This window comes from Labeo rohita, chromosome 10 (assembly GCF_022985175.1).
Source record: "Labeo rohita strain BAU-BD-2019 chromosome 10, IGBB_LRoh.1.0, whole genome shotgun sequence".
Classification (NCBI taxonomy): domain Eukaryota; kingdom Metazoa; phylum Chordata; class Actinopteri; order Cypriniformes; family Cyprinidae; genus Labeo; species Labeo rohita.
Genome location: NC_066878.1, coordinates 27,939,341 through 28,011,429, shown reverse-complemented (window position 1 = coordinate 28,011,429; position 72,089 = coordinate 27,939,341). Strand labels below are relative to the sequence as shown.

Here is a 72,089-nt window from a genome sequence, read left to right as displayed (position 1 = left end):
TAGGTCATTACACTTAAATCAAATCGTGATATGGACTAGTATCTCTAAATATTAAGCAAAAAGGCTATTTAAATATGAATCATTCATGTTCTGCGTGTCTCTGTGTGTGTGAATGGCGCAGACGCGTGGTTTCGTTTACTAACATTACACACAGACTGAAGTGCGTGTGACACTCGCAGTGATTTCAGTGTCTGCCGTCTCGCCAAATGAGGACATAAATACATGAACAATATTTCCAGAACTGTTTCTTCATGAGCATTTTACCGTTTTTTTTTTTTAGAGAAACTATCATCATGTTATATACACAGAAATGTAGAGGTATTCACGGCAACCAGTCAAATTAAAAGTTTGGTTTAACTTGAAGACATATATTACTGCTACCACTATTACTAAAATTGTTAAAACTTTAAGGAATAATCACACATTATTTATTTCATGTTTAAATTTTAATAGTAACTTAGTTTGCCAAAAAATAAAGTTTAATTTTAATTTGATTAAAAGATAATTAAAATATTGTATGATAATAAAATACTGAATATTAAAATATTGTAAAAATAAACTTTAAGAAATTAAGTTGTTTTTATGCATCCAAATAATTAGATATGCTTAAACAGAATTTGGTAACGATAAAACAGAAGGTGAGGAAAAAAAAAAAAATTTCCAAGGCCCTAATTTTTGTTAAACTTTTAATAAATTGATGTTGAATTGTATACGGTTCATAATTTTAATTAATTAGACATGCTTTTTGATTAATAAAATGTAATTTAAATTAAAATGGAAAAAACAGAATCCAGAAAAATGAAAAGTGGAATTTGGGAAAAAATCAAAATTCATTTTCAATTTCATAGGGCCCTACTTAAAATGGTCAATCACACACCTGTTTGAGCTGCAGGACTGTCCCCAGTGTTTCCACCATAGGGTTTTTCTTGTAATGCTCCACCAGGTCCGTGAGTGAGTCAAATTTCTCCCCACCACCGACATCATACTTCAGATCATGCTGATAAAACGATAATAGAAATAATAGCCCACTTACATAACACAACACAGATAAACAGCCTTTTTATTACTGTGATTTGGAACTAAATAAACCAATTGACTATTCAAACAGCTTTCTAAATTTAGACCAAGAACAATTTAATAACACATACAAAAAACATGAATGCATTTTAACTTTAATATCTAAAGCACTACAGATAAATAAATTAATAAAAATACATGCATGCATATACATTTAATTATTTTTTACTTGTTTATCAGTGCTTCTTTAGAGCAGATGAATGTAGAAACAACTACCTGAAGCGTCTTTTCATTTAATAAACAAGTATAATATATTTTTATATCTTTTTACTAAGTGACTAGTTGGTTGTTTAACACCTAGTTAACCATCCTAACCCCTTTCTAATTTAAAAGAAAACTTGTACATCATCCATTTGAATTTTACCTGGCATCGTATCATGACATGTGTGACTTTGGGTTTGCCGTCGCTGGTGTCCGTCTTGTCATCTCCGGTCCGTACGGACAGCACAAAATCTCCCGGGTGACTCTGACTTTCTCTCACCAGGAAACTTCCATTCTTGCCCTTCTCCGTTAACAGCTTCTCAGCCTCACGACCAGACAGGTGACCATGAAACCATCTTGCAAAAAATAAAGGACAATGTAACAAATAAAGGAAGGTGTTCGGGTTCAGACGCCAATAAAAAGGCCTATAAAACACAACTATTGGCTCATGTTGTCACGGAAGGACAGACAGATAATGAGCTATGCTCGCGCTCACCTCTCAGAAGTGGGATCGGCACAGTTGAGCGGGTATTTCAGCTCAATGACGTCTCCGTTTTTCTCTTTCAGCTGTCCGTGATGTTCCATGTAATACTGCACCAGCTCAGCCAGAGTGGCAAACTTCTCTCCACCGTACAGGTCGTAATAGTCTCCCGTGTTTTGGATCTTAATGTGGGTGACGGCGCCATTTCGCCTAGAGAAGAGAGGAGATTCAATTCAGAGCGGATAAAACTTCAGTTTATAATAGCAGACCTGTACATAACTGTAACATTGCCATACGTGAACGTGGACCACAAAACCAGTCATAAGGGTTTTAAACTGACATTTATACATCATCTGAAAGCTAAATAATTAACTTTCCCATTGATGTATGGTTTGTTAGGACAGGACAATATTTGGCCAGTACACAGATATTTGAAAATCTGGAATCTGAGGGTGCAAAAAAAAACCAACAACAAAATCATTGTAAAAAATACATTGTATGGGTCAAAATGATCGATTTTTCTTTTATGTCAAAAATCATTAGGATATTAAGTAAAGATCATGTTCCATGAAGAAATTTAGTAAATTTCCTACTTTAAATATACTAAAACTTCATTTTTGATTAGTAATATGCATTGCTAAGAACTTAATTTGACAACTTTAAAGGTGATTTTCTCAATATTTTGATTTTTTGCACCCTCAGATTCCAGATATTCAGAGAGTTTATCAAATATTGTCCTATCCTAACAAACCATACATCAATGGAAAGCTGTATAAGATGCAAAAATCTCAAATTCAAAAAATTGACATTTATGACTGGTTTTGTGGTCCAGGGTAACAAATGAAGTTCTTAGCAATGCTAATTATGAATCAAAAATTAAGTTTTTATATATTTACGGTAGGAAATTTACAAAATATCTTCATGGAACATAATCTTTACTTAATATCCTAATGATTTTTGGCATAAATAAAAAAAAAAAATCAATAATTTTTACCCATACAATGTATTTTTGGCTGTTGCTACAAATACACCCAACGCTACTAAAGACTGGTTTTGTGGTCCAGGGTCACATATAATATGAACCATTATGAATGGTTTAACAACTTATTATATGTAATTTTACTTTAAACCACTGTCAAATGCATGGTTTTGCAAGTAAAACTTTTAATTTTCATTTGATATTTTTGACATCATGCATTTATGACAAGCCTCCACAAGCTTTCACGTTTGTGGTTGCCAGATGTTCTGCCGGTGGGTGCGCTCCTTCCATGAATTTACTGAGTAATCAATGTTAAAATGTTCTAAAGGGGTTTTAATTTAAGGGTTTCAAATGCTTAATGAATTCATTACTCAAAAGTTGTTTGTGACTTGTGAAGAGAAACACATAGATGGGGAATACATTAAGCTACCAAGTGTAGGTAGACAGCTAACAGTCATAAACACTGACATTAACACATGAATTTCTGCCCTTTTTAAACTTCAAGTGTAAGTTTTTTCACATTTTAAATTTAGCAGGATATTTTACAGTGTAGTTAAGTGCATAATATATATATATACATATACACACATATATACATTATATATATATATATATTTTTTTTTTTTTTTTCAATTAACACTTGTTATACTCAGTCTAAATCCTGATTTAGCCATCCTCTCTCACCTGACAGAGAGCGTAAAGTCTCCAGGGTTGCTTTTGCTGGGACGGGCCAAGAAACTGCCGTCCACACCACGAGTGAGGAGAAGGTTCTCCGCCTCCACTCCAGTGATGTTGGGGTGGAACCACCTAAATACACAAACACCATCAACAAATCATTACATGAAATAGCTAATTATGCTTCACACAACAAGCAAAACACCAATAAGTGGACAGTATACATGAAACTATCATAAGAAATGCAGAAATGTCAGTAAATAATAAAAAATACAATATGAAAGAAGATTCAGAATCAAAGGCCAAAGACGCAGCTTGTTTTTAGCATGTTAAATATGGAGAGATCTGTTATTTTAGTATCAGAGATACTACTACAGTTGTTATTATCATTTTGATAATTATTTTTGATATTATTTTAATACGTTTTAACTTTTATATTTCTAATTTTTAATTTTATCTAATGTTTTAGTGTTTTTGTGTGTTTTTTAATTTTTAGTACTTTTGTTAATAAATAATATTTTTCATAATTTTTCATAATATTGTTAAACTAATTTTTTTAAATAATTATTTACATATCTCTAGGTAGTATATTTTATATTTTCTGTTCTGTTTTTATTTAAATTTAAGTTACAGTTTTAGTAATTTTATGGTTTTTATATTTTTTTAAATGTCTTTATAGTTTTTTTTATTAATTCTTTTTACAGTTTTAGTCTTTTTAGTACATCAACTTGTACTATTTTAGTACATCAAACTACATTAAAATGAGCTTTATATTTATCTTATTTCAAGTAACAAACTTTAGTTTTAGATAACTATAATAACTTTAACGAATACTGGAACAAAATTCTGCATTATATACCTTTGTGTATGTGCGTATGTATACATAGTGACAACAAAAGTATTTCCAACAATTACATTGTGCCATTATGCATGTCACAAATGCTGAATTTGCTAAATCTTAACTTTTTGTCAAATGTTTTTCTCAAGTGATGCTTGCTTGGACAGTTTGCTTCTATTGCAATGACATTAACACTGCTTATGTGATGAATTATTAAGGCATATCTAGTCATTTTCTCTCTACAAAACAGTATTAACAGAAGCTGGCCAGATGCATGAACTACAATAAGCAAATAAATACAAATTCACACCACACTGCTGTCAGGTCATATTTCAAAACACAGTGTCATTTTCATGTTGATGATCCCTATCTGTGGTCAAATTTACAATGTGACCTGTCAATCATCGTCAGCTGATATGAAACATGATCATTAATCAAGCTTTTAATGTGTTAACACAAGTGAATTCAAAGTAATTCCTCATTAGACCGACTCTTGTAGACTCAAAACATGTCCAGTCTCGCCCTGTTGGGTTTAAATCATTAAACTGCCTGACATTTAAATGAAACACGCTCATTTTCGCACTTTACACACTTAAAACACTTAAAACAAACATTCGTTTTATTTATCATGAAAACAGGATACCCCAAAGTGACGAGAAATGCTAAATAAAGGAGAAATTAAGACCATATTGGGTTTGTTTTTGCTTGTTTCTCACCTTCGGGATGTCATCGCTCCCTCAGTCTGTTTACTGCAATTTCACTCGCTTTCCGGGTAAAAACTCCGTTTAAATCGACAGTCCCGTGTTCAGCGCCTCATACGGCAGCGGATCCCGCTCGGTTTGGGTTCGGACAGACGGACATGAGTGATTAAAATGATGGGAAAGAGCGACCGGGAGCGCTAGGCCGCGGCGGCGGAGAGTTTTCTGGAGTCGATTGGAAAAACGTCACCAGAGCTGCGACACACAGAGCGCGACGCGCCGCACTGACGCGCCCTCTAGAGGCGGAATGCAAGAACAACAAGACAAAAATGTTCGGATTTTATTTTTTGTTTCATTTTATTTTTAAGCTTTATTTTTATTTTAAGTTATTCTTAAGTTAAAACACGTTTTAATATAAATAAATTATTTAAATTATTTAAAAATATTAAAATTGAAACGATCAAGTGAACATAAGAGAAGAAATACATCATATGTTGTTTAAAATAGTTTTATTGGAAATAATGCCATTAAAATATTACTATTAATTAATATTAACTAATTAATATTAAAACTGAAACATGACTGTATAAGAAGCTACTATAAAAAAATACACAAAAATTACAAATCTATTGATTTATGTGCAGTCATTAAAATATTAAATTAAAATATATCATTGAAATCAATAAATAAATATTTATTTTACTACAGTTATCAAATATAAATTAAACATTTTTAACACAAAAGCCAAACCAAAATAGTTTGTAAAATGTAATAATAAAATAAATAGTTTCTGTACTTTTAAACACACAATTTAAATCGATGTTTTTGTAAAACCTTGCATTTGTGGATATAATATTCTGCTATTTATATTACATACATTTAATAATATTGAATTAAAATATTATATTGAAATAAATAAATAAACACAATATTTCACTACCATTACCAAAGAAAAACAAAATATTTTTAACAAAAAAAGCCAAATCAAACCAAAAATAATTCTGTGTAAATGTAAAATATAAAATAAATTGTTTCTGAAATTTTTATTGTAAAACCTTGTATTTATTTTGCATTTGTGAATAAAATATTCCATGTTGTCTGTAATACCTACATTTATAATAATGTTAAATAAATGAATAAATAAATTTTAACTACCGTTATCAAAGAATAAAAAATTAACCTCCAAACACACACTTCAAAAGCCAAATCACACCAAAATAATTCTGTATAAATTTAACAAGGGACTTTCAAACATACAATTCAAATCAATATTTTTGTAAAATGTTTTTATTTTGCATTTGTGGATAAAATATTCCATGTGGTCTGTAATACGATACGTTTATGATCATATAAAATTACAAATAAATAAATAATATTTAACTACCGTTATCAAAGAAAAAAAAACATTTGTAACTTTCAAACACACAATTCAAAAGCCAAATCACACCAAAATAATTCCGTATACATTTAATAATACAATAAATCGTTTCTGTACTTTCAAACACACAATTCAAATCAATGTTTCTGTAACACCTTTTAATATTTACAGGATAAATCGGGTGACCAATCTGTTAGTGACAACTGTTCCACTCCTTTTTTTTTCCAAACGCGAACTACGTCCGAGGCCGTCGCCTTTTTGTCCCTTCAGGCGACTCGTCTAAACCTTGACGTGGCATCGTCAGTAGCGCAGCTAGCGCTTGTCAGTCTCCGCCTTTATCGCTCCAGTGCGGCGTAAAGTCTCTTTTATGGGTTTTATCCTCCACTAATACAGTGCACCAAACATGTTTACGTTTTCGGAACTCGTCGTGCTCCTCTGCGCGCTGTCCTACACGGCGAGCGGCTATTTTGTGAGCATCGACGCTCACGCCGAGGAGTGTTTCTATGAGCGCGTGAACTCGGGCACCAAAATGGGCCTGATGTTTGAGGTCGCCGAGGGAGGATTTCTAGACATCGACGTGGAGGTGGGCATCAAAATACACGTTTTATATTAACAAATGTCATTAATAATGAACTATAGCCCGTGATCAGGCGCTGTAGGAAGTTTGCAGGTGTCGCTGTCTGCTTACAGCAGATGGTGGATGAAGCCGGAAGTGAATTGCTGTTTGTTAGAGATTATTAATGCTTACATACTAGATTATGCATAATCTTAATGTATTGTATTGTGTGTATTGATAACGTTTAGAAGGCTCAAGGTGAATGTAAGTGTAGTCTGGTTTTGTTTGGTCTTACTGTGCATCAACCAGATGGATGTTAAATATAAATACTGTGGTATTACCATGGTGTTTTTGTCTTGGTGTCATTTATAATTCAATAGTTTGCTTAGAACTTTAGGTATTCTTGAAGCATCTTATATATATGCAAGCACACATCGATATTAACTATTAATTGCGTTTGGGTTTTTGTGAAGGTGTATGCACCTGTCACCTGTCAGTACCTAATATGTTGTTTGTCCCGGACAGATAACAGGTCCGGACGGGAAGCAGATCTATAAAGGAGACCGCGAGTCCAGCGGCAAGTATTCTGTAGCCGCCCATATGGACGGAACCTACAAGTTCTGCTTCAGCAACAAGATGTCCACCATGACCCCTAAGATCGTGATGTTCACCATCGACATCGGCGAGGCACCCAAAGGACAGGACATGGAGACGGAGGGTGAGAGCTTAAACCGACGCAGGGTTTTGTAAAAATGTTTTTTGTAGCGTGCTCGCTTTTGTGCCATATGGCAGGGTTCTCACGGTCTCAGAAAACCAGGAAGCTTTCAGGCCACTGGACGAGTCATGAGCAATAAAACATTTGTGGAAATTTCTTTAATGAACGTCAGGTTTTCTGAGCAGTTCTAAAATATTTTAATTGCTTTGAAATTTGCTTATTTCTATATATCAGGGCTGTTATAGTCAGCTAAGACCAAAAATATATATGAGTCCACAAAATCCACAAAAGAAATGTGGATTTTATGTCCCTAAAAATATAAGTAAGGTTTTTGGAGAATAAAATGTTAATGTTTTGTAGAATTAACGTTACGTCGTCATTCAGTGTAACATAATATTTATGTAAAAATTCAAACTTAATATTTATGTAAAAATTCAAACTGCATGCTTATTCTGACTTGTACATATTAAAATATATAAAAGAATAAGGGAGCGTATTAAATTTTATTGTGTTTTAAATGAGTAAAACATTTTTACTGACAAATGGGTAAAACCTAGGATGGTGGCACATATTTAATATGTAGAATTACAACTAATTAGTATTTGAGGTTAAAGTAATTTGACTTTTAATATGTCATACATTGATTTTTGTTGTAAATATGCCTGACAAGATTGTCACACTGAATGACATTTTTGTAAGTGTCTTCTGTAAATTAGGGAAAAATGTATGGTATTTACTTTTTACTTAGAAAAAGAAAAAGAAAAATACAATTAAATTAATTAATGTTTTTGTAAAAAGAATTTAAAGCAGTATTGCACTTATTGTTTTTATGTTAAACCGTTTTTTGTCTTTGACCCATATATGTAAAAAAAATAAGTGGAAACTGAAACTGAAATAAATTTAAAAAACATTAAATAATTTTAAATTATTTAAATAATTTTTGTGTAACTAAAATAACTAAGACTAAAAAAAAACTATAGACATGAAAAAATTAAACTAACAAAATTGCTAAAACTTTTAACTAAAATGAAAATGAAAGATATAAAATTAAAAGCAAATTCATAAAAAAAAATTAAATTGATTTTGGATTCGCATGCTGCATATGCAGAAATCTTTGTGTTGATTTAATTTAGTAAATTGCTAATGATTTATTTCCTTTTATCAATAAATAAAACTGACATGAGATAAATAAAACTAAAAACTATATTGACATATTTACCCAAAAAAACTAATTAAACTATCAGAATTACTTTAACTAAAATTACAGTTGTAAATGAAAAATATAAATATAATCAATTATTTAAAATAAATGGAAACTATAATTGTATCTGAATGCTAAAATACATTTTTATATTTCTAGGTTTTTCTGTTTTTTTTATTCTATATTATTAATATTAATAATAATTTTATATTTTTCAAGTAATTATACAATGCTGAAATTATGAATCCATTTTTTTTTTTTTTTTTTTTTTTTTTTTTTTTTTGCTTCTAACGTGGCTTTTTTCCCTATTCAGGAGGTGGTGACAGCTGGGATGGTAGGAATAGACTGTACAGTAGATCAATCTAACATCTGTTGAGGTTTAAACTTAAATCTAACAACATCTGCACTTGCACCTGAGCTCATAAAATTGCTGTATAATGGTGTGTTGAACCCTAAAGAGAGTATGGTGTGGATTTTGTTTTACAGATATAACATTAATGTTTGTGTTTTATCTTAGAAGAGGGTTTTTTTGACATTCTCATTTGCCTGTTTTGCACTGTAGGCCATTCTGGAATTTATCGTTTATGCTTTAAAAACAGATGTGTTTTTATTAATGTAACAAAAAACTAAAGCTGTTTATGACCTGTAAACTCTTGCATGTGTGTTTAAGGTGTTCCCAATTGGTTCCAAACTTTTATACTGATGTTTGTAAAAATTGGAGATGTTGTATATGCATGCTTCATATGCAGAAATGTTTGCGTTGATATAATCGTCATGAGTTAATTGCTATTCATTTATTTCCAGCTCATCAGAATAAGCTGGAGGAGATGATCAACGAGCTGGCGGTTGCCATGACGGCAGTCAAACATGAGCAGGAATACATGGAGGTCCGAGAGAGAATACACCGCGCAAGTAAGTCGTCATACGTAATCACGTAACCACCGTTGTTTTTTAAGCAATCATTATTTTGCAGGGTTTTTAAAATAATAAACCCATCAAAAATATGCATTTTAATTTTGACATGACATGAACCCAGCTAAAAACGTTTAAATGGACTTTGAGTTATTATTATTATTACATGAACCCAGCTGCATTAAACTAACACAATTGCTAAAACTTTTAACTAAAATTAAAAAATGAAAAATACAAAAATAAAAACAAATTCATAATTTGTAAAAACTATAATAGTATTTCAATTTTTGGTTTTGTATTACCATGCTGCATATGCAGAACTTTTTGTTGACATAATTGAGTAAATTGTTAATAATTTATTTCCTGTTTATCAATAACTAAAACTGACATGAAAATTATATAAAAAAATAAACTATAGACATATTTTTAAAAAAAATTAACAAAATTACTTTAAAATAAAATGAATAAAATTACTAGCTCAAATTCAAATGAAAAATCTAAAAATAAAAATCAATCATTCAAAATAATTGTATTTCAATTTTATATTTGTAAAGTAATTGACATTGCATGAATCCAGCTATAATATGCATTTTAAATGGCCTGTGGATATTTTTTATTACATTTTGACATGACATGAACCCAGCTGTTTAAATGGACTTTGTATTATTATTATTATTATTATTATTATTGTTGTTATTTTAACTTTTGACTATACATTAACCCAGCTATAATATGCATGTGTAAGTTGCCTTTTAATAATAATAATATAATAATATAATATATATATTTTTATTATTATAGTTTTGACATGACATGAAACTAGCTGTAATATGCATTTTTAAATCACCTTTGGATAATAATAATAATGATGATGATGATGATAATAATAATAATAATAATTACTATTATTTATTATTATTTTTATTTTTATTATTATTTTAATTTTGACATGACATGAACCCAGCTTTAATATATTAGCATGTTTAAATGTTTTTTGTTTTTTTGTTTTTTTTAATTTTGCCATTACGTGAATCTAGCTCCAATATGCATGTTTAAATGGCCTGTAAATAATTGTATTTTTGCATTTTGACATGACATGAACACATCCATATTTAAAATGGCATTTATTATTTGTTGTTATTTTTGTTGTTATAAATATTCCCTTTTTTATTTTTGACAAGGCATGAACCCAGCAAAAATATACTTGTTAAAATGCCCATTTACTTGTCATGCACAAATATTTGTATGTTTAAATGGACTTTGGAAATATTTATTTAATTAAATTTGTTTTTTTTTATTTTGGCATATATATATATATATATATAAAAATTGACTTTGAATTATTATTGTTATTTTAATTATTTATTTTTTACATTTTTAACCTGTGTATATTAAACTTGCTGTCTAATTTTGTCTCCGTCCTCTAGTCAATGACAACACAAACAGCAGGGTGGTGCTGTGGTCCTTTTTCGAGGCTCTAGTGCTGGTGGCCATGACCCTCGGACAGATTTACTACCTGAAGAGATTCTTTGAAGTGCGGAGAGTCGTATAAAATCCTGTCTGTGTTCCACAACATAAACACATCGAGTCCGTGATTTACCAGTTTTATGAATTGGATGTCCAATTCAACAGAGATGGGAAGAACTTGGTTGTTTGCTAGTCCACCAATCTTTGTTTTGATTTCATTTGCCCCAGTTGTAGATCTACTCATTGTTTGTTTTGGTTAAGGGTGTGATTTTTGAATGAATTAATTGATTTTGTTTTAGCCCGACTTGATTTTGAACAGCCATCTTTTTATTTAAATTTTTTTTTGGTTGGCGTTTCTTCTCCAGTACTGTTACAATTGCGCATTACTATGAGAATGACGTAAAGGTGATGTTGTGGTGTTGCCCCAGTATAAGAACGTGGTTTAGGATTGTATTGAAATAGCATGATGTAATTAAATCATAACATGAATGATGTTGTGAGCGAATGGCGAGTCAGAGCTATTGACGTAAACCGCGAACACATTTCATGTAATTTTCACTGCTCATTGTCGCATTTAGTTATGCCAACAACCTCCACGGCACATATTTAAACCTGATGCTGGTAAAGCGGTAAAATGACTGCTTGGTTACTTTTGCAGATGTTCTGGTGTGTTTTTTAAATGTTTAGGCAGGGTAGGCCCAATTTCTTTTTCTTCTCTATCTCCAGTCTCTACACACGGGAAGTACTTTATGTAGTTTTGTACCATTTTTGTTGTCTAAAGCAACTCTTACATTAAAGAAAATGCAAAATAATTTGGCTAAGACTACTGGTGAACTGATGATAAAACTGTAAACCTCTGAAGTTCAATAAATATGTATGTCAAATATGGATTTGATTTAATAAACATGAAACGTTCTTAAAATGTCTCGTTTTTTATTATCTGTGTAGATTTGGATGCACAACGTGTGCTGCTGTGTATTTGACGTGTTATTTATTTATTTATTTATTTATGTATTTACACTACCAGTCAACAGTAAGATTTTTAGTTTTTTAAAAAGTCTCTTCTGCTCATCAAGCCTGCATTTATTTGATCCAAAATACAACAAAAGCAGTAAAATTCTGAAATATTTTTACTATTCAAAATAACTGATTTCTATTTGAATATATTTTAAAATGTAATTTATTTCTGTGATTTCAAAGCTGAATTTTTAGCATCATTACTCCAGTCACATGATCCTTCAGAAATCATTCTAATATTATGATTTGCTGCTCGAAAAAACATTTATCATTATTATTATTTTGAAAACAGCCAAGTAGATGTTTTTCAGGTTTCTTTGATAAATAGAAAAACATTTAAAACAGCATTTATCTGAAATAGAATTGTCTTTATCATCACTTTTGACCAATTTAAAGCATCCTTGGTAAATAAAAGTATTAATTTCTATAATTTTGTAGGCCAGACACAAATAGAGAATTTATTTAAACAATATAATGGTGGTCAGTGTTGGGGGTAACGCATTACAAATAACGCAAGTCACGTAATAACATTACTTTTTCCAAGTAACTAGTAAAGCAACGCATTACTTTTTAATTGACAAGAAAATATCCAAGATACTTTTTTCAAATAAGTAACGCCAGTTACTTTCCCCCCATTTATTGATTAAAAGCTCTCCTTTCCCCATGTTGAGAGAAATTGGGAGTAAGATGTTTGTTCTAGACTAAATGTGAACATGCATTAATTTATCTCACTCACAGATTCAGTATTCCTCAAAATGAATAAAAACAGTGAAATTCAGCTCAGAATATGACGCAAACCTGCAATAATTAAATATGTTAAATAATACAAATATCCTTTATGCATTTAATACCATTTTATAAACCGATGTCTTTGCTGCTGACCTTTGATGATCCAATTCAACCATACTAACAAGCAAAAATTACTCAAGATAATCTAACATTTGTTTTCCTTTTTTATTGCTGAAGAGTTGATATTTTTGCTTCTTCGGTCTACTGTACAGACGAGAATTTACTTTTCTCAAAGCCTGAGGCTTGTGATGTGAAAACGCTTTTACATTTGCCAAAAATAGAACTTTTTATATTAAAAACAAACAAGCAAGCCCTGCCCAGATTTGAAAAGTAACTCAAAAGTAACGTAAAGTTCCATAAAAAGTAACTAAGTAACGTAATTAGTTACTTTTTTTAGGGAGTAGCTCAATATTGTAATGCATTGCTTTTAAAACTAACTTTCCCCAACACTGATGGTGGTAGATAAGAGTTTTGAATGTGATGCAGTTCGGCTCTCATTCAGCGCCCTCTGAAGGAAGACCGGTGTCCTGCAGTGATGATGCGGAACGTTTGCAGCAGCCGCTTGTTTCCCGTTCGGAGCGTATTGTGTGTAGCACACATCTTCTCCTCATGTGTTTACTTTCATGGATCAGACTCATCTAAACTGATAAACTATGGAAAACATTACCGATGGAAAATGGGAGAGGTTGCCCGTGAAATTACATGAGAGCATATTACAGACTCTTAAAGAGCTGAAATTTACATATATGACTCCTGTTCAGGTATTAACATTCAGACTAAATGTACTCGCATGTTTCTAATCATATTATTTACGTTATATTAACTACTTTTCTCGATTTTAGTCTGCCTGCATCCCTCTTTTTATGAGTAATAAAGATGTGGCTGCTGAAGCGGTGAGTATTTGAATATTTGAATATTTGAATATTTTTATCGTAATGTGACAGCTGTTTGAGAATATATTTTATATGTAAATGCTAATTGTTTTAATGTTTTGAAAAAAGAGGTTAATATTAATATTTTGCAATTTAAAACAGCTGTTTTTAATGTGAGTACATTTTAAATGATAATTTATTTTTCTGATACAAAGCTGAATTTTCAGCATCATTACTCCAGTGTCACGTGATCCTTCAGAAATCATACTAATATGCTGATTTGGAGCTCAAGAAACATGTATGGTTATTGTCAACGTTGCAGACAGTTTTTGCTGCTTCATATTTGTCAAAAACCATAATACACTACCATTCAAAATGGTTCAAATAAAGAACTTAATACTTTTATTCAGTAAGGAGGCATTAAATTTATCAAAATTTACTGTAAAAACATTTATAATGTTGCAAAAAATAGATTTCAAATAAATGCTGTTGATTAAATATGCTGTTCATCACAAAAATGTATCACGGTTTCCACAAAAATATTAAGCTGCAGGTTTCAACATTGATATTAATAATTGTGCACCAAATCAGGATATTAAAATATTGTTTCTGCAGTAATGAGGTCCTAAAAATGCTTAAAATATATTAAAATAGTAAACTGTTATTTTAAATTGTATTTTTTTTCCAAACTTTTTACTTAAAGGGGTCATCGGATGCCCATTTTCCACAAGTTGATATGATTCTCAGGGTCTTAATGAAAAGTCTATAATATACTTTGGTTACAAATTCTCAATGGTTGTGTAAAAAAACACCCTTTTTACCTTGCCAAAATCAGCTCTGCAAAAACCTTCTCATTCTGGTCGTGGCTGCTTTAAATGCAAATGAGCTCTGCTCGCCCCGCCCCTCTCTTCTCTCTGTGGAGAGACAAGCCTGTTTACTTTAGCTGCATTTAGCTGCGTTTAGCCACTAAACTTCCTAACTAGCACATTATTAGGAAAGGCGATCGCAAAGATTCATGAAAAAACGCTTATACTCACTTCTGCTGTAAGTGAAGCTGGATCATGAACGATTAGCGCGAACATACAGCGATATATGTAGATCGGGAGGCGCATTCCCTTCACAAACAAATGTAATCTACTGCATCTTCAGCGGCTCAGATGTCGGGAGTAATGACATAGTAATGACACATATTAATGTTCAAACAACATGTAAAAGTGAACTTAGCATCCGATGACCCCTTTAATTTTTGATCAAATTAATTGGTGAGCATGAGAGATTTCTTTCAAAAAATGAAAATATTTTAATTATTCCAAACTTTTAGAAGTGTGTATCATAATATTTACTGTCATTTCAGGTGACTGGCAGTGGAAAAACCCTGGCATTTGTGATTCCTGCATTAGAAATTCTCCTAAAGCGAGAAGAGAAGTTAAAAAAGATGCAGGTCTGTATTAGGATCATAATAGGACATTTATTTTACACTGTCTTCTTATATCTGCATTGCATCAGTGTAATTCATCTCAGTTTCTACTATAATGTGTTGTCAGGTTGGTGCATTGATCATAACACCCACCCGTGAGCTGGCACTGCAGATCAGCGAGGTGATGGAACGATTTCTGCAAGGATTTCCCCAGTTTAGGTGAGATTAAAACATCTAGGCCTGGTTTCACAGACAGGGCTTAGACTAAGCCAGGATCAAGCCATAGTTTAACTGAGACATTTAAGTAATTTTTATAAACATGCCTGAGAAAAAACATTACTGCCGTGCATCTTGAGACAAAACAAAGGCACTGATATATTTTACAAACAGTTTCTTTCAGTTTAAATAGCTCAGAATTACATTTTAGTCTGGGACTAACTGGGGGCTACTCTACTGTCTGATGGTTTTGGCTTGTAAATCTTATAAAATGTGTGTCTGTTTTTAGACAGATTCTTTTAATTGGTGGAAGCAACCCTATTGAGGATGTAGAGAAGTTTAAAACTCAGGGGTGAGTATATGGACTGCTCTTTTCTAAAACCAAACCTGGAATAATATAAGCAAAAACAATGTTATGTGCACTTCGTAGAGCCAATATCATAATTGCGACCCCTGGGCGATTGGAGGACATGTTCAGGAGGAAGGCCGATGGGCTTGATTTGGCCACTGCTGTGAAATCTCTAGATGTTCTTGTCCTGGACGAGGCAGACAGATTGCTGGATATGGGCTTCGAAGCCAGGTAATGATCTCAAATCATCAGCCTCTCAAAAACCTGTCAGAAAACATCTAAGGTACCACACTTTCTGTTGAGTCACTTTTGTTGTAATAGACATAGTAAAATATAGTGCTTTAAAGGAATAATTCGCCCAAAAATAAAAATTGGCATAAAATCTAGTCACCTGTAGGCTATCCAAGATGTAGGTGAATTTGTTTCTTCATCATAGTTGGAGAAATGAAGCATTACATCACTTGCTCACCAATGGAGTGAGAGTCCAAACAGCTGATAAAAATGTTCGATTAACATTAACATTAACAAATTCGATCAATTAACACCCTGAAAAGTAAAAAGCTGTGTGTTTGTAAGAAACAAATCCATCATTAAGAGGTTTTTGATATTAAACTGTTGCTTCTTGCCACAATATGAGTCTATAATCCATAATAACACTTCTCCAGTATAAAAAAAGGCCATCTCCTGTCCACATATTTGTTTAGAGCTGTTTTGGACTCTTTCCACTGATCTGAGTATTTCTCTCCTAATTCAGATGAGATGACTTTTTCGCTGGAGAAAGCGTGTTTTGGCTGAAGGCAATTGTTTAAGATGAAAAATGTCTTAGTGATGGATTTGTTTCTTACAAACTGCAGCTTTTGGCTTCTTAAGATGTTAATTGATGGACTGGAGTGGTGTGGATTACCTGTGGTTTATTGTGATGTTTTTGTCACAATCATTCTGACGGCACCCATTCACTACAGAGGACTGGCAGGATCAAGAGTGTAACTCCAGAATTAACGACAGAGACAGCCGCCCGTGGCTAAAAAGAACTATTCTTCTTAAATATTTAATAACTTTTAAACCACTAATGCAATCTGAATGCTTTAAAAAGATTCTCCACTTTTTTTAACCGTACATTTGTCTCATTTGGATGTTCAGAGGCTCCGTAGTGAACGTGATTACGTCATCACGTTTTGATTGCGTTGATTCGTCAGAAGAAACCAATGCATTTCGTTCCTCTGAGCCAAACATGAACAATTGTTGCTGTTTAGTCCCACCCCCTTGCCCAGATTGATTCAAACTGTCATGTATTCAACCAATAAACATAGGTTTTGGACTTTTGAACCACCAATTAGCATGTTTTTTTGGAAATTTGAACAAACTCAAAGTGAAAGTAAAATGCGTTGTGCATGCATTAAAACAAACACAAAATGACACATTTGCATGACGGCACGCTCTGAAAAAACACAGAAAAACACGACAGAGCACTTTGACATAAAACAAACCAAAAACAAGGATGAAACAGCGGTACATATCGGATGAAACACTGGAATTTTTGTTTTCACGTGGCTATGCGCTGTCCCGGATTTTTTCTGTTGCACTCTGTATATTTTGTGTGTAGTTTGTGAATCATTTGCACTGTTTGTATATTTGTTACACAAGACCATTTGTGCAGTTGTTTTCACTACATGCTGCACTGTTTGTGTTTGTTGTTCTCTGATTGAAAATTATATTTATCTGAAAAAATAAACTATTTTTTACTTTATTTATTTACTTTACTTCCTAAACATTTGTGAACACATCTATGTTGTCAGTAAACTAAATAGACCTGTTTTTCCACTGAAAAATATGCCTATAACAATATTGTAATAAATAGCTATTACTTGCTTGGGGAATGTTATATGTAGACAAAATTTTATTTGGAAGTGTAAAACACTCAAATACAACTTTCTAAAGGAAAAAATCCAAGCTTCAGAAGTTTCTGTTTGAGTACACAGTAAAAAACCTCCAACTGTTGCTTGCGATTTTCTTAAAATGTTGGAAATTCATTCACTGTTAGAGAATGAGCTAGACTGAAACTTCAAGTACTCTTGTTTACAATGATATATAGCACTTGATGCTGACTGCTAGAACAGGTCTGGAAAAGTGCAGGCGTGTCAGGTGCCCCGAAAATGTTTTAGGTCTTTAAGGGTTAAGTATCTAATGCAGCTTTTTTCTTTGCTTCCACAGTTTAAACACTATTCTGGGGTATTTACCCAAGCAGCGACGCACAGGGCTTTTTTCCGCCACACAGACGCAAGAGTTGGAGAAGTTGGTGAGGGCCGGTCTACGCAACCCTGTGAGAATCACAGTGAAGGAGAAAGGTGTGGCGGCCTCCAGCGTACAGAAAACACCAGCTAGACTCAGCAACTATTACACAGTGAGTCATCTAGAGCCAACTGCAGTCAGTACGGACTCTACTGCACATGCATGCCTTGTCATGGGGCGTTTCAGAAATGATAACTGCTCTGTTAATTATGACATGAAATTAGTATTGATTGTGCTTTCACCTTTAATTTACATTCCTTTCTCTTTATGAACAAGTTGGGTTGGTATATAAGCTTGTCTGAACTAATTCCCAGTTTTTTCAGGAGTAATTTATCTGAAGATTTTCTTCTTTATGTGCAGATATGTCGGGCGGAGGAGAAGTTCAACACTTTGGTGGCGTTTCTTAGGCAGCACAAACATGAGAAGCAGCTTGTGTTCTTCAGGTTTGTTAGACTGATTTTGCCACATGCAAAATGTTTTAAATGTCACTTTAGGCCAGTTAATGCATCCTTACTGAATAAAAGTATTTTTATTTTTTATTTTTTTTAAAAGACTAACTTACCCTATGCTTTTGAATGCCAACTTCAACAAAAAAACATTTTTAAAATAATGATAATAATGAGAAATGTTTCTTGAGCAGCAAATTAGCATATTAGAATGAGTTCTGAAGGATCATGTGACATTGAAGAATGGAGTAATGATGCTGAAAATTCAGATTTGATCACAGGAATGAATTACATTTTAACACATATTCACATCGAAAAGAGTTATTTTAAATTGTAATAATATTTCGCAATTTTACAGATTTTCTGTATTTTTGGTTAAATAAATGCAGCCTTGATGAGCAGAAAAGTCTTATTTCAAAGACATTAAATTCTTACCGATCTTAAACGTAATCTTTGGACTAAATTTTTAGTCCAATGTTTTTATATACACTACTTTTTAATGTGTTTAAAGAAGTATGTTCTGCTCACCAAGCCTGCTGTTATTTGATCCAAAGTACAGCAAAAACATGAAATATTTATAATATTTTTACTCTTTAAAAACTATTTTCTATTTTAATATATTTTAAATTTTAATTTATTCCGGTGATTTCATAACTGAATTTTTAGCATGATTACTCCGGTCACTTGATCCTTCAGAAATCATTCTAATATTCTGATTTGCTGCTCAAAAAACATTTGTTGTTGTTGTTGTTATTATTATTATTATTAGTAGTAGTAGTATTATTATTTTGAAAACAGATGAGTAGAAAGTTTCTTTGATGAAAGAAAGTTCAGAGGAACAACATTTATCTGAAATAGAAATCTTTTGTAACATTATAAATGTTTTTATCATCACTTTTGATCAAAGCATCCTTGCTAAATAAAAGTATTAATTTCTAAAATTACTTTCCAAAAAAAAAAAATAATAATAATAATAATAATTATACTATACTGACTCCAAGCTCTAAAGGATCATGTGACTGGAGTAATGATGCTAAAAATTCATCTTTGATCACAAAAATAAATTACTTTTTAAAAAATATTCAAATAGAAAACAGCAATTGTAAACCGTTTTTACTGTATCAGATGCTCAAATAAATATGTTTTTACTCTATCTAATAAAATTAGCCTTGATGACCAGAAGAGACTTCTTACAAAAACACAAAAAAATCTTAATTATTCCAAACTTTTGGTCAGCATTGTAAATCTTTTTACACACTCTGTAGTGTAAATAATATTGTTCAACCATATTATTCTCTGTATCTACAGCACCTGTGCCTGTGTGGAGTACTTCGGTAAAGCTCTGGAAGTCTTGATCAAGAATGTCAGCATCCACTGCATCCACGGGAAAATGAAACATAAACGAAACAAGATCTTCGCAGATTTCCGGGCGCTGAAGAGGTAATGTAGTGTGGTGCCTTTCTAGCTATTTACAAAAAGTACATTAAAGATCAGTCATAAGAATAAATGCATTATGCATGTGTACAGTGGGATTCTCGTGTGCACAGACGTCATGGCCAGAGGCATCGACATACCGGAAGTGAACTGGGTGCTTCAATATGACCCACCAAGCAGTGCAAGGTAACCAGGACATGCATGAACACACTTGAGTTTAAAAGTATGTTCTTTTGAGTCTATACTACATTCACAAAGGCTTGGAATAGTTCATTATATGATTTATTTTATGCTTTGCTTAGTGCTTATATAGTCAGCTGACTAAGTCTAAGTGTCTAAGTCCTTCATCTCTGCAGTGTTCGTACAAGGTGCTTAAAGTACTTGAAGTACTTGAATTTGACTTTTTGAAATGTAATGACTGGAAAACCCTTGAAAATAGCAATATTCCTGAAGAGATACTTGAAAAGTCCTTGAAAGTGCTGGAATTTTATTTTACAATCTCTGTACGAATCCTGTCTTTGTTAATATTACTCATACTGTATGCATAAAACAAATTCCTAACATTAAGTATTAAACTTAAGCATATTTATTTATTAATTGGTTTGTTTAGATAAGGACAGTACAAAAAAGATAATTCCAGCCAAAAAGCTGATAAAATTTGCATTGAGAGTATAGTGTATGTTATGTAGATTACTAATATAATACACACACACACCAAAAAAAAAAAACACTAAATACCTGTTTTAAGGTTACTCCTATTTGCAACATGTAGATAGAAAGATAGAACAGATAGAAAATAAAGTTAAAAACTATTTATTAAATAGGCATAGAGCTCTGGTTTATTTTAAACTTGCGCTTAACCATAATTATAAAACACTTTATGTAATGTGCTGCTTTTATTTTAATTAGTAATATATATAACCTTATTCTAAGTTAACACTTTCTTTTAATCAGTGCATTTCAAAGCATTGTTGTTATTGTTTACTAAATCTATAACAAATCATGTTCAGTAATTTAAATAAAGCTGAAATAAATAAAAATATAAATATTAGATGAAAAACTGAAATAAAAAAATGTAAAGTTATTTAGAAATACTAATGAAAAAAAAAACTAAAATGAGAGGCACATAACAAAATGACTAAAATTACATAATATTACATAATATATAAAAATTTAAATACAACAATTATAGATACATAATACTGAAATAACCCCGTTTAAAGGTGATACACCATTTGCATAATTTTATGCATACATTGCTAATTTTTGTCATCAAATTTAATACTTCTTCCATTAGTTCCTTTGTGCATCGGTGTGGACGAACTGCACGTATCGGAAACCAGGGCAATGCACTCGTCTTTCTTCTGCCAATGGAAGAGACGTATGTAAATTTCTTGTCCATTAATCAAAAGGTAAGTCAGAGGGAAACTTTATTTCATATAGAAGCGATCAGACTGTTTAGCATTTATAAAATGGGGTGCAAAATTAGCATTTAAACCTAGAAAAATACATTTACGTGCATGTGTTTGTCAGATGCTTTGCAGTCAATGCATTCCCAGGGAATTGCTTAATTTTTTTACACCAGACATTTGTGCCAATTCTTACTTGTTTGTATAAAGTGCCTAATATTATTGGATTCTCAATTTTTTTTTTTGCATATGTTTGAGTTTAAGGTTGTAAAATAGTGTTTGTGCTTATTTTTCCCCCCAAGTGTCCTCTTCAGTCGTATCCTCCAGTGAAAGACGTGGTAGACATTCTGCCTAAACTGAAGGCGATGGCTTTAGGTGACAGAGCGATGTTTGAGAAGGGCATGAGAGCCTTTGTGTCATATGTGCAGGCGTACGCCAAACATGAGTGTAGTCTGATATTTCGTATTAAAGGTGAGTGACGTTGCTTTAAACTTTACACAAGATGCATAACCAAGATAATTCACCTGATAAAATTGATTAATACCTTGTACAGACCTGGATTTTGCCACTCTGGCCCGTGGCTTTGCTCTCCTCCGTTTGCCCAAAATGCCTGAACTGAGAGGAAAGACCTTCCCGGATTTCCAACAGGAAGCCGTCGACACAGACACCATCAGGTTTAAAGATAAAAACAGAGAAAAACAGAGACAAAAAAAGACTGGCGGAGCTGAAAGAGAAAGAGCCGCTGATGAGGAAGAACTTCATCAAGAACAAAGCCTGGTCCAAGCAGAAAAACAAGAAGGATAAAAAGAAAAAGAAGAGTGCCAAAAGAAAACTGGATGAGGTATGTTACCCTTCTTGTCTTAAAGAAACAGTTCACCCACAAAAATTTAAATGTACTAAATATGTACTCACCCTAAGGCCATCCAAGATGTAAATGAGTTTGTTTATTCATCAGATTTGAAGAAATGTAGCATTACATCACTTGCTCACCAATGGAGTGAATGGGTGCCGTCAGAATGAGAGTCCAAACAGCTGATAAAAACATCACAATAATCCACACCACTCCAGTCCATCCCTTAACATCTTGAGAACAAAAGCTGTGTGTTTGTAAAAAACGAATCCATCATAAGACGTTTTATCTTCAAACCATCTGGCCAAAATACAAATCTATAATCCATAAAACACTTCCTCCAGTTAAAAAGTCCATCACCCTTCATATCAAAATCCACTGACGTATTAGTTTAGAGCTGTTTTAGCTTGTAAACAGTACAGCATATTTATCTCTTGATTTAAACAAGATTACTTTTTTACTGTACAAATCAATATTATGGATAGAGGACTTGTTAAAAACGCCTTAATAAAGGATTTGTTTTATTTCAAACATGCAGTTCTTTGCTTCACAAGACGTTAATTGATGGACTGGAGTGGTGTGGATTACTTGTGGATTATTGTGATGTTTTTATCAGCTGTTTGAACTCTCATTCTGACGGCACCCATTCACTGCAGAGGATGGTGTCCAAGTGATGTAATGCTACATTTCTCCAAATCTGTTCCTATGAAGAAACAGCTTCTACATCTCAGATGGCTGGAGGATGAGTATGTTTTCAGCAAATTGTCATGTTTGGGTGAACTATTCCTTTAAAAAGTAAAAAATCCCAGTTTGTTTCTTTTTACTAAATATAAAAAGTCCTTGTATAACAATAGAAAACCTTGTAGCTCTAAATTAACCAAATGAGCTATTCTGTAAAGTCTCAATGCTATATTTGTGTGGTCACAGGAATCAGATGTTGACGACGAAGACTTAAACGAGCTTTTAAATGACACGCGTCTGCTGAAGAAGCTCAAGAAAGGAAAGATCAGTGAAGAGGACTTTGACAAGCACATGAGTTCTGCGGGCCGCTCACATCCCAAACAAGCAGAAGCGGACAGTTCTGATGGAGACGGAGAGTGAGCTGTCATTTCTGTGACCTTATGCATCTAAATTGACTGTCATTTGGTTTAAATATGCAAATATGCTGTATCAGCAGTGTTATTTTCATTCTGGTTGTCTGTGTACTGTACAAGGAGGATGCATTCATTACAAATGTGTTTTTGTATTAACTATCAACCATATACATCAATGTCCACAAATAATAAAATAAAGATTTCTATTGGAAATTTAAGTGTTTTCAAGGCAAAGGTCTCTCTTCAAAGTATATCATCTATATCTATGCATATATGATCTATATCAGGGGTGCCCAACCCTGTTTGTGGAGATCTACCTTCCTGCAAAGTTTAGTTCCAACCCTGATCAAACACACCTGTCTGTAATTATCAAGTGCTCCTTCAGATCCTAATTACACTGACCAAAATTATAAATGCATACAAGCACGTTGTTTTTGCCCCCATTTTTCATGAGCTGAACTCAAAGATCTAAGACTTTTTCTATGTACACAAAAGGCCTATTTCTCTCAAATATTGTTCACAAATCTGTCTATATCTGTGTTAGGGACTTCTCCATTGCCAAGATAATCCATCCACCTCACAGGTGTGGCATATCAAGATGCTGATTAGACAGCATGATTGTTGCACAGGTGTGTCTTAGGCTGGCCACAATAAAAGGCCACTCTAAAATGTGCAGTTTTACTGTATTGGGGGGGTCCGAAAGCCAGTCAGTATCTGGTGTGACCACCATTTGCCTCACGCAGTGCAACACATCTCCTTTGCATAGAGTTGATCAGGTTGTTGATTGTGGCCTGTGGAATGTTGGTCCACTCCTCTTCAGTGGCTGTGCAAAGTTGCTGGATATTGGCAGGAACTGGAACACGCTGTCATATATGCCGATACAGAGCATCCCAAACAAGCTCAATGGGTGACGTGTCCGGTGAGTATGCTGGCCATGCAGAAACTGGGATGTTTTCAGCTTCCAGGAATTGTGTACAGATCCTGTGCAACATGAGGTGATGGTTGTGGATGAACGGCACAACAATGGACCTCAGGATCTCGTCACAGTATCTCTGTGCATTCAAAATGGCATCAATAAAATGCATCTGTGTTTGTTGTCCATAACATACACCTGCCCATCTCATAACCCCACTGCCACCACGAGCCACTCGATCCAAAACGTTGACATCAGCAAACCGCTCACCCACACAATGCCATACACGCTGTCTGCCATCTGCCCTGTACAGTGAAAACTGGGATTCATCTGTGAACAGAACACCTCTCCAAAGTGCCAGACGCCATCGAATGTGAGCGTTTGCCCACTTAAGTCGGTAATGATGACAAACAGCAGTCAGGTCGAGACCCCGATGAGGACGATGAGCATGCAGATGAGCTTCCCTGAGACGGTTTTTGACAATTTGTGCAGAAATTCTTTGGTTATGCAAACCGATTGTTGCAGCAGCTGTCCAGGGGCTGGTCTCAGATGACATTCCTGCAGTCAGCATGCCAATTGCATGCTCCCTCAAAACTTGAGACATCTGTGGTATTGTGCTGTGTGATAAAACTGCACATTTTAGAGTGGTCTTTTTTTGTGGCCAATACCTGTGCAATAATCATGCTGTCTAATCAGCATCTTGATATGCCACACCTGTGAGGTAGATGGATTATCTCGGCAAAGGTGAAGTGCTCACTGTACATAGTTTTTCCATAAACATTTCCACAGACCCTGTAGCACTCCCTTTCGGCCCCAAATTAAAATACAGTTATATTTATTTTATTGTAACCTAATTTTATTTTTTATTTTTTTAATACTTTATTTAATCCGTTTATATTTTTATTTATTCTGTTGTAATCTAATAGTATTTTTATTTTTAAATAAAATATTTGTTTGTTTGCTTATTGTTTTTTTTTTTATTTTTATTTTTTGTTTAATTTGTTACTATTATTTATTTATTTTTTATTTTATTTTATTTTTTAACTGTTTTTCCATGGACATTTTAACAGACCCTGCAGACCCTCCCTTTCGGCCTCAAATTAAATTAAACTTTTTATTTATTTTATTGTAATCTAATTTAATTTTTTTATTAACATGTTTTTTTTTATTAAAAATATTATTATTATTATTTTACTCAATATTACTTTATTTTATTGTAACCTAATTTTTTTTATAAAATGTTTTTTATTTTAAATATATTTAATCAGTTGATAATTTATTCTGTTGTAATCTAATTGTATTTATTTTTAAATAAAATATTTGTTTGTTTGCTTATTGTTTCTTATTTATTTTTAATTAGTTTTTTATTTATTTATTTATTTATTTATTTTTACACAGTTTTTCCATAAACATTTCCACAGACCCTGTAGCACTCCCTTTTGGCCCCAAATTAAAATACAATTTTATTTATTTTATTGTAACCTAATTTTATTTTTTTTATAAAATGTTTTTTTTTTAAATAAAAATATTATTATTTTAATCAATTTTTATTTATTTTATTGTAACCTAATTTTTTTATAAAATGTTTTTATTTTAAATATTTTATTTAATCAGTTGATATTTTTATTTATTCTGTTGTAATCTAATTGTATTTATTTTTAAATAAAATATTTGTTTGTTTGCTTAATGTTTGTTATTTATTTTCATTTTATTTGTTATTATTTATTTATTTATTTATTTATTTTTACACAGTTTTTCCATAAACATTTCCACAGACCCCTGTAGCGCTCCCTTTCGGCCCCAAATTAAAATACAGTTATATTTATTTTATTGTAACCTAATTTTATTTTTTTAGTGAAATGTTGTTGTTTTTTTAAATAAAAAAAGTATATATTTTACTCAATTTTTATATATTTATTGTAACCTATTTTTTTTATAAAATGTTTTTATTTTAAATATTTCATTTAATCAGTTTTTAATCATATTTTTATTTATTCTGTTGTAATCTAATTGTATTTATTTTTAAACAAATATTTGTTTGTTTGCTTATTGTTTGTTATTTATTTTCACTTAATTTGTTATTATTTATTTATTTATTTTTTACACAGTTTTTCCATAAACATTTCCACAGACCCTGTAGCACTCCCCATTGGGGTTCCGGACCCCAGTTTGAAAACCCCTGCTTAAACAATACCATAATACTTTTTACACTTTTTTGCTAGAGCAAAAACGTACATCTTAAAACTCGGCCGTACCGCTTCACTTCTTTTTTGTGAAAAAGCACAGATGTGTCTTTTACAGTGACACTGACTGACACACATGACTCCATGCTCCCGTTTAAAGTCTTTCCGGAGTGCTCGCTCTGCGCATGCGCACCGATTAATCCTGCTCAGCTCCATCATGGCGGCGAGGGGCCATGTGCAAGATCCAAACGACAGGAGACTGCGACCCATTTACGGTAAGATTCACATCGCACTCCTGAGCTTATACAGACCTAGCGGGTCTGACTAGTCCCGTAGGACCGGCCTGTGCCTTATTGAGTTTATTAAAGCGCTGCAGGAGCTGTGGAGAGCCGGTGAGGCCTGTGGAGTTCAAGCCGCGGTGTCGGTTCGGCTGCGGCGCCGGATGACAGTGCGTCCTTACGCGGTCACACTCTGACGTTTCAATCGGTAGAATAAACCGTGTTTATAGCGCATCTAAACCTTGAAATACTGTTTGAGTGTCTAGAGATCAGTGTTAATGTCATTTGATCAACCGGCTCACAACCTGTGTGAGATGTCAAAGAGATTAACAGGCTCATTATGAGCGATTTGTGCTTTATTTTTACATATTTTGTATGTTTTATTACGTGTAAAGAGTCTCAGACCGATGCTTTACATGCTTCATGATTCATTTATGCTGTAATAACATGAATAGTTAAAATATAGGTGCATAAAGCTGAGCTTTGTGGCTAAGTGATCTGAAGGTAGACCTGCTTATTGTCTTCCAGAGATTATTTATAAACCTCTTTGTTTAACGTTATATTGTTATAAACTATTGCGTTCTATTTTGAGAAGTTATCCAAAGCTGTGCAGAAATGGCCTATAAATGTCTCTAAATGCTTAAACTCAATTGGTCTTAATGCATAGCCCTGTGGAACATCACTGACATTTGTTTTATCTGCCAGCATAATGTGAAATCTGACTGTATGTGTGTTAATGCTTGTGCATATAGTAAATATTAATGCATTTGCATATTTTATGCTGCTTACATTGCAAACTCATTCAATTATTAATTATTGATGTACAGAGTCATCTGTACATATGTACAGTAGAGTACAGTAGGGTTTTCGGTAATGCAGTTTAATGAATCATTTAGCTTTGGTTTAAGTTCAGTTTATTTTTGTATTTTTATTTAGCTTTTTTCGTTTTTGTCCCTTGCAAAGATTAATATCTCCATGCATCTTCTAATTAAAGATACACGATTATTGCATGATCTGCCTTATTGATTTAAAAAAGTTATAATATTATTGATTTAGATTATTAAATCATATTATATTTAATTAAATTATTCAATAAATTTTATATTTTATTTAAAGCTAAAATATCGTTTTTAGCAAACAGCAACCAGGACAAGAATTTAATATTGCAATTTTTTTCAGTTGTATCTTTTTTTTATATATGTATATATTTTCAAATAGAGTTCTTGAGTTCACACTATGCCGTTTTGTGCCTCATATTGCATTGATTCAAACAGCAGATTTTATAATATTGTTTTTTTTTTTTTTTTTTTTTTAATGACATGTATATCAAGGACTCGCTATTGTTCTACTACACGAGATGCTGCTCTGTGCATGTGAGGTTTATAACGATCAATAGATCAATGACCTTTATTCTGGTGCTTTATGCAGTCTTGGCGTCCTATTGTGTGAAATCGATCTGTATTTGTGTGGGTGATTGATTGGAAATACAAGTTATCAGGAAAGATGCATTAATGGGCACACACATGGAAGTGTTCTCTTGTAGAAAGTCCTGGTTAATTTTGGCATCCAGCTGTCGTCAGACCGGGTCCTGTGTTCTTTTAGCAGAGACTTATGGGAAGGGAGGGGAGGGGGGTTCCTGCGCTCCATATCGCATCGAGCAGCTGGTGAAAGAACGTTCTCACAGTTAGGGGTCTGTGTGAGTGATGCAGTGCTGCCTTTCTGCAGCCGTCTGGTCCTGATCGCAATTGCTGTTAAACCCTCGCTTGGGGTTTAGCATGACTGGATATACAGGATATACAAGTTACCCATAATACCTGTTTTAAAGGGGTCATGTTTCTCATTTTCCTAGCATTTTTCCACTTATAATGTATCTTGAGGTTTCTTGCGTTTTAGTTTTTTTTTTTTTTTTAAAAAGGTTTGTAACTGCATGCATGATTTAAATTATACTGAGGTTAGGTCTAGTGATATTTGACTGGCTGATTAATGGCATGGACCGGTTTATCACTATTAATTTACACATTCATGATAGAAAAATGTGGTTGTTCTCTATATAATAATCAGAGATGTTAGTGGCTTCCATACCAGTTCTGTTTTGTTGTATTAAACATGTTTTTCTTTTCTAGATTACCTGGACAATGGCAATAACAAGATGGCAATCCAGCAGGCTGACAAACTGCTCAAGAAGCACAAAGATCTTCACTGCGCAAAGGTTTTTTTTTTTTTTTTTTCTTTTAGCTGGTCATTTGGATTTTTTTTCTGATAAAGCTTGCAATTTTAGGTTGCAATGCATATTTTATTTTATTTTATTGTATTTTATTTTACTATTTTTATTTTACTGTGCTTGTTTGTAGATCTGCACAGTAAATTAAAAAAATATAATTGTTACTGTACAACAAAAACATCAAGTATTTAAGAAAAAAAAAGAAAAAATAATATAACAGTTTTACAGTGCATCTGTAAAATTATTCATGCAGTTGTAATTTAAAATGCATATTTTATTTTATTTTATTTTTATTTTATTTTGTTTTATTTTATTTTGCATTACTTTACAGCTCCTGGTTTGCCTTGCTTGTTTGTGGATCTGCACAAACATTTTAGACACAGTATTTTTATATTAGGGCTGTGACGGTCGCAATGACAACCGCACCACCTCGGCCAACGGTTGCCACCATGGTGGTCGGTTGCCACCGGTGGTACTGCATGTGACGTCACACAATCTATAACAAGCATAAAATACAGTGTCTCTACAACAATTATTCTGCCGTGGCCGTGTTTAGTGTCCCCGCCGGCAACAGCAGCGAGCGCAAGTGCCTTCGCAGCTGCTGGAAGAGATCCACGTGCATACGCACACAATAGGCTAAATCTTGCAAAACTCCAGGAAAAGTAATTACTATGAATGTGTGAGGGAAAATAAGGACATACTTGAATGAATTATTAATAAACTAGTGTTTTCTGAGCCAGTGTCGCTAAGATGACGATCTCTACTTGCCATCTGCTCATTGGACGCGCCTTTAGAGAGAAATGCATCTCTGTGGATTTTATAATGAAAGAGTTTTTGATTTTAGTTTTTTAGTTTTAAAGTAGAATAGTAATAATTTAAAGCTTTCTGTAGATATATTTATCTGTAAGGCAAGTATTCGCTGAGTTTCGTTTTATTTTTGTGCAGCGCTCCTGTTCAACGCCGAGACATCAGAAAGCGCATCTTGTTTGTTTTCTTTATTTTTACAAAAACATATTATTTTGTTAATATTGTGAGTGCACGCATATACTATTAATAATATTACACTCTTTACAGTTCTGGATGATATATTACGCTTATCTTTATGAGCAAAGATTACGGCATATTTAATTTTTTTTTGCAAGTGATTGCGCTGGCGCCTCCATGTCCTGCAAAGCGCATTTAGCTTCCCCTCTCCAACAAGCGATTGTATATGCATAATAGCGTGCATTTATCTAAGTTAAACGTTTAAAATAACATTGTGATATGCTTGAAGATTTTATTTTAGGAAAGTCGTGATGATTTGAGAAGGCAAAATTGATCAAACATAGGCTTTGATCAACTCACTGCCTCTGGCTGCTTGGTCGGTACATTACAATCTTAATTTCGTTACGGCAAAAATCTTAATTTAACAAAAATGTTCCAAATACATTTCTAAATTAACTTTATAAAGAACAAAAAATATATATAACTACGTTCCTATTAAAAACAAAATTGAGCTATTTTAATGGATGCAACAGTGTAATGGGAAAGAGAGAGAAAAGACTCAGGCTTCAGTCGGACTCAGGCCGGTAATTTTGATGAGCCGTTGGACAAGGGTTGGGCGAGGTTGTTACGAATTTATGCAACAAATGTTTGTTTAATATTTACCATTCTTATTTTGGCTACTTTCTTATTTAAATGTATCATTTCCTTGATATTTACTTTAGTGTTTCGTAGGCTGAAATAAACACGCATGTTTATGTTTCAAAATCTCAATGTCTCAACACCGCGCCACCGGCAGTAGTTGGTCCATTACCACCACGGTGGAAAAAATCTGCCACCGTCACAGCCCTGTTTTATATCAATAATGTAATTTTATGTTTTAATGTTAATATATCAGTGTGACTGTAAAATAGGAACAAAATGACAGCAATAATATTGTCGTTGTTATTTTCAAATTTATTTGAAATTTATGTAAATAAAAAAAAATGTAAACAAACTTTATATAAATGTTAAATTAAGTAAAATAAAAAAAAGATGTTACTGTAAAATAAAAAAAATATTTAAAGTATTTAAGAAATTATATTATAACAATTTTACAGTGCATCTGTAAAATTACAATACTTATGGGTGTCTTAATTTATTTTTAGATATTAAATCAAGTTTTTATTTTGGCAAGCTTGACAAAAAAACTTGAATCTTAAGACTGACACATGCATGTAATAATCACATAAAGCCATATTGCTATTTTGGTTTTATTTAGATTATTCATGCAGTTGCAATTTAAAATGCATGTTTTGTTTTATTTTACAGCTCCAGGTGCTTGTAGATCTGCACATTTTGGCCACGTTTTTATATCAGTAATATAATTTTAGATTTTAATGTTTGCATATCAGACTATAAAATGGTAAACAATGACAGCAATATTATTATAGTTGTTTTATAAATAAAAATAATTAAATAATTTAAACATTATTTATATAAATATTAAATTAAGTAAATTATAAAAAATACTGTAAAATAAAATAAATCGCATATTTAAAAAATTACATTATAACAGCAATTTACAGAACATCTGTAAAATTACAATGCTTATGGCTGTCTTAATTTATTTTCAGATATTAAACAATCAAGTTTTTGTTTTGGAAGACTTGAAAAACTAGCTTAAATCTTAAGTCTGACACGCATTTAATAATCATACTAAGCCATATTGAGATTTTGGTTTTATTTACATTATTTATCCAGTCTTAGCAAACAGTTTCATTCTGGTCGGCTCAGGCTAAGTTTGGTTCCAGTGTCCATGATGCTGTGGATAGCGGTCAACACAAAAGAATTTTGTTTACGAAAGAAAAAACCATCATGATTTTGACCTTTTAGATCGATAAATTAGCTCCAGACACATTAATCGTGTGCTCTGATCTCGTTTGGCAGGTCTTGAAGGCGATCGGTCTGCAGCGCACAGGAAAACAGGATGAAGCCTTCACGCTGGCGCAGGAAGTGGCCGTTCTTGAACCCACAGACGACAACTCTCTGCAGGCACTGACCATCCTCTACAGAGAAATGCACCGGCGTGAGTGTTCAAAGCACGGACGGAGAACCTCACCCTAACAAACTATTAAGAAGTCATATTTCTGTCCTCACTGGAACTGAAATGCCAGTCAGAACATGTTTGATTGTAATATACAGAGGTAACTGGCACAGACTGAAACCACAAAACTCTCATTTTCTTTCTACAGCCGAGTTAGTGACCAAGCTTTATGAAGCTGCAGTCCGAAAAGTTCCAACGAGCGAAGAGTACCACTCTCACCTCTTCATGGCCTACGCCCGAGTCGGAGAGTACAAGAAAATGCAACAGGTTTGTGTTCGCTCTGACGTCATCAGTCATTACATCCTGTTTAAAATGTGAATTAGGGCTGCATGATATGGGGAAAATTTTAATTAATTAATTAATTTTTTTTTTTAAATGCAGTTTAAAAAAAAAAAAAATAATAATCTCCAGGTTTGTGGTGTTTTTTTTTTGTTGTTGTTTTTTTGTTTTTTTTGTTTTAGGGATGCAAAATTAAGCAAATCTTAGAGACTGTATATCAATATGATTATAATAATAAGAATAATAATAATAATATTAATAATAGTAGTAGTAGTAGTAGTATTACTATTTATTATTCACTTTAAGATGAAAAATCCACTAATAAAGAAAATGTTATGTAATAATAAGGTTGAAAAAACAATTTTATTTTCCAGTGCTAATATCTGTGGCTGTGAGCCTTTATTTTATTTTTATTTCATTTTATTTTATTGCAAACGTATTAAACAAAATAACAAATAGTGCTATTTATTATTCACTGTAAAATAAAAAAAAAAAAAAAAATTATTTTATAATATTAAATAAGTCTTTTTTTTTTTTTTTTTTTTTTTTTTTTTTCAGTACAAATTTTTATGGCAATTCTTTGGTGAAAAATCACAGGGAGCCTTTGTTTTATTTAATTTTTTTTATTGCCGAAATATTAAAGAAAATAACAAATAGTGCTGTTTATTATTGACTGTAAAATACCAAAGTAATATTTATTTTATTTTTCAGTACAGATTATTATGTGTTTTTTTTGTTTTTTTTTGCAGAAAAACCACAGAAAACCTTTATTTAATTTAATTTAAGTTTATTGCAGAAATATTAAACAAAATAACAAAAAGTGCTAAGTATTATTGACTGTAAAATAAAAAGTAATATTTATTTTATATTCTAGTACTAATTTGTTTTTTTTTAAATGGCTTTCGTAATTTCTGCATTTTCAAACATTAAACCAACCATAGTGAGCCTTTATTTTATTTTATATTTTTTTTATTTCAGAAGTATTAAAATAAGAAATAATACAATTTGTTATTCTCTATTAGTCTTCAATTTATTATTATTTTCTATAATAAAAACATTATTGTTATTATTATTATTATGAAAATATTAAACAAAATAAATATTAAGATTCACTATAAATTAAAACTGTAAATCTAGTATTTATGGAAAAAAACATATATATTTTTTGTTCAGTACTAATTTTTGACGTTGTTCATTTCTGCATTTGAAAACGTTAAACCATCAAGCTTTTATTTTGGAGGTAAACCACTGGCCCTTAAAGCTTCTCTTTAGTTGACAACAGTTGCTTTATAAGCGCATTTCGATTTTAGGAAGTTGGTTGTTTCCAAATGCACATTATAGGCGACCCAAACTCACAGCAAATGCAGAAATGAACAGCATTTACTGTAAACCGAGTCGTTCTGAGATGCTAAAAACCCTCATGCAGCATACAGCGCATATATTTATTTAGTTAAATCCCAGCCTTAGTGATTTGATAATTGCACTAAGTCACATTAAGTTTTTCATTTTAATAGGGCTGCGCGTTTAACCTCCAAAACAAATATGTTCATGTTGAAAGACTGACTTTTGTCTTTCCACGCTTCTGACAGGCTGGAATGGCGCTGTATAAAATTGTCCCCAAAAACCCCTATTACTTCTGGTCGGTTATGAGCTTGGTGATGCAGGTACTGTCATGTTTTCTCACTAACATAAACAGTACATTTGAGAGGTGAACTCAAGCGGACAAAATAATTTGACATAAGCAATGCATTGTGTGTTTCAGGCCATCTCAGCACAAGACGAGAAGCTCTCTCAGACCATGTTCCTGCCACTGGCTGAGCGTATGGTGGAAAAAATGGTAAAGGAGGAGAAAATCGAGGCAGAAGCCGAGGTAGGACGGTGGTATTGATAATCTGTTTCTGATTTCAGCCTTATGAAGTGTATGATGCATTTTCCATCGGCCGTTCCAGGTCCAGCTGTACTTCATGATCTTGGAGCGTTTGGGGAAATATGTGGAGGCGCTGGAGGTGGTTCAGGGGCCACTTGGAGGTGAGGAGAACACAATGTGTTCTTCAAAGGAACATTCTGCCTGTTTCCAGTTGAATGTCTTTGTGTTGCATGTGTGACATGCTGTCAGTTACCAGAGATGAGAAGCGTGTAAAAAAGAACAGCAGTTACAAATACGTGGGGATTTTTCTCCATATAAACAGCATGTTGTTGTTGAAGCATTAAAAACAAAGCTTGTGACTTTTTCTTTCAATTCTGACTTGTTTTTCTACATCCTGGCCAGGACACAAGAGATTTTTAATTCCAAAATGTGTTTACCTGGTTAAATAAAGGACCATAATAATAATAAAATGAAGTCAGATTTGTGAGATGAAAAAATTGAGAGCTAAAAAGTTGCAGTTACCTGTTTTTATTTTCTTTATTTTTTTTACCTTTGTGATATGGAAACATGGAGTTGCAAGGAAGAAAGTTGGAATTCTGAATGTATATTTTTCAATTGTCATAAAAATGTCAGAATTGTAAGATACAATACTTTAAAAGTATCACAATACGCTGCTTTTAAAAACGGTACGACTCCGCATTTTACTAGTACTAGTACTTTAAGAATGTGTTTTAATAAGAGCCGTATTTCTGCGTGTCTGTTTTAGTGAATGGCGCAGACACGCAGTTTTGTTTACTACAGATATACGCGTGGCGCTCGCTGTTTTCAGTCTCTGCCGCCTCAATATACGAGTACATGAACACATGAACATCATCTCTAGAACTGCTCTGAGAGTCACTTCATGAGCATTTTAATGTTTGTTTTGCAGAAAAAAATCGTCATATGATGAAGACCCTGTTAAATTAAATTTCATGATTTCAGTTAATTAGACATGCTTTTTGATAAATATTATTTTAATGTAACCAATAAAATAGAGTCTAGAAAAGTTCAAATGGAATTTAGGAAAAAATAAAACAGATTTCATAGAGCCCTCTTCATTTAATTTGTGTGTTTGTTTTATTGTAGTTGTCCTTTAGTTTGTTACTTGCATCTAGGTTCTTATTAATAACAAAGATAAAATAACAAAAAATGACTATGTCATGATATAAATTGTTGTTGTGAAATAAAATTACTATATCATGAAATAAGATTTGGCTTTATTCTTTAAACTAACTTACCAATATAGCAAAGATCTCTACATGCCTGTAGGCATGGTAGTTGTTCACCATAATCCTGTGTCGTGGCACTTGCATGTGATTTATTATTATTTTATTATTATTATTATTTGTTATTATTATTAATGTTTTAATAGATAAAATAACTATGATCTCCATTTGGATCATCTATTATTCAATTAGTTTTCCTGTTCTGTGTTTTTTCGTAGTATCGGTTCAGTAGTACTATTGTGATATTTTAGTCAGGTATCATATCAAAGTCAAAATTTTGGTATCGTGACAACACTAATTTGCAAGAATAAAAGCGGAATAAAAGTGGTAGAAACAAATTTCCATAGCTTGTAGTTCACACCTCTTTTTGGTATAAAATAACTCGCTTCGAATAACTAAATTTGCATTATCGTTCACAAATGGATTGTTTTGGTCAGTAAGACTTTTTTTGTAAGAAACACTTTTGTAAGAATATTTTATTCAGCAGGGATACATTAAATTGATTATAAGTGAGAGTAAAGACATTTATAATGTTACAAAAGATTCTGTTTCAAATAATTGCAGTTTCTTTTAACTTTGTTCATCAAAGTATCCTAAAAAAAAATTTAGCATACAAAAATGTTTCTACAAAAATATGAACCACTAAATCTGTTTTCAACGTTGATAATGATCAACATTTTTTCTTGAGCAGCAAATCTGCGTATTAGAATGATTTCTGAAGGATCATGTGACTGGAGTAATGATGTTAAAAATTCAGCTTTAAAATCACAGGAATAAATTACATTTTAAAATATATTCAAATAGAAAACAGATATTTTAAATAGTAAAAATATTTAAAAATTTTACTGTTTTTATTTTTTTTGTACTTTGGATCAAATAAATACAACCCACTTCTTTTTATTTTGTATTGCAAAGGTGCAATCTTTACTGTTGGTTTTTATTTATACATGTATTGTCTCTTAGTCATTTTGCTTTGTGTTTTCTCCCTCAGAGAAGCTGACCAGTGAACTGCAGAGCCGTGAGAACAAATGCATGATGCTGTACCGTCGTCTGGAGCGCTGGCCCGAGTGCAACGCACTGTCCTGCAAGCTCCTCCTGAAAAAGTGAGTCCACTACTGATTTATTTTTTTCTGTTCCCTGAATGGATTAACACAAATAGCCACTTCTGAGTAACAAATTGTTCTATTTTATTAGTGAATTTTCAGTGCGTTTGATGGTAATCATTTTATTTTTCACTTTGCAGCCCTGACGACTGGCAGTTCTACTTACTGTATTTCGACTCTTTGTTCCACTTAATTGATCAGAGCTGGACGCCGCCGCAGGAAGGTGCTCAGTAAGTAGAAAATCACAATATATAACTGGGAAAGAGTTGTTGCACTTGAAATTGAAAGACCACTGTGTTGTTTACTGGCTGTAGGTGATTGGATATTCCATGCATGTTGAGCACAGTTTGCATACTAGAAAGTAGTCGGCTATTCATGTTGTGTTGTTCCTCTCACTACTGCAGTTCTGCAGAAGGGGAGGTGCGCGCCTCTGTATCCCAGGCCATCAGCTTCATGGAGGACCGAATAGCCACAGAAGAAGCGAAGGAGTCCAAGCATCTGAGAGGGCCGTACCTGGCCCGTCTAGAGCTCATCAGACGGCTCAGAGAGCGCAGCTGTCCTGAAGCACAGCAGCTAGGTACAGGATGAGTCGGATGCTTTACACAACACAGGCTGCATGTTTGCTGTATGTTTCTCATGTGTTTTTCCGCCATTATGCAGGTGAACCTCTTGAGCTCATGTTCCAGTTCTTTGTGAAGTTTGGAGACAAGCCATGTTGCATTACAGACCTGAAAATCTTTCTGGATCTTCTCGCACCTGACCAACATGTGCAGGTAAGCACGACGAGAAGCACAGTAGATCCCCTCGCACCAAATAAGAAAAAGCATTTTTATACATGCGTGTACATGATGTGTATTTCTTTTATTTGTGAGCACATGTAGTGTTCTTGCTTTCACTGCATTGAAATACATTAAGAATTCCCCCAAAATTCAAGATAAAGTGGCGAATATGCCCCCATATGATATGTGACCCGTATATTTGTACCAGTAGCCAAAAATACATTGTATGGGTCAAAATTATACATTTTTCTTTTATGCCAAAAATCATTAGTATATTAAGTAAAGATCATGTTCCATTAAGATATTTTGTACATTTTCTACTGTAAATTAAGTAAAACTTAATTTTTGATTAGTAATATTGATGGCTAAGAACTTCATTTGGACAACTTTAAAGGTGATTTTCTCAATATTTAGATTTTTTTGCATCCTCAGATTCCAGATTTTCAAATAGTTGTATCTCGGCCGAATATTGTACTATCCTAACAAACCATACATCAATGGAAAACGTATTTATTCAGCTTTAAGATGATTCATAAATGTCAATTTCACAAAACATTTACCCTTCTGACTGTTTGTGGTCCAGGGTGACATATCTTTTATATTTATATCATCTGATATAGTTCATATCACACAAAGAGTACAGTTTTTTTGTAACTTGCAAATGTGATGTTGATTTTATAATAGTCCAAAAAACAAAAAATAATATTCGTTGACACAAGTTCCTGTTTTTGCTCTGTTTTGTCAATGAAAGTAGTTCCGAACAAAGCCACAGTAGAACTGTTTGCATCTCTGAACAACAGTGTTTCTGAATCAGTCAGCTTTTTGAACAAATCTGTTGAATTAAAGACGTCCACTTCCAGAACAAAAATTTACAGATAATGTACTCACCCCTTGTCATACAAGATGTTCATGTCTTTCTTTCTTCAGTCTTAAAGAAATTGGTGCCCTGAGTTTGAACTTCCAAAATGCAGTTTAAATGCGGCTTAAAAACGATCCCAAATGTGGTTGTGAACAATCCCAGCCAAGGAAGAAGGGTCTTATCTAGTGTAACGATCGGTTATTTTCATAAAAATAGTGGTTTATATACTTTTTAATGTCAAACGCTTGTCTTGTCTTGTGGACTTCTCCTTAAACTCACGCAGTGATTTTTCTGCCGCCTGCTGGTGATTTTAGGTATATATTTAAAGTATATTGTCCCTTTTTCCCCACAAATCATTGCAAATATCACTACTGAATATTTTGTTTGTAACTGCAGGTTAAATTACGTTCATCCCCTGCATTAAACAGTCTGTGTAAATGTATTAAATGCCACATCAGATGCAGGTTCTGTGGAAGCCTGTTTCCCTCACCTTTAAAAAAGGTTATCACAACTTTATCTCACAATTCAGATTTTTTTCTCAGAAAAAAGACAATTGCGAGAAAGTCAGAATTGTAAGATATAAACTCACAATTGCGAATTTTAAAGTCAGAATTGTTAGATATAAACTGACAATTCTTACTTTTTTCTCACAAATGCCAGTTTATATTTTGCAATTCTGACTTTCTCGCAATTGTCTTTTCTGAGAAAAAAAGTCAGAATTGTGAGAAGGGGAAAAATAGACCATGTTCTCAGAATTGCAGGAATTTCCACTAAGAATATATAGATTTTTATAGATTTTTAGGCTTTTTTTATTTCATTTCTGTTACTCCTGCAAACTAATCATTGCACAAAATATGGAGGGTAATAGTCGTGAACCTGTCAAAGTACCAGCTCAATAACAGAATCAAAGCAAAATATCGTCTAATTATCGTTATCAACAAAATTCCAGAAAATTATGAGAGATTAATTTTGTCATTATTGCACACCCCTAATGCGATAATCTACTCGCTGCCCATGATTTCTTATACATTTAAAAACGAAAATGCGGTGTATTTTTGCCCCGATCTCTTCAATTTTAGAGGCATACAACTGCATTCTATAGGCGACATCATACAGTAAGTTGTCATGTTAGTCACCAATCAGCTGTATGAAATGTAAGATGACCTACAGAGCTCTGTTGCAGGGAACATTATTTTTAAATGTATACTAACTTTCTTGCGACCGTCTCAGTTCATCAACAGGCTAATGGAGGTTGTGCCGCTGGGCGCTCCAGGAGAGGATGGCGTTGCTCTTCCAGGAGACACGCGGGCTCTGCAGAGACACATGTGTGTGACTCAGCTGAGCCGCAGTCTGGGTCAACAGCATGCGCTCAACACCGAGGGCAAACTAGGCCTTATCAAAGAACTAAAAGCGCATTACCGGCACGGCTTACAGTTCGGTAAGCAGATGACTAGGCAGGTTGAACTATTGATTTCTTCCTTTTCAAATTACATAATCCATGATAATGCCTGTCTCTAATATTTATTTCATCTTCTATCAGAAATAAAATGTTTTATTTGACCTATAATGTTTAGTAGCCGCAGTCTTACCATTTTCTGTTTTCTTTCTGTTGTAGGGAAGTCCTGTTTAAAAACAGAGCTGCAGTTCTCAGATATGTATTGTCTCATGGCGGCTCATGTCTATATAGACCTGTGGATAGAGACGGGTGAGTTTACTTCTCATTTTTACAGTCAGTTTATTTGAAGACATTCATGTTTTCATGGTACTGATAAACGAGTTCCGTGTCTGTGTTGTAGGCGATCAGAACGTGTTGTGGCAGTGTTTGGGACTGTTAGAGGAAGGTCTGTCCCACAGTTCCTCCAACGCTCAATTCAAACTGCTGCTTTTGCTTCTGTACTGCCGTCTGGGGGCTTTTGAGCCTGTGGTGGATCTTTACTCCAGCCTGGACGCCAAACACGTCCAGCATGACACCATAGGGTGAGAACGTATCTTAATTAATATGTTAAGTCAAAGATAAATTATTTTTTTAACATGTTTCTGGTCTTATTGTGCGCAGTTTATTAATGCACCTTATTCTACATTTTAAAAGTTATTTTAATTATTAGAGATGGAAGTTTTATACTTTATATACAGAGATGCACATAAGTGGTCCGCATGCCCGAGCAAAATAAGAAAATGTGCTGTGTAAATGAGTTCAGAGCATGCATTTGCGTTCTGTTACTGCAGAATTACCATTTTGGATCAACAAACCATAATACTGTATAAGATTTTTATTCAAACTGAAAGCATAATTCTAGGCTATTCACTGCTGTTTTCGAAGCACAATGCAAAAAAGTGACATTTTATTCACTGACGCTCTTCAATGGGAAGCGCTAAACCCGGCAGTGCACATACAGCGTACATACTTGCTGGCAACCAACTAAAATAAAAGCTTAATTTGGGTTTGAAAATAATGAAAATTCACATAAAAGGAGTAAATATTATGGATTTATTTTTAAGTTTACTACAAAATAATTGTAGTTTTATTTAATACCCCCTTTTAAGTAATAGTTTAGTACTTAAACCTATTTTATTTCAGTTAGTTCCAAGGCAACTTTTCTCATTTTATATATATATATATATATATATATATATATATATATATATATATATATATATATATATATATATATATAATATATAAAATATGTGTATATATATTTATTTATATATATTTATATATATTTATTTATCAAAATTTTATATTTGCAGTATTCACTTAAACTATTTTTAATGGACCCTTTTTGCAGACTGTAATGATGCATTTGATGAGTTATTAACATCTAAAAGATCATCAAAATATAGCTATATATATATATAATATTTATTTTTCTTTTGTTTAATGTTAATGTACCTTTTTATATATTTTTTAATTGTTTACACACCAGCAAAATAAAAAAAAAATTGCCTTGTTTACCAATGCAAAGTTATATTATTATTATTATTATTATTATTATTATTATATAATATAATAGTAATTAATAATAATAATAATGATAATAATAATAATAATAAAAACATGCTTTCAGAATATTTAGAAATTTAATCCAATATAGGAAAAAACAACACACTTATGAAGATATTAAGCCAATAGTATAATTGATCTTTTTTTATATCCTGAGATTTGAGAATGAAAACTATACAAGTCTTAGAATTAAAATATCACCCGTGCTAACACTGTTCTTTTGGTTTTGTCTTTGTTCAGGTATTTATTGACCCGCTATGCAGAGTCTTTGGGCCAGTTTGCTGCTGCTTCCCAATCTTGTAACTTCTCCCTCAGGTTTTTTCACTCAAACCAGAAAGATGTACGTTTTAATTCTCACAGTTTATGTGGACAATCTCTCCCAAATTAACATTCTGTCATCATTTACTCATGATGTTACTGTGTGTTGTTCCTGCAGACCTCAGAATACATTATTCAAGCATATAAGTACGGTGCTTTTGAGAAAATCCCAGAGTTCATCGCCTTCAGGAACCGTCTCAATCACTCGCTGCACTTTGCCCAAGTGCGCACGGAGAGGATGCTGCTGGACCTCTTCCTGGAAGCCGACATGTTAGTCGCTTAATCTTTACCTGTCGTATTTACCCCCTTTTAGCAGTGATTTATTATTTTGATAGGTTTCTAATTGTAGTCTTTTCCTTGCATAGATCATCTCCTCTAGAGGAGAGCGTAAAATCAATGTCTCTGTGTCCGGAAGAGGACGACATCCCGTGGGACAGCTTAAGGGACAACCGCGACCTGACTGTCCTCGTCAGCTGGAACCCTAAGGACCGGTATGAGGAGTCCATCCTCTTGAGCTATTACATGTTTTATGCATTCATGTGTTTTAATAATGATCCCAAACTGCAGGCAGCTGAACGAGGAACACAAGCAGCGCTCTCTAGAGGACGAGACCCTGTGGCTGAGGTTGCGGTCGCTCACGCTGCGTCTGATTGGCTGCGTCTCTGCGCTGACTCACCCTCCAACAACGCGTAATTCTGAGAAAACGACTGAAAACGGAGTGGCGACCAAACCGTCTTCTCTACAGTCGCTACTCTCACAGCTAGAAAACACGCTAAACCAGGCCACCCAGTTCACGGAAAAACAGCTGCAGGTCAGAACCCGTTACAGACCACTTAGCAAATGTGTGTGTGGTTTTGTTGGTTTAATTGGTCTAAAGTCCTACTCCGTATAGCTGTATAAGCAAGTTTTATTACATTAAATTAATTGAATACATGCAATATTGTGCTTTTAATAATTAAGTTAAACATTTTGAATGAAAATATACAGTTACCCACATACACTGCCATTCAAAAGTTTGGGATCAGTAAGATTTTTAATTATTATTTGTTTTTAAAGAAGTATCTATTGTGAAATATTATTTCAATGTAAAATAACTAGTTTCTATGTGAATATATTTTAAAAGGTAATTTATTCCTGTGATCAAAGTTGAATTTTCAGCATCATTACTCCAGTCTTCAGTGTCACATGATCCTTCAGAAATCCTTCTAATATGCTGATTTATAATCAGTGTTGGAAACAGTTGTGATGTTCAATATTTTGTGGGGACCTATTAAACTTTTTTTCAGGATTATTTAATAAATAAAAAGTAAAAAAGAACAGCATTTATTTAAAATAGAAATCTTTTGTAACAGTTAGGGCTGGGCGATATGGGCAAAAAAATTATCACGATAATCTTTATTTCTTTCAAGTTTAAAGTCAGATTTTTGCTCCAAAGTGAAAGTTGTAGAAACCAGACCATTAATTTTCCTTAAAATAAATATCTAAATAGAAAAAAGAAATTTTGGCATGTTCTAATGTTCTACTGTTTCAAATCAAGAATCTTTTTTTTTTTTTTTTTTTTTTTTTTTTTTAAATTAACCCTTTTATTTACCAAGGATGTGTTAAATTGATACAAAGTGATAGCAAAGATTACATTGTTAAAAAAGATTTCTATTTTGAATGCTGTTGTTTTTATATAATATTATGTAATATTAAGAAGCACAGATGTTTCCAACATTGCTAATAAAGTTAATAAATCAGCATATTAGAATGATTTTTGATGGATCATGTGACACTGAAGACTGGAGTAATTGCTGAAAATTCAGCTTTGCATCACAGGAATAAATTACATTTTAAAATATATTCAAATAGAAAACCATTATTTAAAACTGTAATAATATTTCACATTTTTTGCTGTATTTTTGATCAAGTAAATGCGGTCTTGATGCGCATAAGAAAATTCTTTAAAAAACATAAAATCAGTTTTCATTTAAATATTTTATTTTATTTTTCCATCTAATATTAATATTATTTTAAGTTTTTACAAGAGTGAAACCATGTAATGTATGACCTATCCAATAACTTTTATTTCTATTCTAGTTTAGTGTTATGATGTTGAATGACCTTTCATATTTTCAGTTTTCATTTTAGTTTTAGAAATTTTGTAATGTGTTTTTGTCATTTTTATTAGTTCATATTTTATTTCCACTTTTAGTCATTTTAGAACTTAAACTTGTTTTCAGTTGCCAAGACAACATTTCTAATTTTTCTCTTCTTTCTTTCAAAACAAGACACACCCTCTTACTGCTGATTGACAAAATTGCTTCGTGCACCTTTAACAAAGTGATTCTTAATAGTTTTAGTTACAATAACACTGGTCAAGCAAAATATTATTTTGTTTACAATATTAATCACTAACAAGTTAAATACATTCATATCAAATTTATCTTTTGTTTTTTAAAAAGTTTTTTAAAGATGTAATGGATACACAATTTTCAGAGCATATATTGGATATAAAGGAAATTCAGTCCATTGATTGTGTCTGTGTGTTTTGGTTCACAGCATCAATACCCATTTCTGGGTCCTGTGTCGTCTCGTCTGGCTCAGGCTCTGTCCAGCGGTTGCTGTCAGTGTCAGCTCTCCTCCCTACAGCTCCCTCTACACCTCCAGGAGCTCGAGACCGCTGGCCTGGGTTCGTTAATTTACACCTTATGTACAGCGCCTATCTGCTCCACAATTCTGTTTGATTTCATGACAAATATTATCATATTTATTTTGTTACAATACAGTTTAAATTTGTAATTTTTCTGGCCTGAATAAGATATTTATATCATTATATTATATTGTTTTATATTGTATTATAGTTTTATTTTATATTACATATTTATTTATTTATTAAATTATACTATTTATATTACATTATTTTTTCTAATATGTTTAATCCTTCATTAATCCTGTTATATTAGTTTTATTTAACATTGCATAATATATTTATTAAATTATACTGTTATATATTACATTATGTATTTTTTATTATATTTTTAATCCTTTGTTAATCCTATTATAGTATATTTTTATTATATTACATATTAAATTATACTGTTTATATATTACATTGTGTAACTTTGTATAATATTTTTAATCCTTTATTATATTGTTGTTATATTGTATTGTTTTATTTTATATTGAATATTATATTTATTAAATTATACTATTTATATATTACATTATGTATTGTTTATTATATTTTAATCCTTCGTTAATCCTATTATATGATTGTTTTATTTTATATTACATATTTATTAAATTATACTGTTTACATTATGTAATTTTATTTTTAATCCTTCGTTAATCCTATTATATTTTATTATATAATATTATATGGTTTTATTTTATAATACATATTTATTAAATTATACTATTTATATATTACATTATGTAACTTTGTTTTTAATCCTTCATTTATTATATTATATTATATTTTATTTTATATTGCATATTATATTTAGTCAGTTATGCTATTTACTATTTTGCATTGTAATTTATTATTTTTAATCCTTTGTAAATCATATATTATATTATATATTATATTATATTATATAGTTTTAATTTATATTTAATCAATTATACTATTTATATATTACATTATGTATTTTTTTTTTTTTTTTTTTTAACGTTTTTAATCCTTCGATTTCATTTGGCTTGTGATTGTATTACATTTATTAATTTTGTCTTGTATTTTCAGATGAATCAACAGAGCTTCAAACACAAATATCTAATCTTTTCAAGTCTTTAGCAGTACAACTTCAAGGTATGTTTAAAATTACTTCAGTGTTTGTCACATTTTACCCCAGTTTGTTTTTGGATGACATTGTTAAATATGTTGCAGATGGTTTCATGTTGACTTTCTTTCTGTATGATTTTCCAGACATGTTGGAAAAATGTAAAGGTGACCTAATAGAAGCTAAAGACGGTCAAAACAAGACGCACCACTTTTTACTGGAGAATCTAGTCTACTTTGTAGAAGTGAGTCGCTCTCCATCACTAAATTTAAGACTATACACATCTCTCTTGAGAAAATAAAAGTAATTTATTCTTAATTGTTGGTTCCAGAGCGTTTGTATCGTCCTATGGGTGTCTAATTACTGCGGAAGCGTCCTCCGGCCCTTAAAGTCCAGTTTACAGAAGAAGAAGAAAAAGAAAAAAGAAGCCAGCACTGTAACGGTAGTATTGGCTCTGATCTTTATTGAACCTCTCTTCCGAGTCAATATTTATGCAGTGTAGGGTAGGAGGAAATGTGAGTCAGTCTTGTTTATGTGCTGATTTATGTCTCCCACACAGCCGCCGGTGCTCTCGGCCTATCAGGAGTTCAGCGGCAGCTTGCAGAGTCTCCTCAACCAGGCGCTGGAGCACATCAAGAGCCAGGAGATCAGCCTGACGGCGCTGAAGCTGGGAGAACTCAATCTGGAGGGACAAACCCAGTCTGAGGTGAATCTCAAAAAGACAGGCTTTTGATTATCAGCATTAAGCCCGGTCCAGTGTTATTTATATAATATTATAGTATTATTCATATTTTGAATTAGCTTTTATTTTTTATTTTCAGTTTTAATTTTAAGTTTTTGTAATTTTGTTAAGCTTTTATCAGTTTTATTAGTTTCATTAATATATTGAATTAGCTTTTTATTTTAGTTTTAATTTTAAGTTTAAATTAAGTTTTTGTAATTTTGTTATGCTTTTGTCAAATTTTATTAGCTTTAAATTTTTTTGTATTTCTATTTATCTTTTCAATTTCGATTTTTGTCATTTTAGTACTAAACTTCAAACTTATTTCAGTTGTTTTTCAAGACAACATTTTTAATTTAAGGAAAAAAAGTGAAAAATAAAACAAAATGTTATTAGAAATCTTATTTAAAAATCACCATGTAGTGAATTTATTAGGTTTTCCAGTTAATTGTTGTGGTTGTTTAATTAATTTTTTTTTTTAAGGTTTTAAAAGAATTTCTAAATTTCTAAAATTCTAAAGTTCTAAATTTAATGTGGAAAAAAGTTGATGATTTGTATGATTTGATTTTAAGTTCATTAAAAAGTTTTTAAGTTTAATTAAAAAAAAAAAAAAAGAATAACAAAACTTAAGAAATTCTGAAGAATCTTCTTACAGAATTAGCTTCTTTTAAAAAGTTTTAATTTTTAGTTTACGTTTTTGTAATTTTGTTATGCTTTTGTCAGTTTCATTAGTTTTATTAATATTTTGAATTAGCTTTTATTTTTATTTTAAAAAGTTTAATTAAAGCTTTTGAAAATGTATGCTTTTGTCAACTTTATTAGCTTTATATATTTTTCTGTATTTCTATGTATCTTTTATTTCAATTTCTGTCATTTTAATATTAAACTTCAAACTTTTTTCATTTTTCAAGACAACATTTCTAGGAAAAAAGTGAAAAATAATTTGTGTTCCAAAAATATTTCTTAATGTTATAACAAAACTATAACAAAAGAATTTAAAAAATAATCCAAAATGTTCTTTAAAATACTTTTACTTAAATCACCATGTAATGAATTTATTAGTATTAAGTTGAATTACTAATACTTTTTTTTTTTTAAGGTTTTTATAATTTAAGTTTTTTTATATATATAAAGGTTCTATTGTGTATTGTGCATGTAGAATATTGTGTATTATTAAATATTTCTTAAGAATGACAACAAAAAAGAATGATAAAACAGAAATTCTTTTTACAGATTTAGCTTTTTTTTTTTTTTTTTTTTTTTTTTTTTTTTTTAAATTGAGTGTAGTTTACGTTTTTGAAAATGTTATGCTTTTGTCAATTTTATTAGTAATTTCTTTTTTTTTATTGTAAGACTAAATTTCAAACGTATTTCAGTTATTTTTCAAGACAACATTTCTATTTTAAGAAAAAAAAGTGAAAAATAATTTGTGTACCAAAAATATTTCTTAAGAATCTTATAACAAAACAAAAAGAATTCAAATTCAGAATATTCTTAAATAAAATTTTAATTAAAAATCATCATATGAATATATTTTTTTAGGTTTTTATCATTTTACAATTTGTTTAAATGTTCAAAATTTAACATAGTAAGTTAATGATTTAAATTTTAAATTTAATAAAATATTTAAATTTACGTAAAATGTAACAAAAATTAATAATATTTTGTATTATTAAATATTTCTTAAGAATGGCAACAAAAGAATGAAAACAAAACAATCTTCTTTAATTGTTTTGTCACTTCAGAATCATTATTCAATGATTTTATTGGGTTGTTTCAAATTAATTGTTGTGATTAAGGAAAACAATTGTTCTTAAAACATTTGAGAACTACTTAGTAATTTTTCCAAGGCTTGCACTTTTTTATGAAATTTCTTGACTACGTTTTTGAGTAGATGGTCCCATAAGTTGCGTAAAGCTAGCAAAATGCATCCGTGCATGCGATCTGAGCTTGAAACTAGTCATGATGCTTCAAAGAATATTTGAATTCTTGTTTTCTGAACGCTGTTTTCTTGCTTCATCCAGGCGGAAGGGACCTTCACGAAGACGGCCATGGATAAGGTGCAGAGCAGCTACCTGCGTTCGCTGCAGGAGATCGGGGAACTGTTGAAGAAAAGAGCGGACACGTTAAAATCCCTCAAAATCTGAGCGCTCCATCGATCCGGTCCCCGACCCGCACGGCTCCACGCGACGGCGTTCCTCGGTCCCTAACGCATCCTCCCGTCTCAGTCTGTGAACTCAGCTGGTCTCGTCTCCTCTTCCTATTTATCCGTCTCATTACTCACGTACAGACACAGGCACACTGTAAAGTTCAACGACGGCTTCAGCACAAACATCTACGTGCTCACGGCACTTTTAAGTGGAAAGTAAACTTCATATCCCTAGCAAAACTACATAGGCAAATGAAAATAAGCAATTTTAGAAGTACTGCTATAAATTATTGTACATAGTTTGAAGATAAAAGAATATCAACGAGAACTCCTTGGCGAATTAAAGTGAACTGCTTTGTCCTTTTGTCGATGTCTTGCGTTTATCGTCTCTTTCACTTCCCAGCCGTAAACCTCGCGACTGACGGTTCGTTTTCGCACGACGCTCCAAAGCGAAACGCAAGTAGCCAACTTCCAGACTGACACGCTCTGCGACGCGTTTACGTAGCCGTTCGCGATGCACAACCAGCCAAGAGCTACGCTTCGTCCCGAGGAGATTTTGCGCAAACTTTCGGCGGGGTGGCGTGAGTATCCAAATGCTTTTGGGTGCTTCTATTGCGATATCTGTTTGTATATTACAAATGACTTTACTTGAGCCACAAGCGTACGAAATGTAGCTTTCCCGACTGTTTGTTTGGAATTGCCACCATACGAAAACAAATAGCATTGAGTGCTACTTAAGGTTGGGAAAGTTTGTGTATTTCAAAGACATTTATTCAATCATGTTTGGAATTAATTTTATGGGTAAAGTGACGAATGAATCCATTGGTTGGGGCGCGTTGTTTACCTTGAACTGAAAATTGATGATTGCACTGATGATGTCCCTTAAATGATGAGGTTTTATTATTGTTGCATACCAAAAATGTCTAAATTAGCCTTGCGTTAAAGGGTTAACTCACTCCAAAATGAAAATCATGTTCCAAAACCATAAAAAAAAATTGTTCATTTTTGTAATCTTTCGTTACCAAATGTTGTAAACATTAAATAAATCTCTCCATCTTCATAAAACGTGGAATGAAGTAGTAGTTCACTTCCAGAACAAAAATGTACAGATATTTTAACGTTACTCGCCCCTTGTCATCCAAGTTGTTCATGTCTTTCTTTCTTCCTTCGATAAGAAATTTTTTCTTGAGGAAAACATTTCAGTATTTCTCTCCTTATAATGGATTTCAGTGGTGCCCCTATGTTTGAACTTCCAAAATGTAGTGTAAATGCAGCTTCAAACAGCTCTAAACGATCCTAGCTGAGGAAAAAGGGCCTAATCTAGCAAAACGATCGGTCATTTTTAAAACAAATTGACAATTTATATATTTTTTTTAAACCTCAGATGCTTGTCTGCGTAGACTCTGCGTTCAATTCAGTTAGGGTGTGTCGAAAAACTTTTTTTCCCCAACTTCAAAATCGCCCTACATCGCTGCAGAAGTACCGAACCAGTGTTTACAAAGTGAACGTGTCATAATCAGACGCCTTTTACCAAAAAAAGGTGAGAAGGCGATTTAGGATGATTTTGACAATGAAGAAGAAAACGAGTTGGGAGTTTTTCGACATACCCTCACTGTATTGATCCGGATTCCACAGACTACGCATGCGCAGAGACGAGACAAGACGAGCATTTGAGGTTGAAAAGTAAATAAATTGTCAATTTGTTTAAAAAATGACCGATCGTTTCGCTAGATAAGACCCTTCTTCCTCGGCTGGGATCGTTTAGAGCCATTTGAAGCTGCATTTAAACTACATTTCGGACGATCAAACTTGGGGGCACTATTGAAGTCAGTTCCTGAAATGTTTACCTCAAGAAACTTATCAGCTGAGGAAATGAAGACACGAACATCTTGGATGACAAAGGGGTGAGTAAATTATCTGTATTTTTTTGTTCTGGAAGTGAACTAATCCTTTAAACTCACTCAGTTCATATGGATTTATATTTCTTCAGTTTTAGGCAAAACAGGCTTTCAAAGAAATCTCTTCGATATCTTCATTTGTATTGGCTTTGGAACGACAAGAGGCGACTAAATTAGGACGTTTGTTTCATTTTGGGGTGAACTAGCCTTTCAACGTCGCAGTAGAGTCAAAGCTAGGTTTTTATACGACTGATTTGTTGATGTCTACCGGGAAGTGCAACTTGTTTACAATGTTTCCGAGCGCCATTATGAATCATGTTTATATAGCGTGTGTTATACGGTGTGCTGCAATCTATGGGCTTTCACTGCTTTATACCTGCTCGGGGAGGGTGGAAAGACGCTTTTCTCTTTTGTTTATTTTTACTTTTTTTCAACACGACGGGACGCAGGACAGGTTGTGCAACGAGAGGCTGTTCTTTTGCATCACTCCGGGACTGAAGGGCTCATCCGGCGTCCTCACCGTCACAAAGCACGAGGACAACAGGCGCTTCTGGACTGAGGAGGTCGTTTGGAGATGGTCAAGAGGTGGTTGGAAGTGTGTCGGCTGATGAATTCTTTTGTTAGGGAAATTGAGAAAATACAAACAAAAACACTGGAATGTGAAAAGGAGTTTTTTAAATAAAAAGTAAATGTTCCACATGCTGTCTGCTTTGGATTTTTTTTTTTGTATGTATCAGCAAAGTATACATTCACACAACTGAAAAAAGAAGGTTTACTGCATACATGTTCCTGGTTTCATTGTGAATTATTTAACATGGCATGATTTTATATTGACCCTAAGAATTATGATCTTAAAATACTGGTTTGCTTTTGTATTTTGCTTGCTACAGGATTTTGACCCTACCAGGCAAATAATTTCTTAAATAATTATTCCAATTTTATATACATTAATGTAATATAAAATTTTGTGTGTGTATATATATATATATATATATATATATATATATATATATATATATATATATATATATATATATATACTAATTTACAAGTATATAAATATTGTGTAATGTATAATTACATAATTCGCTTTTTGAAGTTTACGATTGTTAGTATAAACAGTATAAACAAATTTCATCCATTCACCCGTTTTTTTGTCCTGTAAATATCCTGTTTCATAGAAGTAATCAAACTATGGGGGGAATTAATCTCATGTTTACTTTAAAAATGTTGATCTTCAAATATTTATTTTTGTTTCAACTGTTATTCAATAATTATGCCAATTATACATTTATATACATTTACATAATATTTATATTATTTAAATCACATATTTCAATTAGTGCTGTCAAACAGTTAATTGCATCCAAAAAAAGTTTTTGTTTACATAATGTGTATATATAAATACACAATACTACAGAATATATTTTAAAAATATTTTACATATATCTATATTTATATTCATATAATTTACATTGTACATAAATGTATTTAGTATATAAACAAAATTTTTCTTAAATACATGCATATGTGTGTATTTATTTATACATAATAAATATACACAGTAAACACATATATTATGTAAACTAAAGCAATAAGCTCCAAGAGGCCATGGTTTACATTGACTTTATAACCGCCAAGGGGCATTGTTTGGCACTACGCGAAGCTGTTACAAATTCACAGTAAACCACGGCTTCATGGGGCTTATTGCTTTTATAAAACAGTTATTCCATATACGGAGTAAGGTTTCACAAAATAAAACAGAGCAAATAAAGTGTAATGATATTATTGCAAACATTATTCTTCCAAATAATATAGTTCCTCAGAAACGGTCCTCAGCTTCAAACACGGCTCAACCAATCAGAATCAAGGTTTTATACAATTTTGGATGCGATTAATCGATTTGACAGCACTAATTTAACATGGTAAGACACACCGGTTTGCAATATCAAGCTGCAAAACCAGCTGTTTTGTACATAATCACATTATGTTGCTATTTCATGTACAATTTAAAATATCTTAAAATATTCGTTTGCTTGATAGGATTTTTATGTAAACTATTTTTCACGTAATTGAATTGTTTTATAATTATTTTCTTTACAAAATTACAATTTTATAATTTGATATCAATGTGTACAATTAATATTTAAAAATCTACATTTTAAAATTATATAATTTATAGTCGCGTGATTTAATCGCTTTCGAGTTTTGCAACGGTCGATCATTGATGAATTGTTTTATAATTATTTTCTTTACAAAATTACAATTTTATAATTTTATATCAATGTGTACAATTAATTAAGAATGTACATTTTAAAATTATATAATTTATAGTCACGTGATTTAATCGCTTTCGCGAGTTTTACAACGGTCGATCATTGATGAATTGTTTTGTAATTATTTTCTTTACAAAATTACAATTTTATAATTTGATATCAATGTGTACAATTAATATTTAAAAATCTACATTTTAAAATTATATAATTTATAGTCACGTGATTTAATCGCTTTCGAGTTTTACAACGGTCGATCATTGATGAATTGTTTTATAATTATTTTCTTTACAAAATTACAATTTTATAATTTTATATCAATGTGTACAAAAATGTACATTTTAAAATTTTATAATTTTTAATCGCTTTCGATATCAATGAATTGTTTTATAATTATTTTCTTTACAAAATTACAATTTTATAATTTTAATGTACATTTTTTAAAAATCTAAATATTATATAATTTATAGTCACGTGATTTAATCGCTTTCGAGTTTTACAACGGTCGATCATTGATGAATTGTTTTATAATTATTTTCTTTACAAAATTACAATTTTATAATTTGATATCAATGTGTACAATTAATTAAAAATGTACATTTTAAAATTATATAATTTATAGTCACGTGATTTAATCGCTTTTTTTGCATATCATTGATGAATTGTTTTATAATTATTTTTACAAAATTACAATTTTATAATTTTATATCAATGTGTACAATTAATATTTAAAAATCTACATTTTAAAATTATATAATTTATAGTCACGTGATTTAATCGCTTTCGAGTTTTGCAACGGTCGATCATTGATGAATTGTTTTATAATTATTTTCTTTACAAAATTAGAATTTTATAATTTTATATCAATGTGTACAATTAATATTTAAAAATCTACATTTTAAAATTATATAATTTATAGTCACGTGATTTAATCGCTTTCGAGTTTTGCAACGGTCGATCATTGATGAATTGTTTTATAATTATTTTCTTTACAAGATTACAATTTTATATCAATGTGTACAATTAATATTTAAAAATCTACATTTTAAAATTATATAATTTATAGTCACGTGATTTAATCGCTTTCGAGTTTTGCAACGGTCGATCATTGATGAATTGTTTTATAATTATTTTTACAAAATTACAATTTTATAATTTTATATCAATGTGTACAATTAATATTTAAAAATCTACATTTTAAAATTATGTAATTTATAGTCACGTGATTTAATCGCTTTCGAGTTTTGCAACGGTCGATCATTGATGAATTGTTTTATAATTATTTTCTTTACAAAATTAGAATTTTATAATTTTATATCAATGTGTACAATTAATATTTAAAAATCTACATTTTAAAATTATATAATTTATAGTCACGTCATTTAATGGCTTTCGAGTTTTGCAACGGTCGATCATTGATGACAACCGCCATAATCTAAATACTAGCTGTCGCAAAGTTGTCAGTGACTGCTTTATTTTTCGTTCTAAACTCCGAATATAGCTCACTCCTAAATAAAAATGTAATGTCAAACGGGTTAAAGATTAGCAAACAGGCTGTCAGTTTATTAAGCAACAAAAGTAGTTTATTCGTCGTAATGATGACTCGTCTTCACTGCCATTCGTAGGTAACGTTAACGGCCTGTTGTTTCACCACACGGCGATACAAGTGAGTAAAAATGCCTATATATAACTATTTCTTTACCCTCATAATTTTTACAATCTCTATTAGTGCTTTGCTAGTGAAGTTACCTCAGAATTTATTTGTAGTTTCAACAGTTGGACAACCACACATATTTAAAGGGTGTTAAATGGTTGCGGTTTGTTCTTGTCAAAAGTTATTTATACCCTTCAGCAATCCCACGCATTTGTAACCGCCGAGAAGGGTGTGGAAACTACAAAAATGTCTCAAAACAAAGAGTGACTCTGTATAACGTTCTAAAAATAAGTGGGTGGATGTGTTAGAGGGTGAAATATGACAAAAGCCACATGATTTCGTACAGTGTGTGTCTATTAACCAAATGACATCATGAAGCGGACGAGCCCTTTCACTACAAAAGCGCCTTTCTGTGCATCAAGTCATTGTGACTGCGGGTTACAGTACCACACCTGTGATCTGCGATCATAATACTTCTCACAATGAGCTGAATCTCATCAAAAATGTCAGATTTCAGCCTGAATCCAAAGAAAGAAGAAATTATATTTTGCAGAAATTAAATGCAGCCTATTATGAGGCGTAGCCTGTTGTATTCATGACAGTTACATTTTGTTTGCAAGTTTTTTAATGCAAAAAAGAGGGTATATTAATATTATTTAAATTATAGTATTTAGTAGTATTTATTGTAGGGCCAAACAGGTAGTGCTGTCAAACATTAATCGCATCCAAAATAAAAGTTTTTGTTTACATAATATTTGTATGTGTACAGTGTACATTTATGATGTATATTTATATTATGTATATATATTTTTAATATTTTTTAGAAAAAATGTTATGTTTGTATATTAAATATATTTACTTATAATATTAATTATATGAATAAAAATATATACATGTAAATATTTTCAAAATATATATTGTGTGTACATATACATAATAAATATAAGCAGTATACACACATTATGTGAACAAAAACTCACTTGGATGTGATTAATCGTTTGATAGCACTTATATTCATATAATTTATTGATTGATTCAATTAATCAAAAAAATAAAAATTAGGAGATGTAAACCCTGGATTTAGAGGAAAAAGTTAGAGTTTTTGTTATATCTTACAACTCTGATAATTTTTTTCAAAGTCACAATTACTTTTTATTTATTTATTTATTTTTTTGTTTAAAAAAAATTGTTAGGTACACTCAGAATTCAGAGAAAAAACTCAATTATGAGATATGTATACTCAGATTTAAATCTTTGACATTTTTTTTCCCTCAGAATTTAAATTTTTTTGCAGCTGAACTTTTTTTCAATTTTTTTTTTCACAATTCTGTATTATTTTTTTTCTGGAAAAAGGTCTTCCACATGCATTCCAGATGCATTACAGTTAAAAAAATTTTTTTCCAGATTTATCTTGCAATTCTGACTTTTTCCTTAGAATTGCAAGTGTATATCTTGCATCATTTTTCTCAAAGTCACAATTACTTTTTTTAAATCCCATTTTTTATTAAAAAAATGCTAGGTACAGTCAGAATTCAGAGGAAAGAAGTCAGAATTATGAGATATATACTCAGATTTGAGAGAAATTCTTTTTTGGAAAAAACTGACTTCCATATAATACAGATTTTTTGGGGGGTTTTAATGCAAATTAAAAAAAAAAAAAAAACAGAAATGACTTTAAAAAATATTCCAGATGCATTAAAGCAAAATATTATTTCTTTTTTTTTCTGAGTGAAACATGACATTAATTTTTTGAGATTCATCTGTCAGAACTGCAGAAAGCAATATTCAGTAATTTCTACAAAGTAAATGAAAAAATGACATCTTCCAGCTATGAGGACACTAAAAAGATACGAAAATAAAATTCTGCGACAAGAACAGCACTTTGTTTTCATATAAAACAGGTCGAGCTACATTTCTAAGCAGTACTGGTGTCCTCGTGCGAGATAGTAGTGAACAAATCGTAATATATTAGAGCTTCTGACATGAGGAAGGATGATTATTCAAACTTCCTCATTTCCTGTGCAACATTTCTGCCATCCGTTAAGCACTGAATATACTAAACGCAACATCTTTCGTTACTTTCCCCTCTTGGATCGTCCTTTCCGGCCACTCAGTTTGCCGGTGCCGTGGGTCGAGGGCCCAGGCTGTGGGGCAGTGGGGGCCGCAGCAATGTTGATCTGACCCTCTTGGATTTCTTGTCGGGTGTCCGCCGGCATGCGGTCGATGTGCTGCTGCGTCTCCAGGTAGAACATGACGTCCCGCAGCTGCTCCTGCAGCTCGGCGATCTGGCCGTCTTTATTGGCCAACATCTCGTGAGCCCGCCTCTCCTCCTCCTGCAGCTGTGCCTGGAGCTGCGTCTGATTGGCTCGCAGGCATCGGTTCATCTCTTGCTCCTCCCGCAGCTCTTGACTGAGCTTCACCACTTTGTTGTTCAGCTGTGAACATCTGCAGAAAACAGCACAGAAATGTCAAAAGACTGTTAATAGTGTTACTATTAAAAAAAGATCATTTTAAATTTTGAAATCGTAACTAAGCAGCTACCTTTCAAAAATGCACCATAGTGATTTAAAAACTATATTTACTATTAATAAATACACTGCAATAACTATAGGCACTACTGTCAAGAATTAAAAAAAAAATCTCATAAAAGTTTAAATGAAAAAAAAATCAGAAAACTTCTGAAATCTCAAATTAATTTTTGAATATATTATTTATTATTATTTTTATTTATATTGATTTATATTTATTCATATTACTAATATTATTTTAGTAATTTTGCTGTGTTTGTCTTTTTTTTGTTTTTTTACTGTCTATATAATTAAGTTTTATTTGTATTTTAGTTATTTTAGTAAGTTATTTTATTAAACTAAATGAAAATTAGAAACTAGCTCAACTAGCTGAACTAGCACGAGTTTATTTATTTGTTTATTGTTTTAAGTTATTAGTTTATTTTATTTCAAGTAACCACAGTTTGTATGGTTTTAGTTTTTATTTTATTATCATTCATATTCTATTATAGTTTTTATTAATTAACTTTTGAATATTTTTTTATTTTTATATTTTCTGTTTTCATTTTAATTAAGGTTTTAGTCATTTTGTTGTAATTATTATAATAAACTAAATGAAAATGAGAAATGTTGCCTTGTCAAATAGCTGAAATAACACAAATTATTTTGTTATTTTATTTTAGTTATTTATTTTAGGACTTTTTTTTATGGTTTTAGTTTTAGTTAATTGTAATGATACTGTTATCATAGTAAATTTTGTCCGGCTTACAGTAAACAGCTATTCTAAAGAGACCCAAACGTTTCATTTGATGATTACGAAAAATTAATTTGAAAGATAATGTAAATTTTACTTCTTTTCAATGGATTGTTTTTCTTTGGTGAGTTCGTTTATTTTCCGCTCCAAACTGTCACACTTGTCAATCGTCTCCTTGAATTTGGCCTTCATGTTGTTGATCTAAAACAAACACAAACATAAAAAAGCTGGATCACTGATGTTAATATGAGTTATAGCAGATTATTATGAACTTAAACACAATGCTAATATGGATTTGTTCATGTTCTCACCTCCTCCGCTGTGTCTTTCTCCAGATGAACTATTTTATTCTCCCAGTAAATCCGCTGAGACTCCAGCTGGCTGGTTAATAAATATGAATACTGTAGAAAAAAGACATGTTAGAAAAATTTACAGAAGACAATCCAACTTTACACACACACACACACACACCTCAAGCTGCAGTGCATCGATCTTCTCATCCTGACATGTGTCGCCCTCACACTCGTACTGCACCATCTTCCCATCGGTTTTACTGGCAACAAGCCGATGGACGTAGTTATCTGATCAACATAAGGACAAAGGCTCAGAGTCAAAATTGTTACAGACTATTTTAAATATAAAATGTTTTAAAAAACAAATTTAAAACTAAAACATTTAAATATGAAAAAAACATTAAATGCATTTAATTTTCCATCATTTTTTGAATGAAATATTAACATAAATATTCAATAAATATTGTAGGGGGGAACTTGATTTTATCCAGTTATGGAAGTAAAAATAAACTTTTGAATTTAAAAATTTAAATTTGAAATTTAAGAAGGTTGCAATTTAAGGCTGCAGATGGCTCTGGCTAATCTGATTGGACCAGGGTTGTTATTGTTAACTAAAGAAACCATTTAAAAAAAGTGTTAAAATAAAATAAATGTTAACTGAACTAAAATATAGAAATCATAAACTCACTTCAGTTAGTTGCCAAGGAATCATTTTTCATTTTAGTCCAACTTGAAGTACTAAAATAACCAAAAACTAAAACTGAAAAAAAAAAAAAATAAATAAGAACTATATAGTCTAATAAAAAATAATAAAAATGGCAAAAACACACAGAAGAATTACTATTACTAAAACTTAATTAAAAATGGAAAATATAAAAATAAAGCTAATTTAAAAATATTCACAAAAACTATAAAAAAAAAATAATGATACTAAAATAACACTATTTGGACAAGCGTTTAAAGATGTAAAATATGATAATAATCCATAATCTGACAAAATTTCTGTGTGAAATATTAATATGAATAATCAGCAATAAATAATGTATGGCAGTACTAGGGTTGGGTATCGTTAGAATTTTATCAATTCCGATTCTTTTTATCAATTCCGATTCTTTTCGATTCCCAGTTTCGATTCCAATGTGAATAAAAGATGATATCAAGCATATTTATTCTGTTCCTTTTTTTGCTAAACATTTAGTTGCAGCTGAATACCATGAACAAAAATAAACAGGCTTAAAGATAAAAAGATTCACTGTTTGCAAAATAGAGCTGCGTGACTCTGGATAAATTGGGTTGTTGTTGTTGTTTTAAATGGAAGTTGTGGTTCTCTTACGATTCTGAAGAAAAAAAAAACATTAGACAACTAAACAAAATCACATGTTGGCCTAATTTATAAGAGAATGAATGAATGATTCATTCAAGATTAACTTGGTTCTTTACTGGATGAATCAGTGTTTTTGAATGAACTGATGAAATGAACAGCCCCCTTTCGCCACCTACTGGCATAACAGCAGAATCGATTAATCTTTAACATTATTTGGAATGTCAAATTAACTTTCAAAAGGACGATTTACTCTATTTTGATCTCTACCGTACATATCAGAGTTTATATCCGGACTATGAACATTTATCCCAGTACTTCTGTGATTATTTGAATGTTTGTAACACAGAAATAATCAACTGTGTGATTGAACAGACTGTGAAACTGTTTCATTCATATACATGACAGTGGCTCTCTTTAGGTCCGTGGCAGCACGAATGCAGATTTGAATGTTCAAATCACACTGGTCGTACGCTGCACGGAAGAAAGGTTGAGAAATTAAACAGATGAATCATTGTAATTTAGGAATAGAATCACGTTGGTATTTGTGATCTAAAACGATCTGTTAAATTAAAATGCTTTGTCATGTTGGTGGTGACACCTCTATTGCAACATGTTTAGCTTATCACAATATTATACTTTGCTTTTTACGACCTCTGATCGCTAATGTAGCCATACTTTGGAGCGCTATGCGCTTAGCGAGCAAGGTCCTGGCAGATCGCTAGGTCGAAAAGAACCGCACATAGGAATCGATAGGCGAAATCGATTTTCGATACCCAATCCTAGGAAGTACCAGAAAAGTTAATGCATTTCCGTGAAAATATAACCACTATTTTCAAGCACGCAACTGCACATTAACTGAATTCTATATTATATTTATTTCTAGACAGTAGCATCTTTGCTATCTGTGATGTCACGCACCTCCAGCGTAGTCCCAGACCCTGTGATTGGTCAGCTGCATTGCGTAAGTGTGCTGCGTTTCCTCAAAGTGCTTGTAGGCATGACGACTAACGTAGCGTCCACAGCCAATGTGACCGCAGATGAGACAGATCCACAGATTCTAAAAAACATTAACGATACGTCTAAAATGCAATACTATGGAACGCAAATCTATGTAAGTGAGACTAGGCCTGCAACAAACAATTACTTAAAATCAATTAATCTGTCGATTAAGTACTCGATTAATCGATTTTAAGTATTTTACTTTTAAAAAAAGGCCCATAAAGTGTGCAATCTGACATATGTATTTATGTAGGATAAATGAAATACAATATAACGGAGCATCCATCTATGTGAGTGAGACTAGGGCTACAACTAATCAATTACTTAATTGATTAATCTGTCAATTAGGTAATTAATTAATTTATTTTATTTTCAGTATTTCCTTTTTTTTAAAAAGTTCCATACAGTGTGCAAACTGAAATATGTATCTATGTAGGATATATGAAATACAGTGTCACGGAATATCCATCTATGTGAGTGAGACTAGGGCTGCAATGAACAATTATTTAACCGATTAATCTGTCATTTAAGTACTCGATTAATTGATTTTATTTTATTTTTTTAAAGGTCCATACAGTGTGCAAACTGAAATTTGTATCTATGTAGGATATATGAAATACAATATAACAGAACATCTATCTATGTGAGTGAGACTAGGGCTGCAACAAACAATTCTTTAATCGATTAATCTGTTCATTAAGTACTCGATTAATCTATATTATTTTCGGTATTTTATTTTTTCCATACAGTGTGCAAACTAAAAAATCTATGCAGGATATATGCTACACATTAGGTTATTAAAACAAACAAAAAAGTGAAACAAAAGCACAAATTAAACATGCACATTCACTTGTCTAGATAAAGTAATTATATTACATTAATACCCAATTAAAACAAACCCTTTCGTATTTACTGCTCTGATCAAAGTTTAAACCTACATTTAACAAAATGCATATTTAACAGCATGAATATTAGTTGTGAGTATCGTATGAGCATTTACTATAAAATATTTCCATGTTTAGGATAACTTGGGTCATGTGCCTTTCCCGTAGCAGATGCCTGTGCATCCTGTGCTATTTTTCAAATGTGTTTCAATCAACGAAATGCGTTATTCATTACTATAATGATGTTTTCAGTGTGCAGTTAATCGATACTTATCTTCTTTTCCACTGATTTTAGCGATTAGTTGTTGCAGCTCTAAGTGAGATATCTGAAAGATTTGTTACCTCCTGCACTCCACACTCAAAACACTTGTTCTCCTCCACAGGTTCAGGAGTCTGACAGTATCTGCATACAGGACACCTGCAGAAGAAGTGCACACTATTAGTGCTCTTAAAGGAATAGTTAACCCAAAAAATAACTTTGCTGAAAATTAGGGATGTGACGAGATCTCATAGCATGATCTCGTGACGAAATCCTTGTAAAACATTTTGCAGTGTTTACATTAGAGCTGCACGATTAATCCTTAAAATATCGTCTTTTCAACCACATTATAATCATTATTTCTGTGTAACAGAGATTCTAATAACAGAAGTACTGGGATAAAGGTTTATAGTTTGGGTATAAACACTTATTGTTGTTTATTACTGCATATAATTCATTAAAATGGAAGTTTAATCTCATAAAGTTCAAAATGCACCTACATTTTTTTGCATTTTGTCTTTTTCAGTTGAATAAAAGACTATTTTTCTTATATATTTAATCATTGAGGACTTTTTAAGAAAAGTTTAAAAATCTTGTCTCGTCTCGTTCTCGTGAACCCAGTCTCGAGTCTCGTCTCGTCTCGTGGAATAAGTGTCTCGTCACACCCCTACTGAAAATGTATTTACCCTCAGGCCATCCAAGAGTTTGTTTCTCAGATTTGGAGAAATGTAACATTATGTAACTTGCTCACAAGTGGATTCTCTGCAGCAAATGGGTGCCATCAAAATGAGAGTCCAAAATGGCTGATCATCTGACATCACAATAATCCACATGTAATCCACACCACTTCAGTCCATCAATTAATGTCTTGTGAAGCGAAAAGCTACATGTTTATAAGAAACAAATCCATCATTAATACGTTTTTAACTTCAAACCATCACTTCTATGAGTTCTGTGGCCATAATATTCATATCCATGTAGTCCAAAAGTCCATCTTCTGTTGTCCTTTCACATCAAAATCCACCCACATGTTTGTTTAGAGCTGTTTTAGACGGTTTTAGTATTTGATCTGTGCATATTTCTCTCCTGATTCAGTCAAGATTTTGAAACTAGCCATTCTAGAAACTAGCATTATTCTGTTTTGTAGACTCAGCAACAATTTGAAGTTAAAAAAAGTCTTAGTGATAGATTTGTTTCTTACAAACACGCAGCTTTTGGCTTCACAAGATGTTAATTGATGGACTGAAGTGGTGTGGATTACTTGCGATGTTTTTATCAGCTCTTTAGACTCTCATTCTGACGGCACCCATTCACTGGTGAGAAAGTGATGTAATTCTAAACTTCTCCAAACTTATTTTGGTGAAGAGACAAATTCATCTACTTCTACATTTTCAACAAATGTTCATTTTTTGAATGAACTGTTCCTTTAAAGACAATGTGGTGTCAAAAAGACCATTTACTTTCATATATGTCCCTCCTTCAGTCTAAATCTAATACTTATGCGTCACAATTTGAGTTAGTAGTCTGTTCGAATCACTAACTCATAGTATGAGTGTTAGTAATAGCGATGCATGCATTAGCAAACTCCACTAATAATATCCTGATATAATTGTCATGCCCAATCAAATCCTGATGAATAAAATAAAGTCTCACCCTAAGTAATTTCCCACTGAATATGGGTTCACTCAGAAATATGTCACAGAAATGCGTCACACGTGCCAATAATTCATGTGTGTAAACACTTAAACCTGAAAACATCAAAGCACCAGCGGTTTGCACGTCCATTGTGTGCATGAAACATGACACTGTGACGTTCATCTCACAGGTCAGAGGCCAACTATGACAATTACACACAAACACAACAGCGAGAATAGAGAACTGCCCAGCAAACCTTTATCACGTCAATGAAGAATCAGGACGAAAAGGTTAAAAGTGACGCACGTAAATAACAAATGAGAACAAAATATGAGCATAAACAACACAGTGTCATGCACTAATGCGTCACAGGAGAACTATGTGCGTGAGGGTGTGGATGAAATTCGTCAAGCATGAACAAAATGAACTAAAATAATAATTTTAATCTTACTAAGTCACTATATATACAAAAAATATTAGAATATGATTCAATGTAAAACTAGTTTAATTTAATATAATACTAATAATATATATATATACACACAAAAAACTACTTTTTCAATGACATGTTTTTGTTTTAGTCATTTTGATTGCATGTTGAATCTAAACGCTTTTTGTGAATGACAGCACTCACGATGCATCCTCCCATCTTTGCAGACACTGGCTGTGAAAGCTGTGGTTGCACAGGGTGGTCAACACGCCGTTGACGGACTCGTCCATGCGCTCCAAACACACGGTACACTTGGGCAGCTCAGTCAGATCCATCACAGGTAAACTGGCCCCCTGGGTTATAATGAAGAGTTTGAGATCATTCAAAACTTTCCAGAACATAGCCGCTATTGTTATGCATGTAAATGAGTGCTGGAAACACAACATGTGTGTGTTTAAACAGAAACAGCTAGTCAACAACAAAACAGGTTAATCCTGGTCACTCAAGCAATATATCAGCCTAAAATGTGTTGTTTGCTCAAGTCATAGCAGTTGCTTGCTTTAGTAATAATAATAATAATAATAATGATATTATTTTTTAAATCTTACAACTAATTGGTAATGGTTAAAAGGATAGTTCAACCAAAAATAAAAATTACCTCATGATTTACTCACCCTCAAGCCATCCTAGACATATGTCACTTTCTTCTTTCAGACAAATACAATCAGAGTTATATTAAAAACTGCCCTGGCTCTTCCGAGATTTTTAATGGCAGTGAACGGGTGTTGAGAATTTGAAGTCCAAAAAAGTGCATCCAACAATCATAAAAAGTGCTCCACACAACTCCAGGGGATTAATAAAGGCCTTCTGAAGTGAATCGATGTGTTTGTGTAAGAACAATATCATTATTTAAAACGTCCTCAGGGCTCTACGCTTAACTTAAAAAATGTAGGAGCGCAGTCAAAATTTCAAGAGCACCTTCTAATAAGAATAAGAATAAGTTACCAATCAAATGAAATCAGTATTTAACTTAATTTGTACTACAGAAAAACACCAAAAAACACAAAAGTGGCTTGTAGGCGTATTTTCACACCTCTGAGGCTCAGAGGTGGCATGAGTGCAATCAAATTCATAAATTCATGTGAACACTAATGTTTTAAAAATACAATTTTGAATATAGAAATATTATTTTAATAACTCAAAATGATACTTTAAAAAGGAAACTAAAACTGCAAGTAAGTGGCGGCAAGTCACTGATTTAATTACTGAATCATTCATTCATTCATTGATTCGTTCGAACGGCTGATTCATTCAGGAATAAAGCAAGTGGCTGTCGCAAAATAAACAAAATTTATAAACGAAACACTGCTGTGTTTGAATGAAGATGCGCAGCGGCTCAGTTGTGACTTGTTTCAAACTATTTTTGACAACAAAATAGAGCAAGATCAGGCAATAGTGTTATAGTCAGACAATGTAAGTCACCTGATATAAACCTCTTGTTTTTTTTAACTGTTGTATTAAATCAATATCTCATTTACAAACTCCCTTAAAAATCATGAAAAGATGTCACTCATCTTAGTTCATCGCGATCTCACAAAGTTCCATTATAATCAACAACGTTCTCTGCACTGCACAATGAATCTCTTATTTACACTCTCTCTACACTTTGTTTATGAAAGGATTTGTGAGATATGTCTGTGATACATTACTCAACGTTGCAAAAACACATAGAAACCTTTGAAGCTCCCCTCAGCAGTCGCACTGGTGCTCGTAAATTTTTCATAGTCACACGCAGTAGTTTTCAGTTGCAAATGCGACCTAAATGGTCGCACTGTAGAGCCTTGGTCCTACGTCATCCGCTGAAATGCCACTTTCTTGTAGACGCACGTACGACAGTTAGCGGAAGCTAGAGATTACGGTTTATAAAGTTTTAAATATGGACATTTTTCTTACACAAACACATCGATTTGTTTCAGAAGGCCTTTATTAACGCCCCAGAGCTGTATGGAGTACTTTTTAATGATGGATGAATGCACTTTATTGGACTTCAAAATCTCAACACCCATCCACTGCCATTATAAAGCTTGAAAGAGGCAGGACATTTTTTTTAATAACTCTGATTGTATTTGTCTGAAAGAAAAAAAGTCATCAGTAAATCATGAGGTAATTTTAGTGTAAAACATAAATTAAAATGCTTTAAATTATTAAATTTTAAAATTAAAACATTAAAATGCAATTTACGTAAACAAAACTAAATTTAATGCATTTAATTTTGCCAAGAACTGTAACACTGGCACTGCATCTGAATATGCCTACTTCCATACTACGCAGTAGGCGAAAAACAGTATGCTAAAAAAGTATTTGAAAACAGTAGGCAAAAAGTCCCTGGATGATTCGATGGACCTTTACTATCTCATGAGGACATGGGAGAGGATTTATGAATGGCAGTGAAACGGGAAAAATGACACATGGTGAATGTAGTACATTTGAATTTAATTTAAACTACCCATATACACTCTTAAAAATAAAGGAGCTTCACGATGCCATAAAAGAACCTTTTAGTCTAAATGGTTCCATAAAGAACCTTTAACATCTTAAGAACCTTTCTGTTTCACAAAAGGTTCTTTGTGACGAAAGAAGGTTCTTCAGATTATAAAAAGGTAAGAATAAGATGGTTCTTTAAAGAACCTTTGACTGAAAGGTTCTTTGTGGAACCAAAAATGGTTCTTCTATTGCATCGCTGTGAAGAACCTTTTAAAGCACCTTTATTTTTAAGAGTGTACATACTATGTAGAACATACTTTGTAATGGTTTTTAAAGGTGCGGTATGTAATTTTTGACATAAAAATACCATAATATGTTTCTAGATATTTAGAAAACAAGCTTCTCAAGTTTCTCTGCAAAACAATGCTACAAATAGTTATTCTGCTTTTGAAATGTGTATTCTGTGTTGGACGTCTGTTTTTGTTTTGGTCTGTGTGACTCCGCCCACTTGCAGTTTAACCAATAGTATTTCGACACAGGGTTGCCAGTTGACACAAATCACAGCTTACTGCAGCCATGGAAGCGAGCTAACAAACTGAGTTAGAGATCGCAGATTCTGCCTGACCTAAAAAGCCTTGCCATCCATCTAAAAAAACTCTATGACCAGAGGAATATTAAAATGCAGATAGATCAACTATTTTCCTTCCATTGTCAGTTGCGTGTCCTAATCTGGCAACATGAGTGTTGAGTCAAACAACTCTAATATTTTGAATTTGGACTCCAGTACCAATTTCAACCACTATCAGTCAATATCACATACTGCACCTTTAAGTAAATTTAAAACTGAACTGAAGTACCTAACAGACAGACGGGGTGTGATTTCAGACACATCATTGGTGGTTTTTTCGAATCATAGTTATTTGCTTTAGTAAACACTACTTACTAACGCACCACAGCCTTACCTCTTCAGATTTTATGACTTCTGCCCTCTCCACATAGACTAACTGGCAGACAGCATCCTCAATGGAGTTAAACTGGCGGCCGTTGCATGTCGTGTAGAAGCTGTCGGCATCGGCCTAAACAAATGAAAAAACACAATGATGCTCCATTCATAAAATGCTAAACATCAAAAAAACTTATTTGCATGAGATTATTTTGCAAGTCACATGGTAAAATGTGTCAGCTTCTTGTGAAAAGTGTAGCTGCAGGCGCAGTAATACTAGAAAATGCATTAAGGTTTTATTCTGAAGAATTCTGTTGAACACCAAAAAAATAAATAGTGAGGATTAGACAGTCCAATCGAATTTCAGAAACTTTTATTTGTTCTTTTATCTGGTTAGGTAACTGACCTGACTCCTGAACTTGACCAGCACCATGTACTGGTTGGGTGTGGAGTCACGGATGATCTTCATGTGCTCCATGACGTCATTGAATGGAGCCACAAACTTCATGAGGTCATGGCTGGTCATGGTGGTGGGTACGGTGAGGACACACAGCATCGCGCTGCGCCGCACGTCCTCTGTGAGTGACGTCATCTTACTTAACACCACATCACACAAAAACAAGATCAACGGGCCAAAGTCAACAATGCAACAAAGTGTCTATTGATCTAATAGACAAATATCATGTTATTTTTGGACAAAGTACCACAGTATATCACCAGAGGTACCATGTAAATACCACTGTCTATGTCAAAGTACTGTAGTATTACAGGGTTTTAGTATTAGCATAGATAGAGAGAGAGCAATAAAAGGGTAAATAGAATGACAATATGACCGATAGATAGATACAAATGAACTCAATTACATATTTTAAAAAGCAGCATGTAAAACTGAATTGAATAGTGAATTATGAATTAAATAATGGAAAAAAATATATAGTTAAAAAAAACACCAAAAGATGAAAAATCTGACTCAGTCTGCTCTCAGTGCTGTTTTCCAGTCATCTGGAGCCACAATTTACAAAAATGGAGATAAACTGGCCCCTAATAATTTCAGCAGCATTTGTGTGAACAGCCATCTGAGGAAGTGTTTTATCAGTATTTTTGAAACAATAGAGTTATATAGTTCCTTAACGGACATGCTGTCCTGAGTCAGATTGGCTTCCTTCCAAATCACAGAACTAATGACCACATTCACACCCTACACACTCTGATCAATGAACACGTAAAACATAACAAAAATAGAAAAACATTTGCATGCTGTGTTGATTTAAAAAACAACAACATTTGGATCTATCTGGCACAATGGGTTTGGAATTCTGCAAACTCATTCTAAAACGACAAAGAAGAACACCCAATAACATGTAGGGTGTTAGGTCAATTTGTATTGATTATTAATATGTAAAATAAATAAATAAATAAAAGTGTTCAATTTTGGATGCAAATTCTCAAATTTTGGATGCATCTAAAATAGAGTTCCACAGAATTTCTACACTTCAAACTGCTACAAACCCAAGACCTGAACCACAAAAAAGTCAGCTCAGTAGACAGAAACAGAGACACATAGATAGACACATAGATAGATAGATAGATAGATAGAATGACAAAATGATAGATAAAATGATGATAGAACGATAGAACAATAGATAGAATGATAGAATGATAGATAGAACGATAGAACGATAGAACGATAGATAGACAGATAGATAGATAGATAGATGGATGGATGGACGGATGGACGGATGGACGGACAGGCAGACAGATCGACAGAAAGATAAATAGATAGACAAATAGATAGACAGACAGGAATAGATAGATAGATAGATAAACGGACAGACGGACGGACAGACAGACAGATAGATAGACAGATACATAGACAGACAGATAGATGGATGAATGGACGGATGGACGGACAGGCAGATAGATCGACAAAAAGATAAACAGATAGACAGACAGACAAATAGATAGACAGACAGGAATAGATAGACGGACAGACGGACGAACAGACAGACAGATAGATAGATAGACAGATAGATAGATAGATAAACAGACAAATAAATAGACAGACAGACATATAGATAGATGGATGGATGGACAGATAGATGGACAGGCAGACAGATAGATAGATAGATAGACAGATAGATAGATAGACAGAGAGACAGACAGACAGATAGATAGACAGAGTACTAACTTAGTTTTGTAGAGGTGCATGATGCCGTGGACAATCTCCACTGACGGGTTTCCGCTGAAGAACGAGATCTGATCCGGCAGCTGTTTAGAGGGAGAGTCTGGAGTCACGCTCATGTCCGTTTGATCTTTGTCTTCTCTATTTACGTCTCCTATGGACTTCAGATCTTCTTTACCTTCCTCAACTCCTGATGGAGAAAACACAGTCCATTTACTCATCACTGATTAAACAAGCGTCAAATCAAAGACAGTAAGACAGCTGCGCTCCAGACCTGCGCTGGGCTGGAAGGTCTCGATCACCATGTCGCTCATGACGCGGCTGCCCAGGTGCTGGTGGAGGATGGTTGCTCGCTCCAGCTCCGTTTTACTGCCCAGCGTCGCTCTGGCGGAGCCCAGCGCTTTCTCTCTCATCTCATCCTCTGACATCTCTGAAACTGTGGGACACAGGAGATGTGAGCTGTGACACAAGGCCTCAACATAAAGGCCTCAAAGCGATTCTAGAAATGAGCTGAGAGCTCAAACACACTGTGTGTGTGAATGAATGCTCTCTGCTCACTGTTAATACAAAACCAGGCGATCATGAGATTTAGCATAATGTCTCATGCTTTTTATGTTTCTCTGCTATATTCTCTCATTCTCAGGCCAGTGATTCCACTGCTAAATTATTCTGATTATCCAGTTTATAATTATACCTTTTTTTCATACTGTACTTGTTTTTGTTATCCTGTCTGTTCTAATGGACCCCATAAAAATATAATAATAATAAGAGTAATTCATTTTAATGTTTTTTTATATTTATTTATTATAAAATTTACACTACCAATGTTTTTGAACAGCAAGATTTTCGTCTCTGCATTTATTTGATCCAAACTACAGGAAAAACAGAAAAAAATTAAATATTTTTACTATTTAAAATAACTTTTCTATTTAAATATATTTTAAAATGTAATTTATTCCTGTGATCAAAGCTGAATTTTAGCATCATTACTCCAGCCACATGATCCTTCGGAAATCATTCTAATATTTCCATTTGCTGCTCAAAAAACATTTATTATTATGATTATTATTATATTGAAAACAGCTGAGTAGAATCTTTTCAGGTTTCTTTGATAAATAGAAAGTTCAGAAGAACAGCATTTATCTGAAATAGAAATGTTTTGTAACATTATAAATGTATCATCACTTTTGAGCAATTTAAAGTATCCTTACTAAATAAAAGTATTAATTTCTATAATTTCTTTCCCAACAAAAATTATACTGAAAAAGCCATTTATTTTAGATAAATGCTGATCGTTGTGTTCATCAAAGAATCATGAAAAAATGTACTCAACTGTTTTAAATATTGACAATATTAATGATTTGGATCAAATAAATGCAGGCTTGGTAAGCAGAAGAGACTTCTTTAAAAAAATAAAAAAAAAAAAAAAAATCTCACTGTTCAAACTTTTGACTGGTAGTGTATAATTACTTTTTTTCCACAGTGTATTTGTTTTGTTATCCAGTTTATTCCAATGAATTGTATCAATGTTGTGTTTTAAAGTAAAAAAAAAAAAGCTCAGTAAAAAAAACGAGCAAATAAATAAATAAATAATAATAATAATCCAAAAAAATATTTTTTTTATTATTTATTACTGGTTTTATTATTTTTTTTCTAAAAACAAAATAATAAGTAATGCATACGCATGTATAGTTACCCTTATCAGATGGTAATACCATGGTATTTACATTTACCATGCCACTGTACGTCACTTTAAGAAGGATAATAGTTACATGCCAGTTCGAAGTATTTCAAACAATACCATGGTACCTTGTGGGCATGTCTAAAACATGGCAACACCTTTTTGTACACTGATGATAATGATGATAATACCATGGCAGATGAATATGGCCATCATGCTGTACCATGGTAAACAAAATCAGTCTCAGTTACGTAACAGCAAACGAGTGAAACTCACCGGCGCAGTATTGAAAGCCGTGCGGGGAATCAGACTGATCTGCGAGTTCGAGTCTGATCACAACCAGAGACACACTCATGTGTTCAGAGGACCGAGAACTGAGCAACTGCTACAGACACACAACAACTAAACACAACACTGTTCATGCAGATAGACACGGATTTAATCGAAAGATCGGGCCCGTGTTGACTGTGTTTCATCAGAACTAAATGCCAGAAACGATTAACTGAATTATTTTTATTAACACAAGGAAAACGCGTGAAAACAACAATGACGTTTGAGAATGAAAAATAAATTACTGCGTTACTTCCGGGAGCGAAAAGACAATTTCAAAACAAAAGCCCTTACTCATAATTTATAATAAAAGACTTTTATAGCCGCTGTTAGTGAATAATATAATGGTAATATCGTTTAGTAGGCATCATATACACCATGGTATTTTTATTATTATAATTATTATAATTACAAATATTATGTTCATAATATTTTCACAATCAGAATGATATTTACTGGCAAGTACATTATTACACATGCTTACACTCAAATAATTAGTCTCGGTCAATATATATATATATATATATATATATATATATATATATATATATATATATATATATATATATATATATATTTATATTTATATATAAAGTTATATATATATATATATATATTATAACTTAAATTTTAACTTTATATATAAATATTAAAACTTAAATTTATTATACTATTATAATTAAATTATAATTATAATTACTTGAATTATACTTAAAATTACTTAAATTGTATATATATATATATATATATATATATATATATACTTACATTTATTATATTATTAAAATTAAATTACCTGTCTATTATGTTCCTATTGTGTGTGTGTATATGTATGTATGTATGTGTGTGTGTGTGTGTGTGTGTGTGTATATATAAACACTTAATATACATATATAATATATACAAATAAATATATATACACACGCAACACAAACTAGATAAAAAATATCTGTACAATGTATATATATATATATATATATATAATATGACAAGATTTATTTAAATAATTAGTCTTGGTCAAGCAATATATAATATTATAGTAAATTATAATAGTATGATAAAATTAAGTTAATTTTGTTTATTTATTTATTTATGTTTTGGTATATAAAACACTTAATATACACATAATATATACAAATAAGAATAACACACAAACTTGATAAAGCAAAAATATGTATATACAAAAAAATATCTATACAGATACAGTTATGCAAGGAAATTTAGATTTAATATATATAAAATTATATATATATATATATATATATATATGTATATATGACAAGATTTAAATAATTAGTCTTGGTCAAGCTCTTTCGCTCTCTCTCTCTCTCTATAGTTGCATAATAGTCACGTAATTAAATTATCATTATAATACAAAAATAAAAAAAGCTATGCAAAATTTTAAAAAGATAGTTATGCAAGGATATTTGTA

General features: G+C 32.2%; 5 protein-coding genes across 6 annotated transcripts in view; 3 read left to right on the top strand and 2 right to left on the bottom strand.

Annotated features, from left to right (window-relative positions):
• Window positions 1-5,204, bottom strand: part of ptpn11a (protein tyrosine phosphatase non-receptor type 11a) — a 15,549-nt gene extending 10,345 nt beyond the window's left edge. Inside the window, exons 1-5 of the mRNA XM_051121303.1 lie at window positions 4,968-5,204; window positions 3,423-3,545; window positions 1,775-1,969; window positions 1,442-1,634; window positions 878-997 (exon numbers count right to left, since the gene is read on the bottom strand). Of these exons, the coding sequence (XP_050977260.1) occupies window positions 878-997; window positions 1,442-1,634; window positions 1,775-1,969; window positions 3,423-3,545; window positions 4,968-4,981 (645 nt within the window). The 5' untranslated portion in view covers window positions 4,982-5,204. The remainder of the gene's footprint in view (window positions 1-877; window positions 998-1,441; window positions 1,635-1,774; window positions 1,970-3,422; window positions 3,546-4,967) is intronic.
• Window positions 5,205-6,601: 1,397 nt separating this feature from the next.
• Window positions 6,602-12,100, top strand: tmed2 (transmembrane p24 trafficking protein 2). 2 transcript variants are annotated; one of them, XM_051121700.1, is made up of 5 exons: window positions 6,602-6,910; window positions 7,409-7,601; window positions 9,113-9,133; window positions 9,604-9,711; window positions 11,139-12,100. In XM_051121700.1, exons 1-5 carry the CDS (start codon window positions 6,731-6,733, stop codon window positions 11,261-11,263), a joined length of 627 nt encoding a protein of 208 aa, XP_050977657.1. In that variant the 5' UTR covers window positions 6,602-6,730; the 3' UTR covers window positions 11,264-12,100. The 2 variants fall into 2 exon arrangements, with proteins under 2 accessions (XP_050977657.1, XP_050977658.1); XM_051121701.1 differs by lacking the exon at window positions 9,113-9,133 and having other exon boundaries at window positions 6,604-6,910.
• A 1,481-nt stretch (window positions 12,101-13,581) lies between these two features.
• Window positions 13,582-23,578, top strand: ddx55 (DEAD (Asp-Glu-Ala-Asp) box polypeptide 55). The gene is given in 15 exon segments (XM_051120267.1): window positions 13,582-13,745; window positions 13,827-13,877; window positions 15,211-15,297; window positions 15,401-15,492; window positions 15,779-15,841; window positions 15,920-16,069; window positions 18,050-18,239; window positions 18,488-18,570; window positions 19,882-20,013; window positions 20,101-20,193; window positions 21,305-21,419; window positions 21,719-21,887; window positions 21,970-22,124; window positions 22,126-22,257; window positions 23,194-23,578. Coding segments are annotated over 15 exon segments (1,794 nt in total). The 5' UTR covers window positions 13,582-13,637; the 3' UTR covers window positions 23,368-23,578.
• Window positions 23,579-26,621: 3,043 nt separating this feature from the next.
• Window positions 26,622-48,497, top strand: naa25 (N-alpha-acetyltransferase 25, NatB auxiliary subunit). Its single transcript, XM_051121139.1, has 24 exons — window positions 26,622-26,731; window positions 28,858-28,943; window positions 31,866-32,004; window positions 32,171-32,289; window positions 33,891-33,965; window positions 34,064-34,171; window positions 34,251-34,329; window positions 36,425-36,536; window positions 36,677-36,766; window positions 36,941-37,113; window positions 37,197-37,309; window positions 39,405-39,612; window positions 39,790-39,879; window positions 39,971-40,151; window positions 41,419-41,518; window positions 41,615-41,766; window positions 41,862-41,987; window positions 42,064-42,307; window positions 44,038-44,167; window positions 45,221-45,286; window positions 45,404-45,501; window positions 45,589-45,699; window positions 45,817-45,963; window positions 48,003-48,497. Exons 1-24 carry the CDS (start codon window positions 26,674-26,676, stop codon window positions 48,123-48,125), a joined length of 2,928 nt encoding a protein of 975 aa, XP_050977096.1. The 5' UTR covers window positions 26,622-26,673; the 3' UTR covers window positions 48,126-48,497.
• Window positions 48,498-53,225: 4,728 nt separating this feature from the next.
• brap (BRCA1 associated protein) lies at window positions 53,226-70,920 on the bottom strand. The gene is made up of 12 exons (XM_051121425.1): window positions 70,604-70,920; window positions 68,921-69,082; window positions 68,653-68,836; window positions 66,871-67,060; window positions 66,484-66,597; window positions 63,242-63,390; window positions 61,056-61,131; window positions 59,749-59,887; window positions 57,685-57,794; window positions 57,525-57,614; window positions 57,311-57,414; window positions 53,226-56,397 (listed from the first exon to the last, which is right to left on the bottom strand). The coding sequence occupies exons 1-12, from the start codon at window positions 70,680-70,682 to the stop codon at window positions 56,028-56,030; spliced, it is 1,767 nt and encodes a 588-aa protein (XP_050977382.1). The 5' UTR covers window positions 70,683-70,920; the 3' UTR covers window positions 53,226-56,027.
• Between the last annotated feature and the right edge of the window lie 1,169 nt (window positions 70,921-72,089).

Excerpts from the sequence above, each read along its gene's own strand:
- brap (XM_051121425.1), bottom strand. The coding sequence starts at position 70,682 with ATGAGTGTGTCTCTGGTTGTGATCAGACTCGAACTCGCAGATCAGTCT. Across the intron at positions 68,837-68,920 it reads GACCTTCCAGCCCAGCGCAG|GAGTTGAGGAAGGTAAAGAA; the intron begins GTCTGGAGCGCA and ends TTTCTCCATCAG. Across the intron at positions 56,398-57,310 it reads AAACAATCCATTGAAAAGAA|ATGTTCACAGCTGAACAACA; the intron begins GTAAAATTTACA and ends TGTTTTCTGCAG.
- naa25 (XM_051121139.1), top strand. The coding sequence starts at position 26,674 with ATGGCGGCGAGGGGCCATGTGCAAGATCCAAACGACAGGAGACTGCGA. Across the intron at positions 45,287-45,403 it reads TTTAGCAGTACAACTTCAAG|ACATGTTGGAAAAATGTAAA; the intron begins GTATGTTTAAAA and ends ATGATTTTCCAG. Across the intron at positions 45,700-45,816 it reads AAGAAGCCAGCACTGTAACG|CCGCCGGTGCTCTCGGCCTA; the intron begins GTAGTATTGGCT and ends TCTCCCACACAG.
- tmed2 (XM_051121700.1), top strand. The coding sequence starts at position 6,731 with ATGTTTACGTTTTCGGAACTCGTCGTGCTCCTCTGCGCGCTGTCCTAC. Across the intron at positions 6,911-7,408 it reads TTCTAGACATCGACGTGGAG|ATAACAGGTCCGGACGGGAA; the intron begins GTGGGCATCAAA and ends TGTCCCGGACAG. Across the intron at positions 7,602-9,112 it reads ACAGGACATGGAGACGGAGG|GAGGTGGTGACAGCTGGGAT; the intron begins GTGAGAGCTTAA and ends TTCCCTATTCAG.